This window comes from Emys orbicularis, chromosome 10 (genome assembly GCF_028017835.1).
Source record: "Emys orbicularis isolate rEmyOrb1 chromosome 10, rEmyOrb1.hap1, whole genome shotgun sequence".
In the NCBI taxonomy this organism is placed as follows: Eukaryota; Metazoa; Chordata; order Testudines; family Emydidae; genus Emys; species Emys orbicularis.
Window position 1 is genome coordinate 33,549,808 of NC_088692.1, and position 69,930 is coordinate 33,619,737.

Here is a 69,930-nt window from a genome sequence, read left to right on the forward strand (position 1 = left end):
GCAGCGTGCCTTTATTCAAAAAGGATTCTGCAAGTACACTGTTATACATTCTGCATGAGCATCCAGTTTCATCTCCAAATACTTAGCCCATTTCCAGGGTTTCAAATTCATGTCTTTGCTTTCCTGTGCAGGGTTGAGTAGCTTCATGTCTCATATTTTAAGGCCAAAAGGGACCATTATGATCTAGTCTGACCTCCTGCATCACACAGGCCATAGTTTTGACCCAGTGATCCCTGTATCCAGTTCAACCAGTTGTTGAACTGGAGCATATCTTTCAGAAAAAATCCTGTCTTTATCCATAGACTCCAAGTGATGGAGAATTTGCCACATTCCTTGGTAAGCTATTCCCATGATTAATTACCTTCATTGTTAAAAATGTGCATCTTATTTCTAGTTTGCATGTTACTGACTTAATTTTTAATTATAGGATCTCATTTGGCCTTGTCTGCTAGATTAAAGAGCCCTCTGGTATGGAATAGCTTCTCCCAGTGAATTTACTTGTGGACTAATCAGATCTCATAACCTCTTCTTTAGTAGAGCCCTGATGATTCCTTAGTCTTCAGGTTGGGTTCCAAAATAATATTTTAAGTAGATGATTTTAGTTACAGTTGGTCAGATAATCTGTTTTGCCTTGCAAATCAATGCTTTAACCCAGGGATAGTCAATAGGTAGACTGCAGGCCAAATCCAGACAGCCAAATGCTTTTGAATGGACCGTGACATCTTTTTATTTACTATTTATCATTATTGTTATGTTTTGTATTATTTTCTCTGGAGTCTGCACCTTGACTAAATACCTTGACCAAGAAATTTGCACTTCTACAAAAAATAGATTACTCCTTCTTTAACAAGTCTTTGTCTGACTGGTAACACTGCTCTACAGCCAAAATGCTTCTGAAATAAATGTAGTCAAACTTTACTAATTCTGGGTCACTGAGAACGAAAATGATGCTTAAAATTGTTGATTGGCTCTAGTTTTCAAGATATGCTATTGGGTCAGTATATACGACCCTTGACTTGGGAATGGCGGAGGATAAGTGAGTTATAAAGGGAAGGGATCTCAATTTAAACCAGAAATGACTAAAATACATCTTTGACTGGATCTATGAATAAATCTATGACTGGGTTTGGACAGTACTTGCTTTTTAGGCAAAACAATGAATGATGCAATCTGAAGCTGGTATTGCATCATACATGATATGAATTGCATCATGTTATTCCTAGAAGTCATGGATGATGCAATCATAACGAAGCTTACATCACTCTGCTGAACAAATTGTCCTATATCAGCTCTAGAAATCATACAGTGTCGTGCTCTCTTATTTGTCAGTGTTTGATTTTGCAAAGGGACACATTTCTGTTTAGCCAAAGTGAGCAGAGATGCCTCGTACTTGTGTGAACAGTGCAGATAACTTCTGCTATGTTTGTGGTGAAGTGACTTTTGCATCACAAAAGCACAGTATAATCACTATGGTTAAGAAAGCCTATCACCTTTATTTTGGCTGCAAAATTGGAGATCAGGACAAGAGGTGGGCCCCACACATATGCTGCAACACTTGTGCAACCAATCTTCGCCAGTGGTTGAACAGGAAAAGGAAATCTATGCCTTTTGCAGTGCCAATGATTTGGAGAGAGCCAACAGATCATACCAGCAATTGTTACTTCTGCATGGTGCCTCCAGTTGGGAAAGGTGTGTCAAAGAAGAAAAAGTGGACTGTGCATTATCCAAACATTCCATCAGCTATACGCCCAGTACCCCACGGAGAAGGACTGCCGGTTCCTGATGCACCAGAATCATTCTCACTTGAGTCAGACGAGGAAGAGGATGAAACTTCTGGTCCTGAACCATCAATGGTTCTGGTCACAGGACCCACATTTTCTCCCATCCTCCTCCTCTGAACCACACCTCATAACACAAGGTGAACTGAATGACCTTGTCAGGGATTTGGAACTACCCAAGAGTAAGGCAGAGCTGTTGGGCTCCAGACTACAGCAGTGGAATCTCCTGGCAGGTGATGTTAGGGTTTCCATGTTCCATGACCGTCAAAAGGATCTTGTCCCATTCTTCTTCATGGAAGGTGATCTTGTAGCCTGCAACAACATCGATGGTGTGATGGCAGCCCTCAACATCGTTCACGATCCAGATGAGTGGAGACTGTTCATTGATTCATCGAAGACGAGTCTTAAAGCTGTTTTACTGCATAATGGCAATGTTTTGCCATCAATTCCAGTTGGTCATGCAGTCCATATGAAGGAAACCTATGACAACATGAAACAACTTTTGAGGTGCATAAACTATGACCAACATCAGTGGCAGCTTTGTGGCGATTTGAAGGTTGTTGCTCTCTTGCTTGGTCTGCAGACTGGATACACAAAGTACTGCTGTTTTCTCTGCGAATGGGATAGTCGTGCAAGAGATTCCCACTACATCAAGAAAGATTGGCCACTCCGACAGTCATTGGAGCCTGGGAGGAAAAGTGTTCAGCATCCACCACTTGTTGAATCAAGGAAGATTTTGTTACCACCCTTACACATCAAACTGGGTCTGATGAAGAACTTTGTCAAGGCCATTGACAAAACACAAGCAGCTTTCAAGTACCTCCGTGGAAAATTTCCAAGGTTAAGTGAAGCTAAGATAAAGGAAGGTGTCTTTGTTGGTCCTCAGATTCATGAACTTCTTCGAGATGATGCATTTGACCATGCACTGCGTGGCAAGGAAAAGACGGCATGGAAAGCCTTCCAGTTAGTGGCAATAAATTTTCTCGGAAACAACAGGGCAGACAACTACAGGTTGTTGGTGGAAAACCTCCTCAAGGCATACAAAAGCCTTGGTTGCAACATGTCACTAAAGATACATTTTTTGCACTCTCATCTAGATTTTTTTCCACCGAACTGCGGAGCAGTGAGCGACGAGAACAGCGAGCGATTTCACCAGGACATTGCAACAATGGAGAAACACTATCAGGGCAAATGGAGCCCATCAATGCTTGCAGACTATTGCTGGACAGTGACAAGAGATGCTCCATTTAATGAATACAAGAGACAAGCCAAGAAGCGCCGAGTAGACACTGAATAGGACTAAACTATGTACATAATAGTTTTTTGCCTTTTGTTTCATAATAAATTTTATTTATATAACCCTTTTGCTGATTTTTAAAGTGTTACATAAACAGGACAGGTGAAATATTATCATGTAAAGCAACCATAAACACATGAAAAGACCTAGGTTTACAATTTATGATTAAAACGCTACTATCTACACAATATACATAGACATAAAATGTAAAAACTTAAATATCTTAGAAACAGTAGCCAATCAGTTGTTTTAATTGTCATATTTGAATTCAGCACATCAAAATACATAATAAATAGCACATTTTATCTCTGAAGCAGACGACTTCTCAAAAATTGTAGACCAGTGTAATTAATGAAGAATCATACAGTGATATATTAAACGTTACTCTGGTATACCATTGTTGGAGTAGCTCTTCTGTTCTGTACCTTTAGCTGGCTACTTGTTACTAAAAATTAAGGGTTTTTTATTGTGCGATATTATTATTTTATTGTAAGGTCTTGCAGAGAAACTGAAAAAGCATTTGGCTTGCAAGGTCGTCTTCTATTAATACCACTTTAAAGATTTGGAGTTCTTCACCCTCCTATCATTATCTAAACTGAGAAGTATTATCACCTTCTTTATGGAAGTCTGAGTCTAGATTACGCTGCTCAGATGTTGCCAAGTCAGAGGAGCTGTGACAATGGAATTCAAAGTATCTGTCTCTGCCTGTGGAAGGACAAGGTGCCTTCAACTTAACATTATGCATATATGAAAGACCGAATCACCCATGCTTGTTTTTGTATCAGGGAACAGTCCGACATTTCTTTTAGGCCTACTGTTAGCTCTTTGGAGTGGGGATTGTCTTTACTTTTGGGTGTTCTTCAGTACTGAGAACACTGGTGCTGCACAAATAAATATATTTTGACCCAGTCAGTGGTGGTATTCTGTGCACACAGCACAGAGACGACCTGTTGGCAATCTGCAAAGCAGCCCACATAGGCCTCAGTGTGCCTATCTTCACCATATGGTACAGACTAGAGGTACGGGCTTCAGTGAAAGCAGCCTTTGGTAGGTAAGCTTTAGTGCCTCTACTGACCTCTAACACCCATAGGGTTACCATTAGTACTTCATTCTTATGATAAAATCATATCTTGATTTTAGTAAAGCTTTTGATACTGTCCTGCATAAACTTCTCATAAATAAACTAGGGAAATGCAACCTAGATGGAGCTACTATAAGGTGGGTACAAAACTGGTTGGAAAACCGTTCCCAGAGAGTAGTTATCAGTAGTTCACAGTCATGCTGGAAGGGCATAACGAGCGGGGATCAGTTCTGGGTCTGGTTCTGTTTAATATCTTCATCAATGATTTAGATAATGGCATACAGAGTACACTTATAAAGTTATGGACGATACCAAGCTGGGAGGAGTTGCAAGTGCTTTGGAGGATAGGATTAAAATTCAAAGTGATCTGGACAAACTGGAGAAATGGTTTGAAGTAAATAGGATGAAATTCAATAAGAACAAATGCAAAGTACTCCATTTAGGAAGGAACAATCAGTTGCACACATACAAAATGGGAAATGACTGCCTAGGATGGAGTACTGTGGACCTGGGGGTCATAGTGGACCACAAGCTAAATATAAGTCAACAGTGTAACACTGTTGCAAAAAAAGCGAACATCATTCTGGGATGTATTAGCAGGAGTTTTGTAAGCAAGACGCAAGAAGTAATTCTTCCGCTCTACTCCACACTGATTAGGCCTCAACTGGAGTATTGTATCCAGTTCTGGGCACCACATTTCAGGAAGGATGTGGACAAATTGGAGAGATTCCACAGAAGAGCAACAAAAATGTTTTAAGGTCTGGAAAACATGACCTATGAGGGAAGATTTGAAGAAATTGGGTTTGTTTAGTCTGGAAAAGAGAAAACTGAGAGGGGACATAGTTTTCAAGTATGTAAAAAGGTTGATACAAGGCAGAGGAAGAATAATTGTTCTTCTTAAGCTCTGAGGATAGGACAAGAAGCCATGGGCTTAAATTGGAGCAAGTTAGGTTTAGGTTGGACATTAGGAATAACTTCCTAACTGTCACAGTGGTTAAGCACTGGAATAAATTGCCTAGGGAAGTTGTGGAATCTCCATCATTGGAGATTTTTAAGAGCAGGTTAGACAAACACCTGTCAGGAATGGTCTAGATAATTAGTCCTGCCATAAGTGCAGGGGACTGGACTAGATGAGTCCTTTCAGTTCTATGATTTTATGTTTGGGACATCATAAAGAAGAGAGACTGGAGAAACTTGTTAGCTTTATTTTCTGCTATTCTTCTCTCGCATTCCAGATACTTCTTCTGCAAAGTTCAAAGTTTAGCACAGACTAAAACCTTCATTAAATTACGTACATCATTCCTGGTTTCCTGATGATACATGGAGTGCACCATCCATCCTGTGATGCCTTAAATACAAATAATTGCAATAAGGCTTCTGGGATTTGATATCCTAGAATGTCTTTTTGACTCTTCTGGAAAGGTAGGAATACCAAGATAATCCAGTTTTTAAAAGCTAGCTAAATCGCAATTCTATTTTGAATTCCTCCCTTAGCCTGGTTATTGGGGACACTGGCACAAATCTGTACCAGACTCTCTTTGAAATGTTACTGTGTTGGAAGAGCTACAAAGTCTCTCAGAGCTGTGCCTACATCACTAATGTTGGGAAAACTCCATCAGGGAAGAAATCAGAGGAGCCATTTTGGTTTACACTGTATTTGAAATGCAGGATCTGGGAGAAGAATGTGTTTGCCAAGGGGGAAAAATATTCTCTCTAAGCCTCTTGGAGGCTATTGCAAACAAGGTATTAAAAACCATAACCAAGTACTTGGCAGTGTCTCTTATTATGGCATGTGTGCTAAGTGAATGGATTTTATTAATTGACAGGTAGTGCTCCAGAACTACCACTACAAATAATCGCTAAGGAGTTTGAGTCTTGAATTTCTAGATCCTGTCCCCATTAAACAGATATGAAGTTCTAGCCTCCGAGTGTGTGCACTGTTAACTGGATTAAGACTAGCTGCTTTTTTGTTTGTTTGTTTGTCACTGCCTGTTCTAATTTTGTAATGTCAGCATGCCCAGCGTACATGATGAGTGGCTTGGAGGAGGAGCAGCTTCTTATTGGAAAGTTGCCATATTCAGTCTTGGCATTAAGCAACAGAGGGTCCTGTGGCACCTTTAAGACTAACAGAAGTATAGGGAGCATAAGCTTTTGTGGGTAAGAACCTCACTTCTTCAGATCTGAAGAAGTGAGGTTCTTACCCACGAAAGCTTATGCTCCCTATACTTCTGTTAGTCTTAAAGGTGCCACAGGACCCTCTGTTGCTTTTTACAAATTCAGACTAACACGGCTACCCCTCTGAGTCTTGGCATTAAATCTCTCCTCTTGTTGGCAGGTCTTGTGCAACAAACTTGGCTTTAATCTGACCCTCTTGTTTCATCCCCCATTAACACTGTTGTCACAAAGTACGTTTCTTTTCCACATCTAGCCAGAATAGATTTAACAGAAAAACCCTCTCAGTGACTCTTGTTCATCATTCCCTGAGGGAATGCTGTATGTGGGACAGCAGAAAGTTATGCCACATGCAGCCTGCTTTGAAGACAGAATGTTACTGGAGTATAGACTCCAGCACAACCTACCACTTCAGTAATATAGTTTAAAACTATAGCTACAGGGCAGAAGAGCTGGTGAAGTTTTGGTTTAAAGAGATGAGACAGGAAGATAATTCACATTGTCAGTGGCACTGATATTTTGCTCCATTGAAAAACAGTGTAAGGCAGGGCAAACTTTTTGGCCCGAGGGCCACATCTAGGAATAGAAATTGTATGGTGGGCCATGAATGCTCACAAAATTGGGGTTGGGGTGCGAGAGGAAGTGAGGGCTCTGGTTGGGGGGGTGGGCTCCGGGGCAGGGCCAGAAATGAGTTCAGGGTGCAGGAGGGGGCTCCAGGCTGGGGCAGGGGAGTGGGGTGTGGGGGGAAGGATGAGGGCTCCAGCTGGGGGTGTGGGGTTTGGGGTGTAGGAGGGTGCTCCAGGCTGGGACTGAGGGGTTTGAAGGGTGGGAGGGGGATCAGGGCTGGGGCAGGGGGTTGGGGCGCAGGGAGAGGCTCAGGGGTGCAGGCTCCAGGCGGCGCTTACCTCAAGTGGCTCCCTGAAGCAGCGGCATATCCCTTCTCCAGCTCCTAGGCAGAGGCGTATCCAGGTGGCTCTGCACGCTGCCCTGTCTGTAGGCACCGCCCCTGCAGCTCCCCTTGGCAGCAGTTCCCAGCCAATGGGAGCTGCGGGGGCTGCACTTGGGATGGGGGCAGTGTGCAGAGCGGAGCCCCCTGGCTGCCCCACATGTAGGAGCTTGAGGGAAGCCATGCCGCTGCTTCCGGGAGCCGCATGGAACGGCCCCCGACCCTGCTCCCCAGCTGGAGTGGGGCAAGCGCCAGACCCTGCTCCCCAGTGGGAGCTCAAGGGCCGGATTAAAAGGGCTGGCGGGCCGAATCCAGCCTGTAGGCCATAGTTTGCCCACCTCTGGTGTAAGGAGTCTAGGCTTGAAATGTTCAAAGTATCAGGGGTTTGCCTATAAAAGGGTTAAAGGCTATTGTTTTGCCTTCAAATATGTAACTACTGTGAAGAGGCACTTACTGTGTAGATTGGGTGATGTTTTTGAATGTGTATTTCTTGACATCCTTCTGAAGTCCGTTTCAAACTCTGATCTTCCATGGCAGGAAGAAAACCAAAGGTGAGAGTTAATGACTGGTTTTGTGCATTCTGCTCTGAAGTTTTGGTCCAGGTTCTGCTGTGTGCATACTGTAATCGAAGCTGGTAGAGAGAAGTTTGGGGCAATAGGAGGAAAGAAGTGTCTGCTACTTATTTGTATAACTGTTTTGTAGGGATTTTAATGCTGGTGAAAGACACTGGTTTTGGTAGCACTGAAGGCTTTTATTCAGAGAAGAGGTAAAGCAATGCAAGTTTCCCAGGACTGTGAGCCCAAGTGCCTCGATCCTGATTGAGATTAACTATCTCCTAAGAGAAAGGTCAAGCACTGACTAACTCCTCTATGGCCTGGTCCACACTACCCCCCCACTTCGGACTAAGGTACGCAAATTCAGCTACGTTAATAACGTAGCTGAATTCGAAGTACCTTAGTCCGAACTTACCGCGGGTCCAGACGCTGCAGGCAGGCTCCCCCGTCGATGCCGCGTACTCCTCTCGCTGAGCTGGAGTACTGGTGTCGATGGCGAGCACTTCTGGGATCGATTTATCGCGTCTAGACAAGACGCGATAAATCGATCCCAGAAGATCGATCGCTTACATCCGGACCAGGAAGTAAGTATAGACGTACCCTATATGTTGAAGCTTCCAATAAGTAGGATGCTGCAGCATTGGCGGCAGCTCCGGCTAGGCACCCATGCTCAGATCCCAGGGGTCATGTCAGGTTGGACTTGAGTGGCTAGCTTGAGCTGCTGCCAGTGCCTTAGTGTCCACACTGCTATTTTTAGGCACCAGCTCAAGCTTAGCTAGCACGAGTCTACCCTCCCACATTGGGAGTCACACCTCCCAGCTGTAGTGTAGACATGCCTTGGGAGACTCCTGAGATTCTCGAAAGGAATAATCACTTCTAAAGAGAGTAACTAAGTTCATATCTCTTGTCTCAAACTCAAATAAGTCCCCTTCACCAGTTTTAGCTGATCATAAACTCTCCTCCTGCCTTTTGAATATCTCTTAAAATGTTCCGTGGATTTTTAGCTGAGCCTGGTGGTGTACAAGAAGTGAGGAGGAACAAGCAGGATAAACTAAAGGAAGAGTGAACTGTTGTACATTAGAATGGCCATACTGAGTCAGACCAATGGTCCATCTAGCCCAGTATCCTGTCTTCTGACGGTGGTGAGTGCCAGCTGCTTCAGAGGGAATGAACGGAACAGGGTAATCATCACATGACCCATCCTCTGTCATCCAGTCTCAGCATGTGGCAGTCAAAGATCTAGGAACACCCAGAGCATGGGGTTGCATCACTGACCATCTTGGCTAATAGCCATTGATGGACCTCTACTCCATGAACTTCTCTCATTCTTTTTTGAACCCAGTTATTCTTTTGGCCTTCACAACATCCCCTGGCAACAAGTTCTACGAGTTGACTGTGCATTGTGTGAAGAAATATTTCCTTTTAGTTTTAAACCTGTTGCCTATTAATTTCATTGGATGACCTCTGATTCTTGTGTTCTATGAAGGAAGTGTTATTTATTCCTTATTCACTCTCTACACCATTCTTGATTTTATAGATCTCTTATCATATCCCCCTTTAGTGTTGTCTTTTCCAGGCTGAACAGGCCCAGTCTTTTTATCTCCATACCAGTAATCATTTTTCTTGCCCTTCTCTGTATCTTTTCTATTTCTAATATATCTCTTTTGAGATGGGGACAGCCAGAATGGCATGCAGTTTTCAAGGTGTGGGCATACCATGGATTTATATAGTGGCATTATGATAGTTACTGTCTTCTTATCTATACTTTTGCTAATGGTTCCTAAGGTTCTGTTTGCTTTTTTGACATTCACTGCACATCGAGTGGGTGTTTTCAGAGAATTATCCACGGTGACTCCAAGATCTTTCTTGAGTGGTAACAGCTAAACAGTTATGTTCCCCATCCAGAGCAGCCATGCCCAGTAATGAAGATCCACAGTAATTCTCAAGTCTGGCACCCTCCACAACTAAAGAATGACTTGTAGCACTGACTGATTCAACTGTCCATCAGAACAGAATGGCTGGATCATGGGAAAATCAGGATAACATTCCCTAAATTATAGGATCCACTAACCTGAAGAAATCTAGTTGTTCTTTACCCTTTTATCCACCCTCATTTCCTTCCACTGTTACTTCTGTTCCACTTTTCCAATGTTGTTAGGCCTGGTCTACACCTAAAACTTAGCTACATTGGTCAGGGATGTGAAAAATTTCACACCTTGTGTGCTATAGTTAGGTTGACCTAACTCTCCACTGTAGATGTAGCTAAGTCAATGGAGGACTTCTTGGTGAGGTGGATTTACTTCAGTGAGGGGAAAAACCCCTTCCATTGCTGTAATAAGGGTTTACGCTGCAGCAGCATAGTTCAGATCAGGGAGTTGTGCTTACAGAGGATCCCTGTGCTCCTGCTTCTTTGTTGGCTCGTATGCTTCTCCTCCATCTCCTGACCCCCCGCTTGCTGCTCTTCTCCCTTCCTCTCCACTATTGATGATGCAAATTGCCACCATCATCTTGTCTTCAGGAAACCCCCTCCAACTACAATTGATTCCTGTTAGACAGTTGAATTTTATTTATTTATTTATTTATTTCGCTAAACTTTTTATATCACTGAAGGGGAGTCATAAAATTCGTTTAGATGCACATGATCTTTCCCTTCCTGTATTTTTCACAGCTTTTCTGCACTCTGTTTAAAATTCAATGGCACCATAACATGTTGTATCCTCCTTCTGACATCTGTAGGCTTAGGGAAATATTAAGCCCCTTCCACTAAAATTTAGATCAGTGCCATTGCCCAAAGGTATAAGGGGAAGGAAAACAATTAATTGTCTTTTTTCAAATGCATAACTGCATGATCCAAACATGCAACAAAAAATGTTGCTGAAAAGGGAAGTTGAGAGTAATGAATATAAATCAGAAGCTAGGAATTGTAGAAAATTGATAAGGGAAGCAAAGGGGCATAAGGAGAAATCCATGGCTGGCACAGTTAAGGACAAAGAGTTAGGAACAAAAAATCCTAACAATGGTACTGGTCCGTTACTAGATGGAAATGGTAGAATTATCAATAATAATGGAGAAAAGGAAGAAATGTTCAATAAATATCTCTGTTCTGTATTTGGGAAGGGGGGAAATGTCTATTGACATCACAGTACTCATTCCATTCCACTAGTATCTCAGGAAGATATTAAACAGCTACTAAAGTTAGACATTTTAAAATTGTCAGGTCTGGATAACTTGCATCCAAACTGGTTTAGGAGCTTGTTGGACTGTTAATGGTGGTGGTTCCTCTTTTCCCCCTTCTTCCCCCCTATAAGCCTTGGCACACTGGGGAAGGTCCAAACACTAGAAGAAAGCTAATGTGCCAGTAAATGGGATGACCCAGACAATTATTGGCCTGTCAATCTGATATTGATCCTGGGCAAGATAATGGAGGGGCTGATATAGAACTCTATTAATAAAGAATTAAAGGAGGGTAATGTACTGCCAAGTAACATGCAGTTATGAAAAACAGATCCTATCAAACTAACTTGTCTTTTTCAATGAGATTACAAATTTGGTTGATAAAGGTAATAATATTGACATAATATAGTTGGACTTCTGTAAGGCGTTTGACTTGGTACCGCATGACATTTTAATTAAAAAAAAAAAAACTAGAACAATATAAAATAACACGACACACATTAAATGGATTAAAAGTTGGCTAACTGATAGGTCTCAAAATGTAATTGTAAATGGGGAATCCTCATTGAGCGGGTGTATTAGGGTTCCACAGGGATTGGTTCTTAGCTCTATGCTAGTTAATATTTTTTAAATTTAATCTGGAAGAAAACAATCATACTGGCATGCTTTTCTTTAGTTGCCTCTTCTGGTAACTTGATCTATTTATTTCTCTCCCTTGTTGGCAGTAGCTCTTCTTGAGTATACTTTCCTATGGATTTCCAGACCCATCACCAGTGGAAACAATTGTTCTTCTCTCCAGTTACATGTCCTTGGAGAACATTGAAACCCTTCCCAGCTGCTGTAGAAGGAGCTTGAGGGTTACATACAGATCAGACTAAACTTGGCTTCAAGAGTTCCCAGGAGGCAAGATACACAGGGAACAATTACACAAACAGAGCACAAACCAGAAGGTGTAGTAGTAAGATACAAATACTGTACAGTATTTCCGTTGGAGACTGCTGCTGAATGTTGTGAAATAATGTATTTGGAGGAGTATGTCCATGCTTGCTTTAGCTTAATCTCTTTTACCTTTGGTATCTTGGCCCAGAGACATGTTAGGTTGTCATCTTTCAAAACGCACAGGATCTGTCAGACTAAAAAGGACCAATGATCCTTCTAGTCAAGTGTCCCTTCTGTCATAGCAATATGGGAGGTAGATGTAAAACCCTTCAAAGTATCTAACTGTGAATACAATGCTGTTCCAGCTGGTAATCTGCTGAAGTCTGAGGATTTGATGGGTCTTGTAGTTGTTAGTCTAGCTGGTGTCATTGCTATGCTGTTCCTGCTCAGATGTGACCAATCCTCTTTTGAAACTTACTAAGTTATTTCCTTTAATATCCTGAGATATGTTAATTATAGGCTGCATAAAAGTAGTTTCTCATCTGTTTAAATGTGTTGTTTTTAATTTTACCTGCCCTCTTATTCTTGAAGTATGGGACTGAATGATGGAGCAGTAGCTGGGCCAAACCTGAATGGCATTGTAACCCCGTGCACCATGTCACAATGCCGCTCAGTATGGGGGTCCAGGTCAAACTGCCCCTCTTGCCCCTGCTGGGGGGGGGAGGGCAGAGGAGGGTACTTCTGGAGTATGCACAGGACGTGATGGGAGGGGCAGTGACAGGCAACCCAAGACCCTTCCTGTGACTTACTGGTGGAGCCACCGTTTGGGAAACACTGCCCCAGTACTGTTGAAAGCTTTTCTGACTTTTCTGGATGGGGAAAGGGTTAGCAAAGTTTTATTCTTAAAAGTGAGAACTGCAGAAAACACTAAAAATAATACTCGGTAGTTTGGTATAGTGCTTACCATCCTTGGATCTCAAAGTATTTTAAAGGATAGGAAAATACATTTATCCCTGTTGTATTTTGGGGTATCTGAGGCTCAGAGAGGTGTTGTGGCTTGTTCAAGGTCACACAACGAGCCAATGGCTGATCTCCTAGTTCCCAGCGTGGTGCTCAGTCTGCTAGGCCACAGCAGCCCCATATTATTGGAAGAATGATGTATGGTCAACTGTTCCCAAGTACTCTTCCAGAAACATGCCTGTGGACTGCAGAAGTGCAGTGGAAGAATGCCAGGGTCCTAGCTGAAGGTTGTTCTTATTAGTATCAGTAACTGTATCCCTTTCTCAGGTTTTTCACTGTATTCCAAGGACCAAGTATCCTGGGAATCTTCTGGTTTTGCATGGAAATATTCTGCATTGTGATTGTAGCTGTTATTTTTGGATAGCTTCAATGGCTCTTCAGCAGGGAGTTGAATTGAATGCATACTTTGCTACAGCCACAACTTTTAAAAATGTTTTCTCCAAAATTGTTCCCAAGGACCTCAAGGAACGTGTTGTTCCCAGCTCCCTGGAGGATTGGTCAGCACTAAATGCGCTGTCAGAGTAGCTCAAACCCAAATCATTGCTGCAATTGCTTGCTTCTCTTTATTTGACAGCCTTAGAGAGCTCTGTAACTGAAGTGATTTTGTAATCATGACAGTGTTTTAAATTATACACCCTGCACAATCACGGCATGGACTGGAATTGAATCTCTTCCATCTCAGAGTACTAGGATCAGAGGTTTACTGGAGCACCTGTAAATTGGGCAGAGCCCACACTTCAGCAGTAGGGGATTATGCACTTGCTTTCACACACTGTTCTTTTTGGTATCACCAACCCCAAGCATTCAAAAATCATGAGGTAGCCCTCCAAAAATTAGAAAACTGGGTTTAAAATCTTTGTTTAAAAAAAAAAAAATACGGATTTCCCCCCCCCCCCCCCCCCGCCCCCTTTGGTCTTCTGATTTCTGAGCATTTAGGTTGTACTCTGTTCATGTTCCTGGCTTTTCTCTAAATATGAGGGCTAAAAGCTTTTTTGAAAGATGTGTAGATTTTTGGTTATATGAACCTGGCAGCTGAATCTTTAAGAAAAACACCAAATATTGTGAAATTCACAGCAAAATTGTCAGAGTTGGTAATCACACCTCCTGCAGCAATATAACTGACCAAGATTGCTCAGTGGCCTGTGCAAAATGATTTTTTTTTGGCCTCTCTCCACTTCCGATGGAACAGATATCTACATTCCAAAACCACACTTGAATTAGCCCCCTCTTAGCAGACGCATCAAGGATCAATGGACTCTAGACCATGTACTCTCCTCTCTGCCAAAGAGATGAGCCCTCCAATTTGTGGTTGAGCCACGGTTGGGGACACTTTGTGTTTCTGCTCTGGCTGTACCCATTCTGTGCATAGGGCTGTGAGACAAACACCTCTTCATTTAGAGAAACACACCAGATGGTGGGATCATGTCTCTGCTCTTGCTGGCCCAGCTGGGGAAGCACAGACATAGCCTTCTGCTTTGGGGATTCCCTCTGTGGGATATCATCAGGATAATGTTAGGTCAGGCATTCCCAAACTTGGTTCGTGGCTTGTTCAGTGTAAGCCCCTGGCAGGCCACGAGACACTGTTTACCTGAGCATCCACCGCACCGCTTCCCGCAGCTCCCATTGGCCAGGAATGGTGAACTGTGGCCACTGGGAGCTGCGAGCAGCCGTACCTGCGGACGCTCAGGTAAGCAAAGCATCTTGCGGCCTGCCAGGGGTTTACCCTGAACAAGCCGCGAACCAAGTTTGGGAACCCCGGTGTTAGGTCAAACTAGATTATCCCGTGGTCCCCTCTGGCGTTAAAATCTATGAATGTGAGAGCATGATCCTCCTGGGTTTCCCACAGTGTTACAGATGGATCAGTAATTTTCCTGATTCTTAGTATTAGTTGGTTTTGTTATCTGTCTCCTTGTTACTGAACTACCATGTGCTGTGGACTAGCCCAGTACAAGGAGGTTAATGGTGGTCATTCTATTTCCAGCAAAACAAAATACAGACTCCGGGATGCTTTGTCTCTGGGGTACCTTGTTCTAATCCTATACTTAACTCCATGCTTTCTAAAGATAACCTTTTTCTCTATACCATTACCTGTAACCAATCAAAGCCATGAGACAAAAGGAAAAGGGCTTCTGTCTTGCAGTTGGGGTCTTTGGTCTTTACACTATCACTGGGCTCAAACAAGTTAATGGGGTGACATCTGATGGATGGGTGGAGTGACTGCAATCAGTGGCTTGAGTGTCTGCATCCTGTCTCATTGCTCATTCTGAATGTGTGTGCGCTGTAGTTCTGTGTGGGGCCTGCTCATGAAACATCGAAGTCCATAGGACAGGGTTTCTCAGACTATTTTATGCTGTAGCTATAGACTGTCTTGACATAGAGATTCTCTGGTGGACACCACCACTCCCCTCCAGCTCTATGCCTTCCTGAGGGCAATTTGAGTCACTAGGACAGGATTAGAGAGATCAGATGAAAATAAATTGACAGCAGTGTGATGGGTGTGGCTGCTTGGCTGCTCCCCTTTGTTTTGTGCATCTGTTTGTCTCTAGGGGCATGTCTACACTTGCCATTTAAAGCAGAAAAAGTCCCTTTTTTGTGCAAAAACCATGGGAGTGTCTTCACTTGCCAATGACTTTGTGCAGTGAAACTCAGCAGGTAAACAGACATCCACCCCTCCCCCTGTAAAGCCCCGGGAACTTTGAAAATCCCCTTCCTGTATTCTTGGCAAATGCTCACTTATCTGGACAGGTGACAAGGCCTGCTCCACGGAGCAAATGATTCCCTGCTTGGAGCAATGCTGAGCTACTGGAGCTGATCAGTGTTTGGGGAGAGGAGGCTGTGCAGGGACCCAGGATGTTCTCTCTCTCCCCCTCCCCCATCACCTCTGCCCCCTTCACACAAGACCCATCCTCAAACTGGAGAGAGCTGCACTGTGGGATAGCTGCCCTAGACTGCTGCTCTCATTGCCGATGGAAGTGCTGCTAATGTAAACACTCTGATGCCTGAGGAATTAAGTGAGTACACAAACCAGTGCTAAAACTCTGCAAGTGTAGACATACCCTAGGATTTTACAGGTTGCCTGCAGCCCCCATTATGTCCTTCACTGCTTTCCCTTCCAGTTCTGGTGTTCTTCATATTTGATCACTTGAATTTGACCCAGAGAAGCACCAGACAAAAAGAGGGAGCTGGCTGGTTTTGAGTACTCATCAAACAAGCATTTGAAAATCCTGAGAGTCCTGAATTGGATTACAACTAGTAGAAGGCATTGCTTGAAGTCCTAAGGAATGCTTCATGATTGTGACCGAGAGCTCCACAAATCATCTAAGAGCTGCTGTAATAGGGAAAAACTCTGAAGCTATAGGATCCTGGAGAGGGGCGGGACCAACAGAGGTACCGATAACTAAAGGTGGCTTGGGTAAAAACCTCACTTCTTCAGATGCAAGCTTATGCTCCCAATACTTGTTAGTCTTAAAGGTGCCACAGGACCCTCTGTTGCTTTTTACAGATTCAGACTAACATGGCTACCCCTCTGATACATAAAGGTGGCTTGTGGGGATTCAGATTAAACAGTTGCTGTTCATTCACCTGTTGTTGCTCTGGCTCCGCATAACTTGTTTACTACTGTAGGCCAGTGGTTTTCAAACTTTTTTTTCCTGGCAACCCAGTTGAAGAAAATTGTTGATACCACGACCCAACAGAGCTGGGGATGAGGGGTTTGGGGCGTGGGAGGGGCTCAAGGCTGGGGCAGAGGGTTGGGGTGCAGAGGTGAGGGCTGTGGGGTGGGGCCAGGGATGAGGGGTTCAGGGGTATGGGAGGGGGATCTGGGCTGGGGTAGGGGGTTGGGGTGTGAGAGGGGGTCAGGGTTCTGGGCTGGGGGTGCAGGCTCTGGGGTGGGGCTGGGAATGAGGGGTTTGGGGTACAGGAAGGGGCTCTTGTTGTGGGGGGGGCTCAGGGCTGGGGCAGAGGGTTGGGGCATGGAGTTACCTTGGGTGACTCCCGGTCAATGGCGCAGCGGGGGTGTTAAGGCAGGCTTCCTGCCTGTCCTGGCACCGTGGACCACGCTGTGCCCCGGAAGCGGCCAGCAGCAGGTCCGGCTCCTAGGCAGAGATGCACAAGCAGCTCCACGCGGCTCTTGCCCGCACCCCCCAGCTTGGAGTCCTGTGTGGAGCCGGTGTTCGGGATGGGGGCAGTGCGCGGAGCCCCGTGACCTCTCTTCCCCCCCTCACCCCCCCCCCCAGGAGCCAGACATGCTGCTGATCGCTTCCGGGGCGCAGCGTGGTGTCAGAACAGGTAGGGACTAGCCTGCCTTAGCCTGGCAGTACCACCGATGGGACTTTTAACGGCCCGGTCGGTGGTGCTGACCAGAGCCGCCGCAACCCAGTGCCTTACATTCCACAGCCCAGTACTGGGTCACGACCCACAGTTTGAAAGCCAGTGCTCTAGGCCACCTGCCACTTGGCATCTTGTAGAGAACACTTCTTGTGACTAGCAAGTGTAACCTGGCTCTGCGCTTCCTTTGTGCATACCAATGTGTGTTTGCTCTGCCACCTATTGGCTGCTTTATTCCCTGGTACTTACATACATTGACAATATTGTCATAGCAAAACTATAATGAAAGTTTTCTATAATTACACTGATTCTGGGGTGGGAAGAGAGGGTGTCAAGGTTTGTATTTAAACATTCCCTGCAGGGTGGATTGATTTACATCAGTCACTTAAATCCTAATTTAAATCACTAAATGGAAACTTTGATTAAAACTGATGATTTAAATCAATATTTCCATTTGTACTTTATTTTCTAAAGAAAGGTGCTTCTTATTGGTTGAGAATTGTTAAAACGTGTTAATTTACAATTAAATAGAGCCTTTACACTGGATTTGATACATTTTTTTGCCATTTAGGAGGGTACACCATAACTAGAGTAAGTATCCATGATGAGTGGAATCATAAAAACTAATAATTTGAGAACTGAGCCAATCACAGCTCAGGCACGGAGAAGCTATAACATAGGAATGTGAGATCACCCAGGTGGGCTCAGTGGATGATCCTGATGAGATACAAAGATGGTGTCTCCTGGAGTTAGAGGCTGGGTCTCAATGCTGTGATGACTTTGCAAGTCTCTTGCATCCAGTAGCACGGGCCTGGATCTTCCACAGGCTCAAGCTCCTAATACAGTACATGACCTATTGTGCCATAGTTATAAAGCGTGACCTCCAAATTTGAACATTTTCCCCCTAATTCTGTCCAAGGAAAAACTTGTAATTTAAATGAAAAAAAAATCCTTTTTTTTTTTTTTTTTTTAATCATGATTTTTATCTCCCCGTGCCATGCAGAACTCAGATTGGCCTAAGAATGACTTGCTTGGCAGTGAAGACTCCCCCTAGCCCCAGTGTTGCCTTTTTTCCAGATACTAACACGTCTCAAACCTGAAGCTTTCTGGTGCATCTTTCCTAATATGCTTCCTTTTCCTTTGCAGGTGTGAATGACAGAGGAGGTGCCCCCAACTGCAGTTAGTGACATAAACCTGCGTCTTCTCTGCCACGATGACATAGATGTAGTGAAACAGCTCTGCGGTGACTGGTTCCCAATAGAGTATGTAACACTCCTGCGGAGGGTGGAGGGGGTGCACGGAGAGACAGTCTAAACAATTAGTGTGAAAGTGTGGAGCTGAGAGCATAGGCAGGTACTGTGACAGCTGCCCCACATGCCGATGTACTTCAGTCCTGACCATCACCCACTGCCTGTCTAGTCCTGTGTCACCTATACAGCACTGCCAATGGTCCATCAGAATTCAGGGGGTCTTGAGAATGAACAGCAGAAACAGATAAACTCTCTTGTTTCTAAAGAATCCCAAAGCCCCCTCCAAGGGAACTGTGGGCAGCTTACAAGGAGCTTTGTAATAAAGGGGGGAAATCTTAGAGCGGGCTGCCTCTTTAAAGGGAATACTTTTGGGGGGAGAGAGGCGGGAGTCATGTTTCCACAAGAAATGATGGAATCCTTGTCAGTCGGGTTACTGATAGCATAGAATGAAATTAGCCAAGCTGGGATGTGGTCCAGACACCTGGGTTAACACCCACACCCTTACAAAAAGTGCCATGGGATCTTTAATGATTACATGCGGAGGCCTTAGTTTTTAACTCCATCCAGAAGAGATTCCCTCCATCAGCAAAGCTTCCTAGCTTGGATATCTATTGACTCCTGTAGAAGAGTGACACCTACTAGACTGCCAGCACTACTTCCTTCAGCATCTGAGTGTTTGTTGCAGGTCTCCCACTGAAGTCTTATTCTGGCCCAGCTTATGCTGTAACTCTGCCAGATTCCACAGGATGGCCTGACTGCAGGCTCATGGCTCAATTTGAAATGCTGTGTGTTCCCTAAGCATTCATGGGTATTGCTCTTTTTCTTCCCAGGTACCCTGACTCATGGTATCAGGACATCACTTCCAACAAGAAGTTCTTTTCCCTTGGAGCCACCTACAGAGGCACCATTGTGGGAATGATAGTAGCTGAGATAAAGAGCAGAACAAAAGTGCATAAAGAGGTAGGCAACCATAGTCTAAGATGAGATGTGCGTATACCCCCAAATGCTTACCTGCTCTGGGGCCCATTTCTCTCATTGCCTGGCTACTCATTTGAGCGGTCAAAAGACCAAATTTTTCAAGACCTTTTATTGTGCACCACCAGCAGTTCATTTTACTAAGCTCCAGTTGGTTACTGAGGGCATAACATGGCCTGTAGAACATTGTATTACTATTGATGTGTAAGAAAGAAGATCCCAGCTTGACTCAAAGCCTAGAGTCTGTTTGCAGAAGCTGGGAGTGGACGACAGGGCATGGATCACCACTGTCTGAAGACCGGCTACTGGGCTAGATAGACCATTGGTCTGACCCAGTATGGCCGTTCTTATGAAGAGTTGGCAGAAAAAGCACATTCTAGCTGGTAAACTGCTGACCTTTGATCTGGACACTCAAACGACACACAATGCCATTTAACACCTTTCAGTAAACGACTAAACATGAAACAAGTGTGTTTAGTAAATGATTACTATCCCCCAACTGGCAAGAAATATGAAAATAGCAGAAACCCCTCCCCCAGCCCAAACAGGTTCTTTCCTTTTCCTCCATTTAGGGGGCTGTGTTTATCTCCCCATTTCCAACAGCTCCATAAAGGCACCTGGGATAAGAAAACTCTTCTGTGAATAGATGCTTGCTTTGTTTTGACATTATACACTGTGCTATACACATGTATCCTACTAAATGCTTTGTCATGTCTCTACTCAGGATGGAGATATTCTAGCTTCCAATTTTCCGGTCGATACTCAAGTTGCTTACATTTTAAGTCTAGGAGTGGTGAAAGAATTTAGAAAACATGGAATAGGTAAGAACATTCTAAATAGCTTTTCTATGTCTTTTCTATGTCTGTTGCTGAGCCCCAATCCATTGTGTGGTTTATTTACCCCTTGTGACTCATGTTTGGTATATGGGTGAAGCTTATAGAACTAAGAATGCCTTGACTCTGCCCACTTCAGAGACTAGCTTGCACACTAAGCTTGTATAGAACTTGTCATGTCTCACAGAATTGGAAATAAGATACAGATTACATCACACTAGCTCACTGTTGCATATACAGAGTGATTGAGAGTGGTGGCTGTTCAGTGGCCTCTGAAAACAGTAGGTGGATCTCAGTCCTATTCCCAGTGGATAGCTGACCATGCTGAAAACACTGTCATAACTATCAAACTTGCTAGCAGTGCCAGCAGATCTGCTGTGGACTGAATGACTATGGAGGCAGAACTCCTCAAGCCCACGAAGCTGGTCCCTCCAGGATGGGGTTGAGGCATGCTGATATTGATGGTGGGGGGAGAAGGGGGAGCGGGCACTGCCATTGCTCATACTGTGCCTGTGTTGTACTCTGAGGGGGGAACTACTGGCCTCAGAGGCTGCAAATGTGTGACATCTTCTCCAGCTGTTTAAAAAAAAAAAGAGAAAACAAGGGGGATTCAAGAAATAGCACAATAATGTGGATCAGAATATGTCCATCAAGTGAGTGCAGTGATCAGTGTGAACCCCAGCTACAGCACAATAATTTCACTGCCATGGGGAAATCCTAGAGTAACAAGTCTTACCTCTTTGATGTGGCAGAATGTATGCTTCAAGGCCAGATAAAACGCTTTTCTTCAAGTGATTTGCACATGTATATTCCACTCTTGGGAAGTGTGCACAGCTGGTGGAAAATTTTCCCTCAGCGGTATCTGTTGGGACAGCTCAAGCTTCCCCTGCTGTCACTCGCTACTGCATGCAGGTATAAACTGGGGAGCTGCCCCAGCCCCACTCAGTTCCTCCTTACTGCCCATGACGGTTGTTGGAATGTATTTGTCTTGCTTTAATAAGTACTCTCAGCGTGTTATAGTTACTTGTTTGTATGGGCTTTAGTGTTAGAGCTTTCACTAACCAAAGTTTACTACTTTCTTGGTTCCCCAATTTGGGGTTCCATTGTTGGGACCAAGGAATACCTCGGTCGCTGGGCTTCAAGGCCTGTCTTTCATGTTCTAAACCAGGGGTGGGCAAACTACGGCCCGTGGGCTGGATCCGGCCCCTCGGAAGCGGCCCTCGGGCGGAGGGACAGAGGGCTCCATGTGCATTGGTCTTGCCTCCAGGCACCGCCCCCCGCAGCTCCCATTGGCTGGGAATGGGGAACCCCGGCCAATGGGAGCTTTGGGGGAGGTACCTGGAGGCGCAGCAAGGGCAGTGCACACACAGCCCTCCACCCCCCTTCCCCCAGGGGCCGCAGCACTTCCTTGAGTGGCGCGGGGCTGGGGCCAGGGCAGGCATGCAGGGAGTCTGCCCTGGCCCCTGGAGCTGCTTTAGGTAAGCCGGGCCGGAGCTCGAACCCCTCCTGCACCCCGCCCCCCAACTCCCTGTCCTAAGCCCCCTGCCTGCACCTTGCAACCTTCTTGCACCCCAATCCCCTGCCCTGAGCTCCCTGCTGCACCCCGCACCCCTCCTGCACCCCAACCCCTGCCCTGAGCCCCTTCCCGCAGTCCGCACCCCTGCCCTGAGCCCCCTCCTGCACTCCACACCCCTCCTCTGGCACAATTCCTTGCCCTGAGCTCCTTCTTGCACACCGCACCCCCTCCCACACCCCGCACCCCTGCCCCAGCCCTGCATACAATTTCCCCACCCAGATGTGGCCCTCGGCCCAAAAAGTTTGCCCACCCCTGTTCTAAACCGATGCCCATGAGTGACCCGCACTCTAGTTGTTTAAAGTATCTGGGTGAGTCTCATATTAGGGGTCAGTGTCAATTTTGTAAGGACTTCAATCTGGCTTCTCTACCTTTCTTGCTCCTTGCCTTGAAGTTTCTTTTGATGTAGGCTGCTCTGAAATGACCTTCAGAGTCTTCCTGGTTAGTGAGGGTACTGAGCGCTTTGGTTTCTGAGAGAAGTGCACCTCCAATGTTGGATGAGTCCTAGCACTGCTCACTTTCTCTGGTGGCTGGGAAGAAACATAAGGCTTCCACGGTGGCTGTTGGGAGAGGAAGATCATCAGTTCCTAAATCCACCAAGCAAGGGGACAAAGGGTCAAGTAGAGTGCAATAAAAATCGAAGCCCTCCTCCTCTCACTCATTAACCAAGAGAGCACCATCGACTCTGGCTCCAGGGCAGGCACCGTTGAGTCTGGGGCCCAAAGTAGTACTGTTTTTGTCTCTTGCACACCAGTTAAAGACAATTCTGTTACCATCCATGACAGAGGCATATGCTGGGACGAGGAACTTGTTGAGCTTGTTGGTGCCAGTGTCCCCAAAGGTGCAGGAGATTGTTCCTATGGTACTGGCAGACCATCAGTCTCCTGCATCCTGGACCTCTTATCTGTCAGTACCATTGAGGAAAGATGGTGGTGATGGCGTCTCTTCAGTTATCTCCAGTTTCTTGACACTAATCTTCAGTAGGTGTCAGGAGAAGGTGATTCTTCATCTTATGACTCTTATGTCTCCCAACCCCAGTGTCTTGCTCCTCCCCTCCCACATAAAAACAAGCGGAGGATAGGTATTTTTTATTCCCACCCCCCCTCCTGGGTCCCTCGTTGTCTCAGCTACCAACAAGAGGGAACGCCAGAGCAGCAGGCGACTGTCCCTAAGTTGAAGGACGCCAAAAAGCTTGACTTATTTGGTAGAAAAATGTGTTCTATGTTGGGGTTACAGCTTCGAATCCCCACCCAGCAGGTTTTGTTAGGGTGATATGATGCTAGCACCTGGGACTATGTACTGAAATTTAAGGATAAGCTGCCTGAGGATGCTAAACAAGAGTTCCTTTTGTGGGTGAATGAAGGGAAGTTCGTGATAAGAACTTCACTTCAGGATGGTTTAGATGTAGCTGACTTGGCTGCCAGGACCCTGGCCTCTGCCATCATCATGCATCGGTGCTCATGGTTGCACTTTTTGGGGTTGGCCTAAGAAGTACAGCAGACTATTCAAGACCTGCCATTTGAAGGGTCATCTCTCTTCCTGATGCAGACAGATGATAAACTTCACAGCTCCAAGATGACTCTGAACTCCTTGGTATGTATACTTCTGACCTGTCAAGGAAACACTTTCATCCTCAGCAGTCTCATCAATACCCTACTCTTGTGCCTTACCAGGACCTAACAGACAAAAAGAGAAGTTATAGGTGCAGGTTGATTTTCTTCTTCTGCAGTAGCTCCTGGTCCATCTAGGCACCCTGGGGGCACTAAACAAGCATGTTGATGGGCACAGGAAGCCTGTTGGGAAGGAGGCGGGAGAGTTTGCAGAGCTTCCTGCAGCTGGGGGAGAAATCTGGGGGTGGGTCTGATCCAGCCCCAGATGCCATGCAGGAGAAGAGGAAGTCCTGTCCTCCCTGGCCTAGCCGGGACTAGCAGCTGAGCCCAGCTCAGGTAGGAACCACGAGCCATGTCTTCCCCAGTCCCGCCCCTGCCCCACAGTGATTTACCTCTTTGCTGGCTGCCCTGGGCACCCAAAACGTACTGCTGGGGAGGGTCACATGACCACTTTTGTGGCTTCCCTTTGCTTCCCTGTCAGTCATTTTTCTGTGGGGGGAAACAAAGAAATCTGCGGGGGACATAAATTCTGCGCAGGTGCAGTGGCACAGAATTACCTCAGGAGTAAGTCGTGCAAGTCTGTCTTTACCTGGATGACTGGCTTGTGAAAGGCGGTTTCAGGTACTGTCCAGTGTCGCTTGTATCCAGTCAACTTTCAATGCGTTGGGTCTATTGATCAACTCAGATGCCTATCCTCTGAACTGGGGAGAGGATAGAATTTACAATAGCATTATTGGGCTCAGCTCAAGCCAGAGTTTTCCTTCCAAGGTCAAAGTTTCAGACAATTTGATCCATTATTTTAGATCTCAAGGTTCACTCACTGAACTGTATGAGGCTTCTTAGGCATATGGCGTCTTGCACTTGCAGAATCTGGTGTGACAGATTACATCTCAGGCATCTACAAAGTTGGCTGTCCTCCATATTCTCGCCAAGCCATTGTCCTCTAAACATCGTGGTGAGGGTGCCTTCTCATATTTTACCCTGTAGATATACATATGTGTTCCATTTGTCCACCATCAGCTGCCACTGTTGTCGGTGATGGATGTGTCTGCCCTGGGTGTTGAGCAGCTCATCTGGGTTCCCTGCAAATGCGAGGGTGTATGGTCCACACAGGACTTGACTCTGCACATAAACGTCAGGAAGTTGAACGCCTGACACCAGTCTGATAGCTCTCCTACTCCATATCAAGGGGAAAAGCCTGCTCATTTTCACAGAACAGTGGTAGTGTTCTACTTCAACAGCCAGGGAGGGGGCCACTTGTCCCTGCTCTGCCAAAACGCAATTCAGCCACACACACAGGTTATTTACAACTCAACTTGATTGGTCTTTCTGTCTGGATGTAGCCAGGTTCATTTTCCAGCTGTGGGGGTTTGTTCACATTGCAAGCAGGCCTGTTTGCAACGAGAACAAACGGGAAGTGCCAGCAAGGTCACAGTCTGGGTTCCCTCTTGGACACTTCCCTGGACGGGCAAGCTCCTGTACGCTTTCCCACCAATCCCACTCCTTCAGAGGATTGCTAAAAATCAGACTGGACCATGCCCGATTCATTCTTATAGCCCCAGCTTGGCCTCCGCAGCACTGGCTCTCCACGCTCCTGTCCCTTTCAGTGAAAGCTCTGATATCACTTCCATTGGACCCAGAGCTAGTATCTCAAGATCATGGTCGCCTGCTCCACCCAAACCTGCAGGCACTTCATTTAACAACCTTGATGGTCCATGGTTAGACTCTAGGGAGGAGTAGTGTTCAAAAGAGGTTCAGGATGTGCTTTTAAATAGTAGGAAACCACCTACTAGATCTAGTTACCTCTCAAAGTGGAACCATTTCTCTGTCTGGTCTTGACAATCTAGAATTTGGACGAAATCCAGCATATCTTGGCGTAGCTGTACCTAAAACAGCAAGGGTTGACTGTTAGTTCTATCAAAGTCCACCTAGCAGCTCTCTCTCCTTTCCCCTGTCAGGTTGGTGATCACTTTCTTTTTTCTAATAAGATGTCAATAAGATTTTTGAAAGTCCTGGAACAGTTGTATCCTCAGGTACAAGATCCTGTTTCTCCATGGGACTTAAACTTGGTGTTGTCAAAACTTATGGGACTCCTTTTGAGCCTTAAGACAGTTTACCCACGTCCTCATGCAAAGTTTGTGTCAAAAGTGGGTTTCTAACTTCCACATCAACCAAGTGATTTACTTGCCTTGCCTTTGTTCTCCTTGATGGGGAACAGCTGCACACTCTGGATGTCAGGAGAGCGTTGGCATTCTACCTCAGCAGGTCCAAGCAGTTCCGTTTGTCTTCCTAGCTGTTTGTGGCGGTCACAGACAGGATGAAAGGCCTCCCACTCTCTTCTCAGTGGATTTTGTCTTGAATAGCCTCCTGTATTTGCTTGTGCTATGACTTGGCTGACATGCTGCCAAATGGAGTGACAGCATATTTGACAAAATTGCAAGCATTCTCTGTGGCCTTCCTGGTGCAAGTTCCAAGCATTTGTAGGGTGGCAACATGGTCTTCATTGCATACGTTTGCATCCCATTATGCCATCAATCAGTATTCTGCCATATTTGGACGAGTTGTCCTCCAGTTCTTGTTCAGGTAGACTCTAATCTGCCCTCCTGATTTCATGAGTTGTGAGCCACTAAGAGTGGAATGCACATAGTTTTTTCTTTTAGTGATTGACCGTCACCTGTTCCGTAACTGTTGTTCTTTGAGATGTTCTACATATCAGTTCCACAACCCGCCCTCCCATCCCTCTGCATCTGAGTTTTCCAGCAAGAAGGAACTGAGGGGGTTTGTGGCCTGTTCCATGGTTTATACCTTCGTGCAATGATGCATGGCAACAGAGGGCACTCATGCCTCCTTGATGGGTATTGCTGAGGGGAAAATTTCTGACAACTGAATGGGACACACACACACCAAGAGTGGAGTGGAAATGTGCAATGCATCACGAAGAACAGCAGTTACGGAACAGGTTAGTACAGTTTTCTGGTGTGATAGCATGTACCATCCTTGTCCTTAAGCATCCAATTCTTAGAAAGAAATTTGCCATTCAAACACTAGCAGCTGGGACACAACGCCAAGTCTGGTAGCAGTGACCACGTTAAGGTATTGTGCAGCTGGGGCCATGTTAGACTTGACTTGATTTATTTGACCTGTTCAGTAGATAGGATTATAATTGTCCTCCCCTGAGCGCTCACATCTGCAGAGCTGCAGACCCAGGCTGATATGATATGCCATAGAAATGATCTGGGTTGTGTCTATGTGGGAAAGCACCAAACTGAAGCCTTGGTTCAAGTGCTGTCTTGGGACAGACTCTAGGTTATCCTGAGAATGGAATTCAGGGAAGTTGGTAAAGGGAGGGGTCTCCTGTTTTCATAAGGAGGTCTCTGAGTCACCTTCAGATGCCCCGGCTGGCTGGTGTATCTTGCTGGAGTTTCTCGATTAAGGTCAACATTTCTTGCACTTCCTAAATTCTGTCCCAATTTAATAACACATTTTTCTGAAAGACCCTCTCTAAAGTCCGTCCATCGCCTTGGATCAGAGTTCAGGATCAGATAGCTATTACAGAATAGTACATTGAAATGTTCCAGAGCTACATAACATTTGAGGGATTGACGTTTTGAGAGCTCTTCTTTTCTTATCCAAGAGCTCTTCCATTTCCACTCAAGAGCAAAACCTTTCATGCAAGCGACTTTTTGCTCCAGGCATTTTCCACCTTTTATTATAGCTCTGATTTCTACAGCAGACGCTACCTGGCTTCAGTTTCTGGCTCTTTCTTCTCCCGAAGCTAGAAGGGAACTGGATGGAGTGTGGGATGCAGACAAATGCGATACACTGTTGAGAATTTAAACTGCTCTTATTTTATTACTCATTTAGGTTTCCTGGGATGGGTGGGAAAGTGTGCAAAGTCTTAGCAATGCAGTAGTTACCTTTCCAGGTACACAGGAGAGAAATTACCATGCAGCTTCTATATTTAAATACTCTTCCACGTTGAATTCCCAAAACCAGGTTCTGTATTGCTGATATCTGGTTTGTCTTAATCCACCTCCGTGCCAGGGGCTGGACTGGATGACCTGTTGTGTAGGACCAGAAGAGACCTGTTGTTTTATATTAGCATCCTTAGCTGGCCTTGTTGTACTTAGGCGGGGGGGGGGAGATAATGTTATGTACTGGGTAGGGATTTTCAGAAGCACCTAAATGGCGTAGGGGTACAAGTCCTGACTTTCAATTAGATTTGTGCTCCTAAATTACTTGGGCACTTCTGAAAAATCCCATTCACTATGTGGTTCTTTACACATGGATTGTAAAAGTGTAGCACAAATGAGGTCCATGTGTTTGGACGTGTACTAGTGAATCATGTCTTTATTATTGCCCAGTGGTATCTCTGATGGGAGAAGTTAACACTAGCTTATCTTGGGCAAACTTATTTTGTTCAGTTATTGTAACGTGGCCATCTGAGATTCACATTGGAAATCATGCATGGAAGCTGTGCCCCATGACTGTATCCTGGGCTGTTCGTATGAGGCTTGGGGCACTTAGGTCACCTAAAATAGTCCATAGGGGTACAGAACCAGTAGAAGCCACTTCAGGTCAAAGGAGCCTCTTCGTATAGGAGGCTAGATATTCAACATTAGAGGCGTGTGTGGAGGCACATTAAGCTGGATCCAGCACACAGTACTGACTGCTCAGATAAACCTCCAGACCCAGTCTCCCAAGGCCAAGTGCATGCACTGTGCCCCTTCACTGACAAGTGCCAGATGAAAGATTCTAGATGGCTGGAGCCAAACTCCCAGGAGCTGATGGGGAGCTAAAGCCCTCCCTTATCGTTTAGCAAGACAAGTGCATGTGACCTGCTTGTCAATTGCATTTTGCTCTTTACAATTTCAAAATGACTTTAAAACACTGAGCGTTGCCACCTGAAGAAGAGCTCTGTGTAGCTCAAGAGCTTATCCCTTCCACCAGCAGAAGTCGGTCCAATAAAAGATATCACATCACCTACCTTGTCTCTCTAGAACAGGGGTCGGCAACCTTTCAGAAGTGGTGTGCCGAGTCTTCATTTATTCACTCTAATTTAAGGTTTCGTGTGCCAGTCATACATGTTAACGTTTTTAGAAGGTCTCTTTCTATAAGACTATAAATATATAACTAAACTATTGTTTGTAAAGTAACTAAGGTTATTAAAATGTTTAAGAAACTTCATTTAAAATTAAATTAAAATGCAGAGCCCCCCGGACCGATGGCCAGGGCCCGGGCAGTGTGAGTGCCACTGAAAATCAGCTCGCGTACCGCCTTCGGCACGCATGCCATAGGTTGCCTGCCCCTGCTCTAGAACACTGAATGTACTCCTGTGACCTAGCTGCTGCCAATCAAGGTGACAGGTCAGCCATTCTAAAAGTAAATGGTTCCAACAACCACCTTGCCAGCCCAATGGGAGTAGCTGTTTGGCTGGCAGTAGGCTATTGCTGGTAAGTCCTTGTGCCTGGAATGCTCATAACTGTGGGGGCCACAGCTGCATGTGTGGACCTTGTTACAGTCTAAATCCAGCCCTGCAGACTCCCACCGATCCATGGCTGTTAGGAGGGACTGCTCCCACCCTGTACAGCCTTGAGTTTTCTGAAGCCCAGCATTGTAGAGAGGAAGGAACCTATTAAGGCCACCCAATCCAGGTTCTGCTGACTGTTCTGAAAAGGGTGAATGAGAATGAGGAAAGATCTAGGAGCAGTGTTTCCTCTAATTTTTTACATCCATGTGCGCAATTAATTTTGTTATGTGTAACAATATAGAGGTGATGTGTTGTGGGAGTGGGACCAAGGGGTTTGGAGTGTGGGAGGGGGCTTGAGGGTGGGGCTGAGGGTTGTAGTGCCGAGGGGTGAGGGCTGTGGCTAGGGGTGAAAGCTCTGGGGTGGGGCTGGGAATGAGGGTTTGGGGTGCAGGGTGCCCTGGGGCTGCAGTGGGGAAAAAGGACACTCACCCAACCCTCTCTCGCCGCAGCAGCTCTGGGCCAGGGGAGGGGCTCCTCTGGCCAGGCGAGGGGCACCTCTCCCCACCTGTCTGCGTGGCCCTTGGGAGCCTGCTGCGCGGTTGTGCAGCTTACAGGGAACTTAGTCTAGGAGCTTTGTTCAGAGGCACTGATGGCTGGTGCAGAAGCTTGGCTGCACTCTCTACCCTGTCCCAGTAAGAGCACTGCTGCTCTGTGTAATGCTGTTCTTCCTTCCTTTGATAGGTTCCCTCTTACTTGAAAGCTTGAAGGATCATATATCGACAACTGCCCAAGACCACTGTAAAGCCATCTACTTGCACGTCCTCACCACCAACAACACGGCAATTAACTTCTATGAAAATAGAGACTTTAGACAGCATCACTACCTGCCCTATTATTATTCTATCAGAGGGGTCCTCAAAGACGGCTTCACCTACGTTCTATACATCAATGGTGGACATCCTCCTTGGACAATCTTATATCCTTTACCCTGGACTTGATTAGCTGCAGAGTGAGATATCCCAAATACCATGTGTCTGGTTAAAACAAACCCTGCAAAGCAAGTCTGTTTGCAATTGACTGATCCCAGTTTAAGGATCTGGATTCCTTGCTTTCCAGAGGAGATTTGGATTTGTCTTGGACATGTTCGTGCCTGACTTCCTCAAGGGTGCTATTGGCTCCGTTCAGGAGAACAGTACATGTCTCTTGTGAAGTTAGGGGTGTATATCTTTTCTACGTTGGGTGACTGATGGTAATGCAACTGTTTAGCTAGGACTAGGTGTGGTGTGGATGGGCACTGTGCAAAACTCCCTCAGCACAGCTCTGCTGACTGCACCTGAGGCAAGACCTGCAGCTCCTCCCCTGCTATTCCAGTCCCGGGCTCCCCACATGGCTCTGTCAGTGTATCTAAGGGCTCCTGTATACTACATATGCTTTGCTGGCATAGCTGTGGCAGCAGAGCCCCCTAGTGGAGATGGAGCACAAACCAACAGTTGTTCTGTCAGCATAGCGAACGTTGTTCGGGCAGCTGGTATAGCTATACCAACAGAAGCACCTTTCAGTCAGCATAGTGATGTCTACACTGGGGGGTTTGCCAGCATTGCTGTGCTGGCTAGAGGGTGTGATTTCCCACCCCCTACGCTCCTAGCTGACATAGCTCTGCTAGCAACACTTAGTATCCAAAGCCTTAATCCCAACCTACAGCATCATCATCTGATCCGGTCTTGGCTTCCGCTTGAGCAGAGACTGCTCCATTGTGTGGTGGTTTCCACCAGGTGCCTTCCAAATGGTTTCACTACTGATGTGATTGGGGACTTGAAGTCAGGTCTCGGATATGAAGGGCTAGTGAGCTCTTCTCCTCCTGTCCAGAGAAGACAGACAGTGTCTGCCCTCTGTTGGGTATATCAGAAACGTGCTAACTATTGTAGGTCATGCAGGTGGAACCTTCCCAACGCTAATGGTGTGGTGGGCTCCAAATGCAGCTGGAAGCATGCTATTCAGTAAGGTATCTTACTCCACTCTTCTGAACGGCTCTAGGGATTCACACTCTCCTCAGGGAGGCAGGGTGGGTACAGAACAGAGATGACAAACTAAATTATAGGATATGCTTCAGGTCCGTCAGTCTGGGGGGGAGCGTAAAGCAGTCCCTTCTCCCTAACTCCTTAATGGTAACCAGGGCTTTGGAGCTGTGCTCTGGCTCCACTCCAGCTCCAGGCAAAAACCTGCAGCTCCACTGCTCCAGAGCTGCTCCACGTTCCAGCTCCAGGCTCTGCTCCAAAGCCCTGATGGTAACATGTAGTTGTAGCTGAGCAATCAAAATGTCTGTGCTGCCAGACGGGCCATGGCTTCAGCAGCTGAAGTGCTGTGGAATGAAAGTGATTATTCAGCTAAAGCATTTCCTGGGCATATTGTAAGGAATGTTCCCAAAGTGTCTTATTCTTACTGTGCAGTACAGACCTGCTTATTTGTACCTGAGCAGTTAGCTATGAAGGGCAGGTAGCTGGCCAGTGCTGCTTTGCCTGGCCTAGCTCTCATTGTCTACTACTGTCCTACAAGCTGCTGTCAATACAGTGTTTTTTAGGTTGTTTCTTACATTTCACTGTAAATGTCCCTGTTGTCCTTAACTGAGGCTCACTGACTACCTACAGCATATTGGTTCAACGCTCGCCAGCCTGAGCCCATGTTCGATTCCTCACCGGATATACCGCCAAGCCCAGAGTCTCCTCCGCAGCCTGCTGCCATGGTCTGGCATTTCCGCAAAGAGTGGCATTGAATACAGCCGGGCAACGTGACCCAGTCAGAGGGTGTCGGCAAAGCGAGAGGTAGGCAGCTGTGAGAATGGGGTTTATCTTCTCTCTGGAGCCCTGCACTGCAACAAGCCAGTGGCATAACAGACCCACCGTAGCGCCTGGAGCACATGAGGCAAGATGCCTCAAGCAAGGGTCACTGCAACATAGACTGTGTGCCTCAACGTACAATTCAGCCTCTTGGAAATGGCTAGAGCCCAGCTTCTGAGAGCGCTGCACCCTGGGATCCCTCGGTGCAGGGCTGTACACTGGCAACTATTTAATAATCTTGCCTCTTTTGTTATTGACTTCGCTCCTGCTACAGTTGATGGCAAATGCCCATTGACTTAAGGCCCTGATTTCCCCCCTCCCCCGAGAATTAACTTGATGTAATTTATTTGAGCCCAGTGAATGTTGTTAAATGCAATCTCCCACTGCTGCAGGTGACCCCTTTCCTTGAGCGTTTAGAGCAGCTCAGCTGGGCCCTGAGCATTTGAGACTGTGTGTGCCCCCCTGCCCCCCCCCCCCCCCGCCCCCCCAGTTCCGCAGGGTCTGGAAATCAGCATAGTAAACTCCCCATTCTCCTCCCACTGGCTCAAATGCGCAAAGCCCCAGTGTCTGACTGTAAGCTCTTCAGCGCAGGAGCTCCCACTTCGTTCTGTAAAGCACAGTCTGTCCTGTCCTTTCCATGGTTTTCAGACAGCTGTTCTCTTGTCTTTAATAGGATAATTCTTCCCTTTATCTCCTGAATCATCTGGCTCTGTACTGATTCCAGTGATGCGGGCTTCCTATCAACAACCCAGCCTCTTAAAATTGACCACTCAGCTGTGGATTGACTGAGATTTGGCAGACCATATGCTTGACTTGCTGCAGCCCTGACTTGCCATCTTCTTGGCCCAGAGTCCCAAGGAATCCTGTGTGGATTGACAGTCATTGCTGTCTTATAAGGGGTGTCACTGTGCTGTAGGCAAGTGGCCCTTCCCATTACAGCTCTGTGTTTTACACCTTCCCTCCCCTCCCGCTCTCCTTGCCTTTGGCCAGTACTCACATAGATGCACATAGTTGTACATGAGATGGACAAGGATGCAGTCATCTGCTTTGCCATAGCATAGCTAATGACAGGAATGCACGATAAGGCAATCAACATGCACTGACCATGTTAGAGCCCACAATACATCAGAGGGCCAGGGCTGGAGTGGGCCCGCCATGTCCTCTCAGTCCAAGGGCAGATGGAAATGGGGCACATTTTCTCTTGGGCTCCCATGCTCCTGCTGATGAGTCTGTGTTGCTACTGGTAACACTCCTGCCCACTCACAGGAAGGAAACTGCTGCTGCGATGCCCAGAGAGAGTCATCACCCCATGACTTAAAAAGAAGCATCTGATTCATGATGCTCTAAAGTAGAAGACAGGGATTGAAATTGCTGTTTCATAGTGAAATATATATACTGTATAGATCCTTCTGCCTTGAGTCTGAGCTAGAGCTCACCAGGATAGGAGTGGGGGAGATGTATAGAGTTATTCCTGTAGTTGGAGCCCCAGAGGGAAGAGTGAGCCACCTCCATTCCCTTAAACTGTCGCCGTTGGAACTGGAGTTAACCTCCCGCAGGCTGTTTAGGAATGAGATTTGTTCACAGATCGCTGCTTTTGAAGAAAATTAGCTGCTGCCCCACTTGTGTTTATAGAGACTGCAGGCCATGAGAGGTGTGGAGGGGGTGCGCTGATGGGCAGCCTTGCTGGATCTGTGCCAGGAGTCTGGTATTGAAGTCCCTGTGGAGGCTGCAACGTGACTGTCAGCAGTGAAATGCTTGCTTTGTTTGCACAAGACTTGTGCAGGACACTTGTCTCCCTATGTGGAGCTTGCCAGACATTGATCTCCTCAATAGGCAGAAGGCCCCAGACCTCCCCACGTATTGAATTAGTGTGCAAAAAGACCCCATAGCCACAGGAGGGGCACCTGAATGCTAGCAGGACATTGGAATAGTGCTGTCCCATCGGCTCTGCTAGTGGGATCAGCTAGGACTGAGCAAATAGGAGCAAAGCATACACTGTGAGTAAATGCCTGGCCTCCTTCCAGCAATTGTCAACAAGCCCCTTCTTCCCCTGGCGGAGGCTGTGCCCCCTTGGCTCTGCACCCCCATCCCCACTGTTCATGTGCCCACTTTGAAACTGGGAGTTGGCAGAGGAAGTCTTGAACTAAAGCTGGTGCGTTGTCTCCTGCTGCTGGCAGTGCGGGTGGCAGGTAACTAGGAGGTTACTACGGAGACAGGGACTGATGGGGTCTTACAGCACAAAGTTGGCCTCTGAAAGTAACTTAAATCTGCTGGAAGAATTAGCTCTCCAGATATCACTTAAAGACAGGTCAATGTCTAACTGTAGAGGATAACTATCCCCTTGCTATTACCATGCCAGCTGCTATCTAAGTGGTGTGGGAATAGCGTCCTATCTTGTCAGGGGCCTCTGCCTGGCACTGCCAGCATCCTAGATAAAGGACAGTCTTGGCAGCCCCCGCCCCTTCAGGAGGCTCTGAGAAGCCCGTTTTTAATACAGAATGTGTGCTGCAAATACAGCTTGCACTGTGTAACCCTGTCCCATGTGGGGTGGAGCCAAGCCCAGGAAGCTTTTTCAATCAGGCCCTGGGATGCTGCTGTGTGTCTTGCCTTGAGGCAGCAGTGGGGATCATTGTTGAAAGTGCTGTTCATTTCCCAGCTCAGCAGGACACACTCAGCTTCATTTGTTATATTGCTGGAATAGATTGTTTTATCACAAAGGAGACTGTTTCTCGGTTAGAGCAATAGTGTGTGAGAATAGCTGGGATTTCCCCGGGTGGAGCAGGAATGTGCCTGTTGTGGAGCTGGTACAGATGTACAAACTTCTGCTGTGCAGTGGGGAAATGGCTGAGCTTCAAAATGGAGGCTTCACTTTGTGTAGATCACGTGGACTGAAGGAGGCTAATGACTCGAAGGGAGAGAGCCGTGGGGGAAAACTGGAGGATGGGTTGGTGTTGGGGCTGTGCAGCCATTGCTTTGTGTCTAATTCGGTGCAGTGAGGCAGGTAGAGCCCCTGCCTGAGAGAGAGAGGGCAGTGACCAACCAGCACGGGCTGGGGCCAGAGTTTTGTGGGGAAACTTCCCCCATTCTCAGTGAGGAGGGGAGATCTAGCCAGTGCCATGCAGTGATCTCACCAGGTCCTGCAATGGGATGATCTTCACCCATTCAGACTGAGAATCAGCCCTCCTCCCCCACCAGCGATGCTTCATTTTTTGCATGTCCCTTACCTCTAGCTAGTCTTTTGGCTGGGGGGCCCTTCTCTTGCAAAGAAGTTGCCTTCCAGGGAGGAATGGAATCTCTGCAAATGTATGTGCACTCCCTGCTCTGCAGCCAGAGCCACCCCACCCAGCAGGCTGGGCAAGATGACAGTCCTCTCCTCCTGACACTGAAATGTCTTAGATCCAGCTGGTAGCTGGTCAGGAGATGACCGTTAAGCTGCTTATAAGTGGGTTTTTAAAAAGGCTACTCTGAGCCAAGCCTGTTTCCTTGGGATGGGCTGACACCTCCCCAGAGCAGAACTCAGCCTTGTTCTCCCATCACCTTGTTTTTTCTCTTGTTTCCCTGGCCCACCGGCCTGGTATGGATACCAGTGTGCTCTGTATTTGGGGCGGGGGAGGAAGATCTGTTTCCTAATCATCCAACAGAAACTTTTAGCAAATTTTATCAGTGTAAAGAAGTTCTAACCCAGTATTCATTATGCACTCAGGTGCTGGGCCACATGGGATGTTAAGCGGTGCAGCCCTTGTGGGGTACATCCCTATGCTAATGGGAAGGGCAGCCTCCCTCTGATCTACCCAGCCCTCCAGACTCTGGCTGATTTACAGCAGCCTGAGGTTTCCTCTCCCTTCAGTGCCCATCTGTATTCTAGCCAGGAAACACCATCCTGCTTTCCCTGTTGGACCTGTGCTGTTGGTGGTATGGGAGCTAAGAGGGTGAGGAGACTGGAGACCTCTGTAATAGACTGGATCTGCCCCTCACTGGCAACCTGCTGTCTGGGTAGTTAGGAGTGGGTGCCATGCAGCTTTCTCCTGATTGCCATGAGACTTGTACTGCTCCTGGTTGGGCCTGAGTGGAATCTCTCTAGCTTCTGTGGGCAGGATGTGGAGGAAATGTGGACAACCTAGGACTGATGGGCTTTTCCTGGGGAGGGGAAGTTACCCTGTGGAACCTCCTTGTTCACTCCCTTGCCCTATCCCCATGCACATGTCCTAGTACTAATGAAGTGCAGGGCCACATGGCTGAGTTAGCCTGCTCTTATACACACAGGAACCACAAGGGGGAGTGATCAGTCTGTTAGGGATGCAGCCACTGTATTAGCATGTACTACAGAGGAACAGGTTCTCTAGCTGCCAGTAAGATCACCAACAATCCTTCAGTTGTGGGGCTGCCACAGAGGCACTCAGAGAGATGGGGTCTGATTGGCTTGAACTCCTATTATAGACCCTTCGTGGAGAGGCCTCGCCATTCACAGTCGTGTGACAGATGGCTTTATTCTCAACATGCTTTTAGATGGTTCTTCCCATTGTACATGAGTTGGGTCCCCAGTGGAGAAACCCCTGAGCTCTCCCTTCTGTGCCAGTGATCTTCCCAGGCAGAGTAGCCATTGACAATCTGCTTTGGCCCAGCCCTCTGGCCAAGAGGAGTTGCCAATTGAAACTCTTCCTAGTAATGCTGTATAGAGGCTCCCAGCTGTGAAATTATAGGGGTACCTACTCAAGCCCGGCTCCCTGCCCAAGCAGACTTAGCCAGATGCTCTGTTTGAGCTCTCAATCATGTATTCTACACTGTAGTATTTAGGACAGTGACTATACCAATTTAAATGACCCCTGATCTAGTGGCTGCTGGCAGATTCCATTTTCTCACCTCCAGAGGGAGAGGCTGTGGTTTCTCTCAAAGCATCTTAACCTAATTTGCAGTAACTGGTTTTGTATTTTTTCCCCCTTATGTAGCTCATTTTTTAAAAAGTGCTTGAGGAGTTAGTCGCTAAGCATGCTTCAGTGTACATTGGGTTTGTTTTCCTTGCACTTTACTATGGCTCTGAAATGGCTGTACAATACAGAATCGTTTTTCCTGTGGGCCTAGGTTTGAACTCTTCCAACTGTTTTTGTACCTGTGGCTGTTGTCCATTCTAATGCCCAATGTCCCAGCAATGGCGCACGTCCAGAGGAGCCAAGCTACCTACCTGCGATGCCCCTTTATGAACTCTGTCCTCATTGCAAAGGTGTCAGCCACACATCACCCTGTCACAACCCTCCTGTCCCCTGTATTTATTGAAGAGCATATTGCTGCCACAGTCAGCCTGTCTCTCTAAATGTCAATTAAAATGATTTTTTTCTTTTGTGATTCTCCTGCTTGCTTTCAACTACAAGTCTGGATTTAAACTGCTGCTCTTGCCAACGGCAAGTACCCTACAGTGTGCTCCATAAACACAGGTGACAAAGGCAAAAAGCAGCTGTTCTCCTTGGAGCGCTGGGTGAGACAGCTGGGCCATCCTCCCAGACAAGGTTTGCCCCAGTCAACCCTAGCAGGGAGCATTGCTGAGAGGCTTCAGTGACCAGATTGCTGGAACAGTCATTTCCCTTCAGAAAGTGGCTGGGGAGAGCCTGGCCCAGGGTCAGCACAATCCTGCACACCTATGAATTTTGGTTGAAGTGACATATGGTAGTGTTCTTGGCACTGTCAGGGCTCTCTGCAGAGCAGCTCTTCTGTCTCATCATCAGGCCCATTTGCACCATTTTATCAGCAGGTTTTTCTCCTGGGGGGTAGTTAGATTCATAGTTCACCCTCTCCTCCCCACCCCAACACTTTCTGGACGCCTGCATTAAGGGGGTTGTACTGACAGAAGCATCTCACTGCTGCTGATCCAAGCACATTCCTTGGTGCTGCCCCTATTTTTGCCTCTCCCCCTCATGTAGATTGGGGGGGGGGAGAGAAGATGGTATCTTATGTGGAAGTCATACTACCCCCCTCCTGGGCAAGCATAACCCCAGCCTCTGCTCTCTCCAGCTCCATGGGGGCTGGCTGATGTAATACTTGTCACTTTATCTCAAGACCTTCCCATCTTCTCTGGTCCTTCTGACAGAGCACATATAGCCAATAACCTTAAAGGACCTAGGGGAGCCTCCCTTACTGACAGTACCTAACCAGCACAAGTGTAAGGGGAGGAGGCTTCTGCCTCTATTTCAGCCCCATTGTAGCTGTCACTGACCTCCAGTGAGGCCTCACCAGAGCAATCTGTCTGAACTAACCAGATCCTGAGTGCAGCCCTGCTGGCTGCCAGTTATCCTAGCCCCATAGCATTGGCATTATGCAACCATAGCAATGAATCTGGCAGGTTACAAGGACAGACTGATGGGGGTGACACCTATCACTGTAGTGCACAGGGATGACACACATGGTGTAGAGAATGTCTAGGATTGTTATTGTGATCAAGGTTAACAGGGACTTCCCTGAAACTACATACAGTTCTGCTGGGCTGTAGTGAGATGATTTTTAAGGCTAACCTGACCTCTTTCCCAGTCTCCAGGGCAGTCTAGTTAAGGGCCCCTGCCGTGACTTCAGGGGAGCTAAAGCTAAGCTCCTCTCTTGCCGATAGTAGTGGACTGGCTCTAGCAGAGATGGTTAACATCTCTCTGGGGAAACCATCGACTAATCCACATTTCCATTCTGGTTGTCTGCCACCAGGTGATTTTTTATTTTTTTTAATTCTAGCTGTCTCTAAGAAGCAGGCAAGGGGCAAAACATTGAAAAACAATGTTAGAAAAGTACAGATTTTTGTGAAAGTTGCAGTCCCCCAGCTTTATCTGTGAAAATCCACCCATGTTTGGCCACTTAAGCCTTTGGGAAAAGGAGCTTGCCCATGCTTTGTGAAGACTTACTAAAGTTTAACTGCAAAAATCTCCAGAGAAGTTGGTCCAATAAAATGTGACTCACCTTGTCTAATATCTGGGACCAACACTGGAGAGAAAAAAATCTCCAAAGACTGTCTTTATAGTGCATGTTCCCTACCCTCCCAGCTCCTAATGTCAACCTGACTGCATGCACCAACCCTACAGCCCCACTGAGCATGCTCAAGCCCAGAGCTATGGGAGCAAAGCCAAACTTTCCTTGTAATGGCTGTTCCTGGCTGCAATGGGGCTAGGTAGCAGAGAGTAGAGAAGCGGTCCTTCCTGTGTGCTAGGTGCCATCCCCTGCCCACTCTCACTGGCAACCAGGCACTGTAAAGTCACTGAAACACCGAAGTGACTAGCAGACCTAGGGTGCTGCAGAGGACGACTCGGGGGAGTAGATGGAACAAGGAGCCAGGGAGCAGAGACTGGGTCTGGAGGCTGGGTGCCAGGGAGGAGGGAGATGAAGCCAGTGGGTAGGGCAGGGGAGGGAACGGTGATCAGATGAGGAGCCTGGGAACCAGCAGAGTGTGGGGGAGATGGAGCTGACAAAGAGCCAGGTGCAGTACTGAGTGGCTGGCACAAGGAGCTGGGGGAAGCATGGAGGACAGATTAAATGAAAAGCTGGGGGAATGGAGAATATGGGGCAGGAGGCAGAGTAGGGAGTTAGAGGGAACTAACATTGACTGGAGAAGGAGACTGGGAGTAGGGAGAAGACAGTCTGGACAGGTGGGACTAGAACTTACTGGGCAAGGAGACTGGAGTCAGAAGCCTGAGGAGTAAAAACTGGAACAAGTGGAGGGGCTGGTCAGCTCATCTTGGGGGCCCACCAGGTAACAGCTTGGTGACATTTGGTGTGAGCAGTGGGATGTCCTGGTGGGGCACAAACCAGAAGATGGTCAGACTCTGGCTCTCAAGCTAGAGGAAACCTATCTTCCACTTCAAGAGGGAGAGTGGGCAGGAGAAAGAGGGAGTGGAGAAGAGGATTAATAGGAAGAAAGTGAGGGACTGGCCACTCTTGGGTTTGAAGCCTGCCTCAAGTATCCTGTTACAGCAATTTGAGCCATCAGGAAAAGAGGGATAGCGACAGGCCCACAGTGGGGAGCTAGTGTCTCAGTTTAGAGAACTCCCTTGGCTCAGAGTGATTGTTCAGGGACCAAAGCAAAGGGCTTGGTAGGAGTACCTGAAACGTGGATATGGCAGCATCAGGCTGCACCCTACGACCCTTGGTAGGGCAAGGTTGGGCTGCAAGGCTGGGAGAATCTGGGAGGATGGTGCATAGAGAGCTGAAATTATCCTATCTGTTGAGAGGGAGACGACAGAGCCAGGTGTGAATGAATGGAAATAACATGCCTGGCCACAGGAGGAGGAGGGGACCATCTGGTTGATTCTCCTGTTGACAGGGAAAGCTCTGGATGCAACTCGTGCCGTCAGCAAGGATGTGGTAAATGGTTATGCAGAAGTGAAGAAGGCAATTCTTTGAAAATACCAAATTACGAGACATTGACAGTGGTTCATGGCCACTGAGATAGCTCCAGACAACCCCCAGAGATGGAGACATAGGCACTGGCTGCAGCCAAAGCGGAGACCTGGGAACAGTTCCTAACCGTATTGGGGAAGGAATTCAGTATGTGGGTCCAAGCGTGGCAACCACAGTCCAGCACAGACATGGTGATGTTGGCAGACCTATAGTGGTGATGCCTTGTGGATTTCCAAACAAGGACTGCTCCAGTTCCACCTAAGAGTTTGGAAGTGAGTAAGGGAACTGCAGTTGTGGCCCAGGGTGGACTAAAGGAAAAGGGGGTGAGAAATTTAAGGGTAAACTGAAAATGGCAAATCCAGTGGAAAAAGGAAAGGTGCCCGTTAAGCACTATTACTGTAGTCAGAGGGGGCACAAAGCCCAGGATCACCTTACAATGAAATCAAAAGTTACTAACCTCTTATGAACCTGGCAACTCAGCAAAAGGAAGCTCCCAGCAGTCAAATGCTGGCTGCTCCATTCCATGTAGATGCAGACACCAAGGTGTACAGCCACTCAAAGCGTGCTAGCGGGAATCGCTTTGCTCTCCAGTTTTCATTATAAGAAAGAAAAGATCCCAACAGCGAACAACTACAGCAAAGCCATTTATTTCATTTTCCTGCTCCCCCAACTCTCCATATGCAAAGCCACACACCACCTTTCTGCACCCCACAGGGGCACCAACAACTAAGCCACCTGGGAACTGCCACTAGCCAGGTAAGCTGCCACCTTAAACTCTTCCATGTGATACCAAAGTCATGAAACCTGGGAACACTAGGAGCACCCCTGGACTGTTCCTACAGGAGCCAGTTTCATTTGTGCACCTGGCATGGAGCTAGAGCTGGCAGACATGCCTCTTTTCAATTGGGTTCACTTATTCCCCAGTCCCTTCCCCAACACAGCTGTGATTGGGTTCACAATACTGCAGCAGGGGTCTAAAAACCCTCCTTGGAACAATTTAAAAAGTAACATTTCTGTTCATTAAAACAATACCTAAGCTGGGACCTGAATGGAGCAGAGCATCCCTGTAAATTAAAGCATTCTAAGAGAGTCCTCGGGTAAGCACACGGACACCGGAGGGGGGCAGTTAAGAGATATCTGGAAAGCTTGGTACTGTTTATGGGCCTTACAAAATATAGCTTTTCATTGCTTCAGGCAAGTCTAATCCCATCCCACCTGAGGAGCACTGAGGTGGAGTCACCTGGGCAGCGTTTGCAGCCAGTGACTGTCTGGAAAGTTAGAAGAAAGTCTCTAGTCTCTTTACCCATTTTTAACCAAGTTGAAAAAGAAAAATTCATCACTCAGCCATAGCCTCAGCCGCTGGCTCAGTCATGGGCTCAGGTGCTGGCTCAGCCGCTGGCTTTGCTGTTGGCTCAGCCGCTGGCTCTGCTGCTGGCTCAGCCTTTGACACAGCTAAAGGCTGATTTGCCAACTCATTTGCTGGCTTAGCCACCATCTGATTGGCCGTCACAGCTGCCGTCACATTGGTCACATTGGCCGTCACAGCTGCCGTCGTCACATTGGCCGTCACAGCTGCCGTCGTCACATTGGCCGTCACAGCTGCCGTCTCAGCTGCCGGCTTTTTTTGCTTCTGGGTGGCAGCCACTGCCTCTGCCAGCTTCTCCTCAGGCACCATATTCAAGACCTTCAGGGCAAAAAGCAGCTGGAATTTAGCAGTCCCGATGAAGGAGTTCCCCAGGAAGTTCGGCAGCCCGCCCATGCGGTCCTTCTGGGTGTACAAGGGGACACGGACCATTCCCATCACCTGCAACAGCACAAGCAATTCAGTAACAACAAATTGCACCTTCAGCCCACCCTCAGCACAAGCCCCACCAGCCACCCTGATCCATGAAGGTGCCATACCACACCCCAGCACCCAGACCATGCATGCCCTCCCCATACCAGCCCCTCTTACTTCCCCAGGATGAGCACAGGTGCCACATCCAACCCCCCCAACCCCCAGCATGAATACCACACCCCTGCCCATTACTCCATACCAAACCCAGGTGATGCCCCACATACCCTCTGCACAAGCACTCTAGCCCCAGTCTGACCACCCACCCTACCTACCCATCCCACCCCTGACCCAAATGAAGACCACTTCCCTCCAGCATACCACACCTTACCCATTGCTCCATCCCATCCCCTACCATCCCCCAGTAGAAGCACCACATCTTACCACCCCACCTTTCCCTACCACTCCCCACCACCACCACACCCCCAACACCCCAGGTGTACCACCAACTGCCCCCAGGGATGACCTATGTTCTGGGTCTATGCCTTGCCCTTCATACCACTCTGCAAGAATGCTGTGGCTCCATGTCCCCCTCAACAGGTGCCACAACCCAGGGTCACATTTAGTGCACACGCAGCATCACTCCTGGCAGATCACAGCATCGTACCCAGGCTGTACAAAGGGTCCTCCACCATCTGTGTTCTACATCAGGGGCATTAGATGACCTGGCACAAGCTCACCAACCCTGCCAGAGAATCCTGTAGCACCAGATTCCCCAGAAAGAAACTCATGTCTCTTTCTCTGACTTCTTACCAACTTATGTGCAATCCAAGCTGGGCCTAATACCTTGTTGATTAAAGCAAGGCACTGCCATACAGAAGATCACAGTTCCAGTCAGAGACAACACATCCAGACCTCACGGGATGCCCACCAGAGCTGAGGGTTACTTAAAGTTCACCCAACCCCCATGTCAGAGGCACTATCTTTATGACTGAAAAGCAAACAGGACTCCCCTTCAAAGTGCAGCACAAAGCCCTCCCTTGCCAACTCCCTAGTGAAGGGCCAGGACTCACAACTAGGGATTGCCATGTGGCAGTGCGTAGCACTCGCCAGTCGCCACTGGTAGCTGTTAAATGCGGTGCATTCCCCCGCCCAGCTGCAATGGATAGCAGCCCAGCAGGCCTAGTGAGGGAAGTTTCATTCCCCGATGATGTGAAGTCTCAGAGCTTCCAGACACCCCCTCCGAATACCCCACCTCCAGCCCGTGGTCCCGGGAATGCACCGCGCAGATCTCGATGGTGTGCAGCTCCTCCAGGGTCAGCTGCCTGGCGTAGAAGTGCGCCACCACGCGATGTGGCCCCTCTGTCAGGTGCGAGCACAGATAATCAGCTTCCGTCAGGCGCACACAGCCCAAACCCAAGCCCAGCACCCGATTCAGACCATCCTCCAGGGACCAGTAACGGCGATCCACGAACCCCCCAGGAAAGCCCAGTAGTCCGTCAAATCGCATCTGCATCTGCAATAGAGGCGCATTACGTTAATGGGGCACAGTACATAGCCCCAGGGACCCGTGGGAGAGGAGAGGGTACCCCCAGCCAAGAGCTGGACACTTACCACCACAGGAAACCTCTCCAAGACAAAGGGGCCAAAGCACGTGAGGCACAAGACAGTCTGTACCCTAATCAGAGAGGTTTGAGGCTTTATTGTACCCCTCTTCCATTGCCCCATTTGCTTCGGCACAATATTAGCTTCTTTTTTTAATTGCCTTTGTGAAGGAAAACCTAGAACTTGACCCGGTGCCGGGCGGTCAGACAGTTTTTGTAGCTGAGTGGCGTGAACTGCCCCACTCATCTCACTAGGAAATAAGTGCTGAAGGCCAAACAACTCTTTCACTGTGATCATTTTTAGCAGAAAATCCTGCTGCCCTTGGTATTGGAGCAGTTTGATACTGCCAATTTTGCCTACCCCTCCAATTTTTACCTAGTGGTAGCCCCAGAAAGCCCATTCCTACTTCTCTGCAGGATGAAGCTGAGCCTCCAGGGGGTCGCCTTCTTATGAGATACCCATAGAATGGCAAAGCAGTACTGGGGAATCCTGACACATCAATACTGGATCATATGGAGAGCCTAAAAGGGAAACCCATCAGCCTAGTGCCACTGTTGACCTGCAAGCAGCCAACCCCAAGTCTTGACAAGTGCACCAGGCACCTCACAGCCAGAGGACCAAGCCTACCAACCAGAGATACACAGAAAAGACACAGCCACTGGTGAGCTCAAGGGGCACGTTCAGTCCCCACCTCCTAGCTACTGTCCAGGAGTGGAGTGCCAGTTTCGGAGCTCCATGTTTTCGATCCGCCTCAGACAGTGGATGGTTGGAAAATCTGAAGCTCCAGCCTCTGTACCTGCAGGAAGGGAGATGGAGCTCTCCTCTGCAGGCTGCTGTGAAGGGGGCATTTCTGCTGCTCTGCTCCTCCCCTACATCTGGGTTTTGATCCTTCTCAGTGACTACCTCCGGGCTCTGCTCAGCCCTTCCCAAGGTGCAGCCGAGTGAAACAGACATGACTCTTGTCAGTTTCAATGTCACTTACAGCACTGTGGAGAGCAACAGCAAAACCCACCAGTCTTGTTCAGTTCACTTTGTTCTTGCTCAGCAAAACCCTGTGCGACAGCAGAGGCAATGGAACTCCCCGTCTGCAAATTCTGGCAGACAGCATTGCAGAGGTTCACATCTGCAAAGCCATCCTCGCAGCCATATGGGCCATATAACACTAGGTAAAGACACATGCACACACACACCCTCTCTCTATGGATTAAAGGGCCTATTCTTCAGCAGCTGCCAGCATAGAATCCACAGGCCTAGGGCGATTCTGCTAAACACGCTAGGATGGCTAGTGGTGTGTAGGGGAAGAGGGTTAGCCGCTGTTCTCGGGCCGGCTGCTCTCGCCCTGCTGGGGCGAGGCACGGCCAGGCAGGGTAGAACTAGCAGATCTGTGCTTGGGTAGCGACAGGCAGCCCGCAGGGAGTTGGTGCAGTAGCGCGGGGAAGGCCTCAGCCCTAGCCCTGAGCGGGGGTCCCAGCTCTCCGTCCCGCCAAGGGGACTCATGGCATCCCCGCACCCTGAAGGCCGGCTCCCCGCTCCCCACCGCAGGCCCCAATCGCCACCCAACCACGCCCTGCTCCCCACTCCCGACCCCAGCCCTCGCCCAACCGGACCCGCCCCAGGCCCTACCCGAAACCCCAAACCCAGCCCAGGCCCGGCTCCCCCCCTCGCCCAACCGGACCCGACCTAGGCCCCAGCCCCCAAGCCCAGCCCCAGGCCCCGCCCCATGGAACCCGTCCGAGGCCCGCCCCAGGCCCCGCTGACCAGCACGGCGTAGCGCAGCGGGATGCGCCCGAAGAGCATGCCCGGGTTGGGCGCGTACAGCATGGCGTGGCACGAGTGGCTCCAGCCGGGCCCGAGCCGCATGGCCTCGTAGCGGCTCAGCGGCTTCAGCTCGGTCACGCCGGGCACCGAGAGGGAGGGCAACAGCCCCGCCGCGCCCGCGCTCCCCGTCAGAGCCGCCATCACCACACGGAGCCGCGACCAGAGAGAGGCCAACCCTACTGTGTGCGCTGACCTATCACAGCGCTGCGGGGCGGAGCCACACCTGCAACAGCCAATCACCGAGCCCACTATCCGCATCCAGCCAATCACAACACGGCGTGTGACACCAATGCAACAGCCATCACCCAATCCGGCCAATGCCATTCCCAGGAGGAGGGCACTGTAACGCCATCAATAGCCCTAGTAGCCAATCAGATCAAAGCTGCGGGCCGCGAGGAGCGGCCGCGCGGCATGCTGGGTTCGGGCCAGAGCGAGCAGGGGCTCTTCACTCCCAGACACAGCTGATCAGGCGGGGGCGGAGCTCTTTAGCTCTGCCCTCCCCGTGACCACTGGCTGCTACCCACAGTCGTGATTGGCTGCTGGGACCAAGAGGTGGGGCAGTGAGGACAGGCAACAGGAGGGGATCCCAGCTATGAAAGACGGGGTCACGCGGGGGGCGGTTACTCACTGAGCTCGCGGGCCTGTTACTAGCGAGTGCGCCTGGATGGAGGAGATGGGGGAGGAATTGGGGCCACTGTGACCCCGGGCGGGAGGGGCTGCGCTGTGACCCCTGGCGGGAGGGGCTGGGGGGGCCGCACAGTGACCCCGGGCGGGAGAGACTGGGGAGGGCCGCACTGTAATCCAGGGGGGCTGTGCGGTGTCTGGGGCGTGGGGGGAGTGGATGGAGAAAACTGGGTTTTATGGGGGATGTCCGCGGGGTCTGGCCGCTAATATCCATTATACTGTTCAGCCATTAGGTGGCGCTGCATGTAACATATCCTACTTAAGCTCCCCGCAACTGTCCCTGGCAAAGCTTTAGGGACGAACACATCTGGGGAGTGAGCGAGCTCTGTAGCTGGCGTCTACATCTGGTATACATGACAGACATGAGGGTCCAGAAGGCGAGATGGGCATTTGGGACTGCAGCTGGGTTTGGAGGGCTGCCCTCCCTCTCCCCAGATCCCTGTTCCAGCCCAGCACATCGCTCCTGTTGTGCACCTTGGACAGCGCTGTGCAGCTGCTGGGGTGTGGATGTCTGCTCCTGGCTGGGTGTTTCAGAGGTTTCCCCCCTGCCCCCACATCTTCAGTTATTGCAAAGTTGAGGTGGGAAAGCTCCAGCCATCCTGTTCACCCCACCATGGGGACGGCCTGTTTGCTCACATTGCGGTGCTGGAAGGGGATGACTAGAGCTGCCTGTTCTAACTGGACAGGCTCCTTTCTCTACGTTGGTATCAAAACGTTGGAGGCGGAGGAGACTGAGGTGGATATTTCCTTCACAAATCAAAGACAAAAGCCCAGCTCCAGCTCCCTGGTGCGCCAGCCGTGGCTGAAGTGTCTCCAGATCAGCTGGCTCTGTGCCCAAATTGTCGATAGCATCTGCTCAGCCCCTCTTGTTGGGTTCTTTTCAGAGGTTCTTGTGGGAATCAACCCTCAAATGGCTGGGATTGAGGGGGATGGGGGGAGTAGGGGGATGGGGTAGGGGAGAGTGCTCTGCCGACACTGGGATGATACTGCCCTCTTTAGTTACTCCATTTAACCAAGAGAAGGTGCCTGCAATCTGCCTGGGGAGAGATTGCACAGGCACATATACGGGCTCCCCTGCCTGGTGCCCTTCAGTAGCTCAGTGGTTCACGCAGGGTGCTGTAGTGTGCTTGGAATGATGCCCTTAGATCTCTGGTTTGAGTCCAGCTGGGAGGAATGGTCCCTCTCCTGAAAAACAGCTGTGCCATGGCCGCTCACACAAAGCATGTTAACATCTGCCTGGCATTTGCTGCCAAAGCCTTAGGCTTCCCTTTGGAAGCAGAGATGTGAGGAGATCTGTGAGTGAAGGAGTGACAGGATGAAGCAAGGACACCCAGGGCCTTCTCTGAATAGAAATGTGGAGGTTGTACCTTGAGGGCAGCCCATGGGGTGAAGGTGGGCCTGTCCCAGACATCCCTCTCTGGCTATAGACGTTGCAGTTTAGAGTGTGCTTCTCTGGCTGTAGGTCTGAGGGAGATGGCAGCCCCCCTTCCAGGAGTAAAGCAGTCCAAAACCAGCAAGGGCAAACCAAACAACATTGGAGCCCACAAAGAGTGCAGGCTCCCCCAACAGTTGCCTGAAAGGTAAGAGGGCAGGGGTGACTGGGAAGGGGGCCTGGCTCCCTGACCCCTCCTGTCCTGAGGACCTAGGCTGAGGGTCCTGGGTTCCAAACAAAGTAAGGATGGTCCCTCTACTTCAGGGGATGCAGGCAGCAGTGGCTCTTCAGCCATCCTGGTAAGCAGCCCCTTGGGCTAGGGAGCTCTTCTCTCTGAGTGCCACCCTGCATGTGGCTTGGGTCCTCCCTTTTAAAGGGCCACCCCTTTCCAAGTTTGACAGGCTTCCCACCTGTGCCAGGTTGGGGCTGACTGTGCCCAGCTGAGCTCTGTAACCCCTTCCTGCCTGAGGGGTGAGAACTGCCCTGTCCCACCACAGGAACATAAAGGGTCCACATCTCCCAGGCAGCAGGCACAGAGCCAGGCACCTAGAGCACTCCTGCAGCTGGTTGGTTGGCCATAAGGATTCCTTTCCTTCCACCCCCAGGTAGGGGCAGAAGCTCTTTCCTCACCCTCCCTATTTCACAAAGTGGGGAGAGCGCTTAGGAGCTGAGTATGAAGCTGTCCTCATTGAAAAGGGCCTCATTTGGCAAAGGCACCTGATGGGCCTGCCAAAGTCAGGATTGAACCAGGTACCTCTAGGCAGTCAGTGCTATGTTTGCCCGAGGGCACTGAAGTGCTGGGCTTTGGCCTTTTCTCTCTGGGGAAGGGTCTTGGTAATTAGCCATGAAGCTTTAGTGCAAAACTTGCTTGAGACTTCAACTATCACAACTGCTGTGCAGGTTCTTCTAGCAGCTCTCACGCCCAGAGTCAGAGCCTTGGATCAACAACCCCTGCTGCTTCCCATAGTGCTGAGAGGAATGAGTGACCCACGCACCGCACCGCAGGTATTTCAGAGTTGGGCCAACACAGTCACCAGGAATTGACCCCCTCCCCTCCTACCACAGTCTGGCAGGTATCCCTAGACCAGCACAGCCTGCGGTGTGCCCTGAGTGTCTGGATTTCTGAACACTGTTTGAAATCCCACACGGGAAACGCCTTTATTTTCACAAGCTCTTTTCGGGGGCTGGCTCCACAGCCTGTTTCTTGCAGAAAGGAATTGGTTACATAACACTCAGCCTGCCTGGATGCAGGTAGTAGATTCTGCCAGGATCTCTCTAGGGCCATGGCTCTTTGCCTCCCACTCAGACCTTGACCTTATTCAGCCCAAAATCCCACAGTGCAATCTGACCTTGGCCCACCGTAGCCAGGACGTTTAGTGTTGTCTACTGGCCTGTATGCCAGGGGGGTGGCCTGTTAACGAGTGACAGCAATAAAAGCAGTGTGTTGGCACGTGGGTGAGGGGTCACGTACCCCTCTGGAGGCCCAGGTGCATGGGATGAATTTGTGGCTGCAGAAAGGTCCCCAGGATGCTGTGGCAGAGCTTTGGTTGGGGGCCCCAGTGTTGGTCACCTGTAGGTCCAGTGGCTACTGGTATCCTTGGCAGTCTACACAGGCCAAGAGTCAAACAGGATGGGGCAGGGCAGGGGGTTCTGCCAGCTAACACCCAAAGCCTTTCAATCACCAGCATATTCCAGCCCAGCGTGATCCCTGTCCCTGCATCTCACAAGCCCTTCAGCATACCTGGCCACATCTGTGCCAGCACTGCAGAGCATGAGGTGGATTCCCATCCCATGAGCTCCCCCCACATCCTGGTCAGCCAACAACACCTAGTTGCAACTTCCCTGGGCTAGGTCAGAACTGGTGACCTGGTGATGGGTCCCTGGCCCAGGCCCCCTTCCTGCCTCCCTCTCCCCAGCCCTTGCTGGCTGTTGATGGCTCCCAGAGTCCAGCTCTGGTGGCCAAAGCTCAGCATCTGGCCTCCCCTTTGAGGCCCTGGGGTGGGGAGGAGAGAAGGGAATATTGGGGTTGAAGCGACTAGGATTAGAGTCCACGGGAGAGTGAATGTGTCGGGCATTGGGACCAGCCCCAGGAGCTGCTCCAATAAGATTGGGTCAAATAAAAGCTGCTCAGGCAGAGTCCTGCTGCCAGGCAGAGTTGCACTCCTATCTAACCCTACTCTGCTCCAGAGCCAAGGCTCACCAGGGAATGGGTGCAAATAGAAGACTCTAAGCACAGTGTGACTTGGGGGAGCCAGCAGTGTGTGCATACACGTGCATTGAGGTCCCTGTGGGTGCCTCCTGAGGCAGTTTGATTTCTTTCCTTCCAAGAGACCCCCTCTGCCCCTCCCCTCTCTGGCCTCTGACTAGCTAGGGCTGGGGCTGTTTAGTTTATCTGACTGATGAGGGGAAGTGCTGAAGCAGAGGCTAAGGTGTCCAAGCTTTGCAGCCCCGAAGACCATGCTGGGACCTATAACATCCAAGGACTGGACCATGTGATCTGATGGGGAGGGAAATGCTGTAGCTGGTGTTTAAACTGGGCTGAGAAAAGTCTGGGGTCTGTCATTGTTCATGGAAGGTTAGAGCAGGGGACTGGGAGACAGGACTCCTGGGTTCCATTCCAGCTCTGTCCTGGACTTGCTCTGTGACCTTGGGCAAGTAGCTTTCCCTCTGAGGCTATGCCTCAGTTTCCCTACCTATAGTGTGCTTTCAAAGCATGGGCTTTGTGGATGGAACATGGTGAAGGTGCCACATTTAAATACAGTCACACTGCCCTTTGCCAGCAGCCAGCTCATCTGGCATGCAACACAGAGGCCTCGTTTGGGGTAGGATATACACCCTCTGTCATCCCACATGCTTGGAGCTGTGCCTGTGGTCTCCATGGCCCCTGCTCTGGCCTGTATGGGATGCTGCATGCTGGGATTTGCAGGCTCTGTGAGCTGCAACATGCATTGCAGCTGGTGTCGCTCTATAGACCTTTCCGGGCCTCCTCTGAAGGGCTGATTTTCAGAGGTCCTGAGGCTCTGGACCATCTCTCATTCCCCAGCTCTCACACCACTCCTTCGCCCTCCCACGCAAACCGGACTCATCCTTGCCACTGGTAAAGGACCTATGTGGAAGACGCTTTCCCTTCTTCCTTAGTTTCACAGGCGGCCAGCTCTGGCGATTTCAGCATGAGCCTCCCAACAACTGGTGTTTTTCTTAAAGCCTGGGCTCCTGGAGTCAGGTGATGACGTGAGACTCAGCTTGCATTCTAAAATCCATTCCTAGCCCTGGTGGTTGTGGAGAAAAGCTGGAAAACGTGCCCCCCTCCCCCCCCCCAAGGCTCAGAGACCAGGAGACCAACGGGGAGAAGAAGCCAGATGTAGGATTTCTAAAAATCTCCTGAGGTTTAGTCCAACCTCATGGTCTGGAGGCCCAACTTGTGCTCTTGCTCCCGGCCCCTCAAGTTAAGGCGCTTTTCTTTGTCCAGCATGAGAATTTATAGAGGATCCCTAACTGCTGAGCGGGCTGGGAGCCTCCCTCCGGGCTTCATTGGCCAGAAGGCACAAGGGACTCCAGACACCAGCAGCCAATGAGACGCCCAGGATCGGTTTAAAGGGCCCCCCTCCAGCCCTACAAAAGGTGATGCGGGCGCCCTGCCAGGTCAGCCGGGCGGATGGGGCGGTAGCAGGAGGCGCGGAGTGTGTCTGTACCAGTCCAGACAGGTGCCCCCCGGGGACGCCACCCCCAGCCCGCACCTTTCTGCAAAGGTAAGAGCTCCGCTGTCCCTGCAAGCGCCCGGCTCTGTCTTCCCGCCCGCCCCTCTCCAGGGTTAGTCCTCTACCATTCAACCCTGGGTTTGGCAAGTTCGAGGAACAGAGGCCCCCCGCTCAGGCACTGCTCCAAGAGGCTGCTGTTCCCCAGCACCCAGGCTGCGAGGCACGCGACGAGCGGATCGGATGGGTCTGGGCAGACGTGCGGGCGTCGGGTTTGGATCTGGATCTCGTCTGAACGTGGCTCCTTTCCCGATCTGCCCCCAAAGGAAAGGCTGGCTGTGGAGAGCAGGTCCCGGGGCGGGGGATTGGCCTTGCAACGCTGGCTCTGTCTGGAGGCCCCAGGAACTGGAGCTAGGGATCCGATCGGATCCGCACGCGCCCGTGCCTCTAGCCTAGTTGCATAACCAGTGTCGTGTTCCCTTTGTGGGTGGGGGCAGAGGGGGTGTCTCAGACGTTGGGAGCTGTTAGCGCTCTTCATCCCCTGCCGGGGGGGGATCGCCTTCGACAGAGGGTCTGGGGCTTGGCCGGGAACTCTTGTGTTCTAGTCCTGGCTCTGCGTGACTCCGTGCCTCAGTTTCCCTGTCTGTAACAGGCTACACTTGACGTTGCCCTGCCTCCCAGGTGGCAGTAACCCCTGAGTGCAGGGTAGTAAGGGACTCTCATAAAGCCTGCTGTGGGTCCGGCTGTGTCAGGCGTAGAGTACAAGGGCCCCTCTTGTAGATGCCCCAGGTTGGCGCTGCCTGCTGTAAGGTTTGCTGAGGAGCCCAGGTGCCGTTGAGTGAGAGGGGACTTTCTGAGCTGTCCCATCCTGCCACCACTCCAGCCCGCCGGGCGGCTAGCGATGGGTCTGGTTCTCCAGGCTCTCTGCCACACACGTGGCTGCTGTTCCATTCTCAAGCTGCTAGCGCCTGGGGCCACCCTGAGCTGCCCTCCCCAGTGGCATTGTGTTCCCCGTTTGCTGTGCAGCGTGCCTGGTCTGTCGGCACTACCTTAATGAGCGTCAACATGAGCCCTTTAGTGGCAGCACCTGGCCACCTGTGGTAACAGGAGAACGCCTCCCTGGGGGCCTCTTCAGCACTTTTGTTTTCCACACTGCACATCCCAGGTGAGCAGGGCAGAGCCAGGTGCCAGTGTAACTCGTCTCGCAGCAGGTGGATTCTGTTTTGTTTGCAGGTGGCAACTGTTCGGCCTTTGTCTCCATGCTGGCTGCACAGCTCCGTCCATTGCCCTTGGGGCTGGGGAGCAGGGGACTCCAAGCCTGGGCACTGTGCTCACTCAGCACAAAAGGGGAATGTGCATTTGAGGGAGCATTTTCCAAGAGTGAGAACCAGCTGATTCCTTGCCCTTCTCCTTGGCGCTCCCTGGGCAGGTCCCTGTACTGCCTCAGTTTCCCGTGTGTAAACGCATTGATTTTAGTTCACAGACTCAAGCCTGAGGCTGGTTTATTGCAATACATACCAACGCGTTGGGGTAACAGTCCGAAAACTGTCACACCTAGCAGCAGCTCGCAGGCTGTTTTATTCTGTCAAACCGTAAGCATAGTACAAATAATACGTCATTTATGCGAAAATAAGAGTAGGGGGGGGTCTGTCCCTTTTTCCCGTTAGCTTCCTCATTATTTACGAGAATTGGGTGCCTATTGGGTGGGGGGTTTCTTGGTGGTTTTGACATGGGTGGTACTTGGCACCGGGGGGTGTTGTTTTTCGTCAGGGTACATATTGTTTTCCGGGGGGGGGTTATTACAGGATGCCCAAAGATGATTGGCTGGTGGCAGGTAGCTGGAACTATAGGAGGAGCTGGCCTTTACTAGAAGCAATTTCTTCATATAAGCCGTTACTATGTTTCATCAATAAGCGGTTATCATGTTTTTCCATCAACAAGCAGTTATCATGTTGCTAAGGCCTTTCGCATGGCTTCCTTCCCCTCCCTCCTCTGGTCATGGCCCACGACCGTATTTGGCAGGGGATTGCACAGCCTAGTTTTGTTCAGGTTCTGGCCTGTACTGTTTTATGTAAAGGCCGTCTGTGTAGTCCGCTTCTGTCAGAGGGCCTGAATTTGGGCCGTCGGTGTTACTTTGGTTGTCATTAAGAAGGCTACCTAGTTCTTTTTCCCCACAGTAACATAGGGTTGGAAGATGCTTTGAGGTCCCTGCTGGAAGGTGCCACAGATATGCTTGTTATGTTGTGCTGGAGCCTCCTCCAGCAAGGTCTGACTGAGCTCTCCTCTGAGACCTGGTAATGAGCTGGGGGTGGAGGACTTCAGGGCCAGACTGTATTTACATGAAGACACCCACGCTGTCTGTCTGTGTTGCCCAAGTTATCAGTTCTGGCTGGTGCTGGGGTACAAATCACTTTAGTGCTGAATACAGGGCTCATGAAACATTATCCTTATTGTATGAGTGAAGGGCAGCAGGACTGTGCGTAGCCTGGCCTGATTGAGGGAGGGTCACCCTCAACTGAACTGAACTCACTAAGCAGAGGGTTTGGATGCCCTCTGCCAGCAGAGGGGAGGAGTTTGTGCCTGTAGGCTTTGGCTCTGCCTAAGGTGACCTGCACCACTCCACTGTTTAAACACAGAACTGATCAGGCTCCACTGAGAGTCTTTTGTTTTAAATGGTCGCTAGAGCTGAAATTCCTGCTAATCAGGTCTTAGTGCTGACCGGCCTGCAGCAGTGAGATTCCCCCACTGAGAGCTGAAATCACTGGGCACAGGGGAGAGGCCAGGGGCAGCAGACGAACATTGCTTGAGGTTTCTTTCCTCCACCGACCCTGGGTGGGAGGTGAACTCATGTGAACGCACCCCTGAACTCTGGGTCTTGCTGACCAAGGACAGCAGCTGTGAGTGAGGTGCGGTGGGGGTGGCATGTTACAGGGACATTTGTTGGTTGGACTTCCACACCGCCAGGTGAGAAACGGAGGCAAAGGGCACTGCCTATACTCCGGGGTGGGAGTTTTGCTCATGGACAGACATGTTCGAATCACGGTTGTGGTGGTTTCCCCTTGGATTACATTTTCTCCGCTAGGCACAGACTCCGCTTGCGAGTGGGGCGATGTTGCCTCTTAGAGGCACCGGGGGTGAGGGGGTGTTTAGTTTTCCCTGATTACTGGGTTGGGGCTCGAGCCAGTTCTGTGTTGCATTGTTAAGAGGGACCCCTGGTTGCTGCCAACTCCACCTGGCAGAAGGGCTGTGCTCCCAGGGAAAGATCCAGATGGCTGTGCTGTCCCCAGCAGCTCCTGGAAGCCCTGGCCCTAGCTGTCCATGCCTGCAGCCTGGGACTCTCCTCCCTCCACCCCGAGCTGTCCTCCCCGGGGGTGCGTCTCACAAGGAGCTGTGCAGGGCATGGGAGAGGGCTGGCCTATGGCTGACATGCCTCTGCTCTGCCCTGCAGTGGGAGTGGAGGGAGCGTGTCCGCGGAGGATGCCCATCCTCGTCTCACCCGACATCGCTGCCCAGTTCAAGGAGAAGTGGCTGCTGCTGCACCCCGAGGACCGGGACAATGTGGGTGGGGCTGTGACCTTGGATGACAGCCTCACCAGCCTGCAGTGGCTCCAAGACTTTTCCATCGTCACTGCTGATCCGGAGACACCACCTGTCCCCAGCCACCCTCTCCACCAGCCTCCCCAGCAGCTCTTCCAAGGGTCCGAGGCCCCGGCCAGCCCACCGGCAGGAGACACTGCGGCCAAGGGGATGCCCCCGCGTCTGGGCAAACCCACCTCCGCAGCCACCTCCCCTGGCACCAGCTACCTGCCTGGCCTTGGCACTGCAGAGATCGATTACAAGAGCAACCCTGGGGTGAAGCCCCCTTACTCCTATGCCACCCTCATCTGCATGGCTCTGCGGGCCAGCAAGCAGGCCAAGGTCACCTTGTCAGCCATCTACAGATGGATCATGGAGAACTTCTGCTACTACCGGCACGCTGAGCCCAGCTGGCAGGTGAGTCGGTGGCTTGAATAATTAACGGCCCTGTTGAGGCGATGGACAATGGAGGCCTCCGTCTGTCACCACGAGGACCGGGGCTCCGCAGGCTGATAAATGAGCCGCGGTATTTGATTCCTTCTGCCTCGGTCACCCCCATCAAGGCTGCGCGTGCCAAGGGGTGAGGGTGGGGAGCGCAGGGCACTGTTTCGCTTTCTCTCTTGCTTCTTGGAAGACCCCAACAAACACCGTGTTTAGCTGTGGGGCTGCTCCTCCACCAGGTGTCTTCTGGAGTGGGGGATACTGGAAAGGTGGCTCATCCGCCCTCTATTTCTATGGGGCCTTTCACTCTACAGGTGGTAGAGAGGGTGTCTGCTTGGGACTGAAATGCAGCCACCTCTGGGGCTGGTCACAGCTGTGGGAGAGCTCCCAGCAAACCTACCAAGCAGTCTCCTTGCTCAGTGGGTCAGCTCTGCCTGCTCGTCATGGCCATGTGAATCGCGTCCCCACCCTCTGCTGTGTGGAGAGGAGCTTGCTGGGATTTCAAAGGGATAAGTGACAGGAACTGGGGGGGTCCAAGAGCCAGTGTCCCTGGGTTCATCAAAAGCTCCTTTATAGCAAGGATAAAGAGCGGGGGATGAACAAACCTGGCTTGTGTGTCTAGACCCAGGGCTGCTAATGGGGCCACCTGAGCTCTGGCAGGGAGGACTCTGGGCCGGGGAGGGGTCCCAGGAGGCATTGGCAGGTCTCTGACCATGCTGACAAGTGAGCAAGGGGCAGATTTGACCCCAGGCGTGTTGTCCCTGCTCCTGGGAGCTGGAATCGGAGGGCGTAATGCTTCTGGGCACCCATGCTACCCACCCCAAGCATTTCGACACCATCATACCAGTCCCAAAGACTCGTGAGACTGTCTGAAAAAGCCTGTGATTCTAACACCGGAAACAGTGGGTGTCTTTTCCCCTCTGGGTGTGGGAGCCACTTGGGACCATGTTTTCCAGCTTCTCTCCTCCCCCCCCCCCCCCCCCCACACACACATTCTTCTTAGACCGAGCTGAGGTCCCCATTAGCAACACACCAAGGCCGCGTGCGCCTGCTGGGCGGCGTCAGGACAGGCTGGACTAAGTAGAGCTAATCCGCCGGGCTGCTGCCAGACCCCCTGGCGGCTGCAGCTTAATTCCAGCCCAGCCACCCCCCAGCTCCAAGGGGGAGCCAAGCCTATGCAGCCACACTCCTGGCCTTTCCTGAACAGTCCTGGCTCCACACGACCCTTCCCCTGGTGTTCCTGCAGTGGGTGCTGCTCTGCCCAGCCGGCTTTCTGGGGCAGGGCAGAGACCCTCTGAAAGACAAGTCCATGGTGTCTATGCCCACAGGGGCTCTTTGCTGGGATGCCTGGAATGTCACAGGAGAGGAGCTGGGCAGGGTGCAGGTGACACCTGCCCAGCGTGTCCCAAAGAGCCCTCACTGCCAACATGGCACGTCCAGCCCAGCGCTGCCCCCACAGGCTGCACCTTAGCTTGCTAGTGGTCGTCTTATAAGCCTCAAGCTCAGAAAGGTGCCGGGGGCAGCTCTGGGGCGGGGCATCTCCCTGGCTGCAGCCCATGCACCCTTTGCTCCTGAGCCCAGCTGCGGGGAAGAGCAGTCCAGCGTCTGTGGCCCATTCAGCTGGATGGGTCTGTTTGTGACATGGGGGGGGGGGGGGGGTTGGTCCAGGACCTGCCCGTGCCTTCACAACAGCCGCTGCATAGCCCTTGGGGGGGTTGCTGCACCGGGGACCAGGGCTGCCTCAACTCCTCAAGTGGACAGGTTCTTCTCTGCACTCGGCCCAGAACTGCATGTCAGGGGTGCAGGGAAGGGCCCTGTATCCATATCTGGAGGCTAAGGGACAGCCCAGACCGGTGGAGAATGCTTCAGCTCCAGCACAGCCTCGGCAGGGCAGCCCCCAGAGCAGAGGGGCTTGGTATTAAGGCCCCATTGAGATGCACGGGGCATTTTCCCGTCTCAGAGAGCGCCGGGGTCAGGCTCTCAGCAGACTCAGGCAGATGCCCCACGTTGGTCGCCCTCTGGACACATTTCTTCCCAGCCGGGACTGAAAGCGGAGATTCTGCTCCGCATGTGACTGAGACCTTTGCCAGGCCATAGCACCTGAATCTCCTGGCCCCCACCCCCAAACACTTGCGTAGTGAGTCACATGTATGTTACTCTGCTGGCCCCATCTCTACAATGGGGCCTGGATATTGGCAGTGGGCAAAGCTGGCAACCCTGCAGGGATATGGGGCCACCCCATGCACGTTAGTGGGACATGGAGAGGTGAAGGGACTGGCTAGGTTGGGTAAATGGTGCTAATGGTTGGGACTGGGAGTCAGGAGACCTGGTTCTGATCCCGTTTCCTTCCCAGGTGAGTCACTTAGGCCCAAATCCTCAAAGATCTTTAGGTGCCTAACTCCCATGGTCCTTAATGCCCAGTGCCTCAGTTTCCCCATCTGTCCAATGGGGCTAATGCTACGCACTTTCTAGGTGCTGGGAGGGCTCAGCAGGCCCAGGTACTGCTGGCCCCTCCTTGCCGCCGTGTCCTTCATGGGCCTGTTCCTCCTTCTCTTGGCTGCAGAATTCCATCCGGCACAACCTGTCCTTGAACAAATGCTTCCGGAAAGTGCCGCGGCAGAAGGACGAGCCAGGCAAGGGGGGCTTCTGGGAGATCGACCCGCAGTACGCCGATATGTTCGTCAATGGTGTGTTCAAGCGGAGACGGCCGCCGGCCGCACCCTACAGCCTGCCACGGCAGCGCCCCGCTGTGCCTGCCCTGGAGGCAGGGTGCAGCCTCTTGCCCCCTGTGCCTCATCTGGGGGATGGGCAGCCAGGGCACACCCCTCACCAGGCTGCCCACCACCCGCTGCACCAGCACGGCCAACGCTGCCCCCTGCTGGATGCCCCCAGCCCTCTGCCGAAGCGCAGCTGCCCGGCAGCCAGAACTGCCCAGTCCCCTCTGCTGCCCTCTAGTGGCAGAGATGCAGAAGCCCTGCGAGGAAATTTCAACTGGGCCGATGCCTTTGACGATGTCTTACGGGGAAACGGCAGCAATTTCGAGGACCTGGATATTAATGCAGCGCTCAGCTCGCTGGCCGCAGAGGTGGACCTCGCCATGCAAGGCAGGTACATACCCCTTGCCAGCAAGTGGGGCACCCCGGCTACCAATCATCCCAGCCCAGGGGCTTCCCACTGGGAGGATTTCACCCCCTTCGCCGACACCCCCCAGCACCCCTGGGAGGAGGCGAGGGGGGAGGCGCTCGGCAACCCCTGGGGCTTTGAGCAGGGCTTCAACTTCTGTGACGGCTTCCTCAGCGAGACGCAGCCCTGGGACAAAGTCGACACCTTCATGTGATTCCCCCCTCTCTTCTCTGGGGCGGGGCCCCAGGTGCCCCTGGGCTGCAGTGCCCAGCCCCCCAACTGATTGCTCTTCTCTGACTGCCCCTTGCTCAGCTGAGCTGGAGCCGAGCCCTGCTAGGTTGCCGAGGTGCGAGCGTTCCCCTGCAGGGAGCGCTGGGCCGCTGCCCCTCTCCTACCCCCTGGCATGAAGGTAGGCCGAGTCCCTCCTGCTCTCCCAAGCACTCTATGGGCAAGGCCCTGTCCCTCCCTGACTGCCAGCACTTGGGGCTTCCTGAGCCCTTGGGCAGGGGTCGCATTGGGAGTCAGTCTCTCCCCCCCTCCCCACCACCCCACCCCAGCAAGCTGTAATGCCCCAGACCGCCGACTCGGCTGGGCAGTGACTGTTGCAGGGCAGGCCGGACCCTGACCCTGAGTCACAGGAGGCTCCGTGCCTCATCATGGCCCCCAGGCTGCAGGGGGGGTGGCAAGGGGGCAGCAGCTGTGGGACAGGACCATGGGGGAGGCACCTGAGGAAGCTGTGGGGGAGGGGAAGGGGTGGATGGGAGGCTTGGAGGGAGCTCCATGAATGGCGGCGTGCCCAAAACACGCCAGAACGGCCCAGGGCAGGAGGGAAGAGCTGGCACCAGAGTTGCATATCCTGCCCCAGCAACACTGCTCTGGGTGACCCGCTTCCTCGGGCTGGAAGGGGCCACTCCTGGGATCGCCCCAGCCTGGCAGAGGGAGGGGCTAGGAGGGAGCAGCCATGCCATGGCGTGAGCCCTGCTGCCAGGACCCAGGTATTCGGCGAGTGGCACAGAGACCCGGCCGCTCCTCCTGCTGGGAGCTGCTGATGCCCAGCCAGGGAGGGGCATGAGCTGGCAGTGAAATCCCCTCCTGCACTCGCCCATTGCGGTAGCTGAGCCTGGAGCTGCAGGTCTGCCAGGCAAACTAAAGCAGCCTCCCCTGGCTGCGTGGCTCCAAGCCAGGGCTGGCTGCTCTGCGCCTGTGAGGGAAGCACCTGGCTCTGCAGCAGGGCCCCAGCCAGCTTCACCGCTCGCCTCTCCCCAGGAACACTGGGCCTCATCTGGGCTGGCTGCTAGGCATGGCAGCCTCCCCTCCCCCTCAGGGCGAAGATGGCAGAGGTCACCCAGCCTCGGGTGTGGCCAGTGCTACCCTTTGGAGCAGGGAGCCAGCGAGGGGCAGAGGCAAATGGGCCAGCTGGGTCCTGTTCCCTCCCGCCTCTGCCATTATCCTGCACTGTGACCTTGGGCAAGTGCAGCTTGGTGCCTCAGTTTCCCCATCTGTGAAATGAGAATGATGCTGGCCCCCCTTGTCACACACACACACACACGTGAGTGACATTGTTACTGTCTAGCCTGCCCCACAGGGCCAGGCTGGCACTGCCCCACCTCAGCAGAGTCTCAGCTGAGCACACAGCTAGGAGTGCATGTCCCAGGCTGCCTCCGGGGCTCATGTTGTAATCTAGTGAACAGCAGCCGGTCACCAGCAGAGGCAGGGAATGGCGGGGGCCAGCCCACAGCAGGCCTGGGCAGTGCAGTCCTCAGCACTGCAGTGAGCCTGAGTTTACACTGGCCACAGCCCACATGGGGCTACAGGCCAGCCTGAGCTCCCAGCATGCCCTGCTCCAGGGCGCGGCAGCATGGTGGGATGGCCACACAGTGAAGAAAGTGGCAGTGGGGAGCCAGCCTGGGTTGTAACTGGGGCAGATGGGAACTTCGCAAACTCTCCGAAGGGGGGGCCCTGCTGCCACCGTGCTGCAGCTCTGCGAGATGGTGCGTTCTGGGAACTGGGCAGCTGTCCCATGGTGCTGCCGGCCCCGAGGCCATGCACCGAGCAGTGCCAGCAGCATGCGGGACAAGGATCTTACCGCTGGGAGGGAGGGTGGTGGCAACATGGGGCCAGTTAGGGACCTGCCCATGCTGCAGGGAGCCCCGGGCTAGCCACCAGCTGGGGTGAAGCACTGTCATCTGCCTGGCTTACTGACCAAGTATGAACCTGGTGGGTCCATGATCACAGCTGCCCCCATGCCCTGAGCTGAACTTTCCCAGGCACGCCCAGGACCAGCACCAACCACAGTGCAATTGCAGCTGTGGCCCCTGCCAGGCTGGGAAACACCACAGTCATGCCGGCGGGCGACGTGGCTCTTGCTGCTGCAGGTCCCCTTTCCACCTGCTCGAGCCAGTGGGGCCGTGCTGCAGGCTGGGAAGGGGGCAGGATTGCTCGAAAGAGACAGATGCTAAAGCCAGTGGCGGTGAGGGGTCTGAGAGCTTGACCCTGCTGGTACTGCCAGCTCCTAGTGCTTACCGTGAACTGCCTACCTGTGCAGTCCCCACAGCTGGGGCTGAGGTGGCCTCACGCAACAGCTCCTGGGAGATCCAGCTCCTGTCCAGGGCCCTAGGTGGCCACGCGGGGAGGGAGGTGGGAGCTGGGTTGAGGCTGATCGGCTTAGAGCTGTTATATCCTTAGCTCAACAATGGTATTAAGAGTAAGGATGTAAAATACTAAACGGTTAACTGGTTAACCGACCCTACCCATTAGCCCCAGCCCCATGGGCAGCCAGCCAGAGCACCCCAGCCGCAGAGGTCCCAGCCCCTCTCCCTTTTATTGGTTAACCGTTTCAGTGACCTAATTTTAATAATTTAAACGGTTAACTTTTTAAATGGATATTTACATCCCTAATGAAGAGGGAATAGAAGCAGGGTGTGAGAGGGAGAACCTGTGGCTGTGGCTGTCCCCCCCCTACAGTGATTCAGCTGCCAGCCCAGCTCTGCAGGGCCAGGCCACAGGCCTTCTGGGAGATTTCAAGGTGCAATACACAGAAAACAAAGCACAAAATCTCAATGGATCTGTGGAGTCTTCTCAAACCCATGGCCGTGGGAGCCGTGCCTGAGCACCCGGAGGGCAAATGAGCCCGGCTGGAGCACGTCCTTGTAGCCTTTAGCCTGAAATGGCTGGGCTTGCAATGGCCCTGCAACCTGGCTGAAATTGTAAACATGCACATTCACACGTGTCAGGAGAGTCCGACTTAACGTTTCCCACTTCCACCCACATCCTCGCATCCCCCGCCCTTCCTGGGCCTCGGACACAGCATCATGCAAATGGCTCCATATGTGTCGCTAAGGTCAGAGTGATGACTAACCCTCCACCAGCGCTCAGTGCACCTGCGCCAAAGTGACACGGACCGGGCAGCGCCTGTTCCCTGGATGACGTGCTGGGCGCTGCTGACAGTGTGTTCTGTCCCTGCCGGTGTCTGAGCGTGCAGGGAACAGGCCTGGCATGGCACTGAGGTTCCTGGGACAAGCCGCATGCTGAACTCTCGGACTCGGGTGGCTTTTTGCATCTAATTCCCTTGGTGGTTTTTTTTTTTTTTTATTGTAAAAGACAAAAAGAATAAAAATGGACCCCTCCACCAGCGCGGCGTTCAGTTTCAGAGTTCATGGCCCATTGCATGTGCTGGGATCGTGCCCGGCTGCCCCCCAGCACACAGCGGCACGGCTTCTAATGCCAGGCTGAGAACACACCAGCCCATCGGTGTGCCAGGCAGTTCTAACCCCCGACGGGGTGGGAGGTGGCAGGGCAGCTGAGCTGAGTGCGCCCGGTGTGGCGAGCAGGGCTGATGCTAATATGGACATTGCTGCACCCAGGGGTGCAAACCTCCAGCACAGGGTTCCCCGTTCCAGATGTGAACGCACCAGGAGCCTCTGTGTCCCAAGGCTGCCAGGCCTCACCCTGCTTGAACTGTCGGGGCAGCAATCAGGTGCTCAGCACCTCCAGCCAGGTGGAGTCCAGCCCCTCTGCCCCTCCCTCCTCATAGAGAGCTTCAGGTCATTCCCCCTTCACTGCTCCCCAGCCCCACCTCCCTCTCTGAGCCTCCCCCTGCACTGACCAGCCAGAGCCCTGGCACTGCCATACCCAGCCCGAGGCAGGCTTAGCCAGGTGGCTGCTGGCCCCCATGATCCTCCCACTCCCACCCCATTCTGTGTGCTAAGCACTAGGCTGGACCTGTCAAGCAGAGCTGAACGGCTGCCTCCTGCGCAGTGGCTGGGTGGTCCCAGCTCCCAGCCCAGGCCCCACACAGTTCACCCTGCCCCTCACAAGCCTGCACGGCACGGGCCTCCCCAGCCTGCTGCGACTCTGGCACCTCTGTTGTGCCACCAGCTTGAGCTGGGTGCTGCCCTGCCTGGTGCGGGGGAGGTGGGGAGGTGTGATCTGGGAGCGTTTCACACTCAGGCTGCCCAGGGCACATGGCCACACAAGGTGCCAGGCCCTGGGGGCCTCATCACACTTGCCTGGGCACCTGCCCCTTCTGCACAAGGGGCGAAAGCCACTGTCCATTTCAAACCCATCTGGGCACCTCGCTGGGGCCGTGCCCCGTACCATTGCCCCCTGTTCCCCCCACAGTTCTTTGGGGCACAGCATAGGGCCACTCAGGGTGACCATGGCCAGCAAGGGGCATGATGCAGGGGAAGGGGGTAATACCGGAGGAAGGGGCTTGTCACTGAAAGCTCAACCCATGGGGTGGCTGCTCGGGCCAGTGGGAGGTGCAGGGCCTGGGTCGCTGTGCCAGCCCGCCCAGGAGGAGTTTGGAAAGAGCTCTTTGCTCTGCCTAGTGTCAATGCCACAGTAGAGAGGGCAGCTGGGCTCAGCCTGCCCAGGGAGAGGCAGGGGCCTCCTGGGGGTCTGGCCCTTTTAGCCATCTCAGCTCACCCCCCAGGCTGAGGGACATGACACAGAGACTGCCCCTGGGCTGCGGGAGATGGCACCGCTGCTCTGGGAATTATCATGCTAAAATCCGGCTGGGGCCGTCCTCAGTCCAGCTGGCACTGCCCTCGGCGCTGCAGCTGCACCCTGCCTGCTGCATGCTCTATCTGTCTCCCCCATCCCCCGGCCCGGCAGCAATGCCATGGGAATCAGGACAGAGGCAAAACCCTATTTTCTCCCTGCCCCTCCCCACTCCCCATGGTACTGTTCAGTCTAACCAGCTTAGCGTTAGTCTGGGTCACTGAGCCACCAGCTCGCTGACCCGCATAAGCCAAAGCGCCCAGCAGCCCAGGCCCCTCGTGCCCGCATAGCCTCAGCAGGCACGGCCTTTTGAAGCTGGGAGCTGTAAATTAAAGCAGGAGGCTGAATAGCATGAGCTGGAACTGGCTCAGAGTCCCTCCCAGGGCAGCTAGCAGGGTCCCTGAGCGGTGGGGCTGGCTCAGCCGGCTGGAGCTAGGGCCAATGGCTGCCTCTCACCATTGGGCAGCGCTGCCCCAAATCCCCCTCACTCGCCTCCATCCCTGGGGCTGGTCAGCAAATGCTCAGCACAATGTGAAGTGGGCTGAGCCTGGAGGCTCAGCACTTGTGCTGGCTGCTGAAGGGGTCCCCAGAGCCAGGCTAGGAACAGAGATTGGGGCTTGGGGCGGGCGCTGGCTGGGGTCAGATTGCTGGGAATGCTGAGCTTGCTTAGCAAGGCCGATGGCCCAGGCCAGTGAGCCGCAGACTGCGGCGCACGAGCCTCAAATGGCTCCTTAATGTGTCTCCTGCTGCGCTGTGCAGCCCATGATATTAAACCCCTGTGTGATTTAATTATTAACTGATCGGAGTTATTAACCAATCAGGAGCCATTTACTATATAATTAACCAATTGTAGCTGATAAAATAATAAACCTTGTCAGTGATTTTGCTGTGAGAATACTAGAGACATCTCTCTCTCTATAGAAACGCACTATTTCCCCTGCCATGCTGGTTAAATAGGAATAGCGCTAGAGTGCCAGAAACAATGAATTCACAGTGCCGGGGCTCTTCTGGGTAATGGTGAGCGCTAATTTGCCTCCTGAACCACTGAGGTTTATCACACTGGCCTAGGCTATTTGCATTGCCTGCTCTAACCACTGCCCCCCACCCCCTCCGGCTGAGGGCTGGCTTAGGTAGGTGCTCCATGCGATCACATTTTGGGCAGTGCCATGGGTGATATTTTAGGTAATTAATTTAATGAGCTGATTTGCATATTTGAAATGAACCGACACATATCTGTACCTGCTGCTGCAGCTGGTGAGGGCATGGGTGACCGCCCTGGTGAACACGGCCCTCTGCGTCCCTGCAGGGCATTGGGAAGCTACCCTACTGCCGCCCCCTACCCTGCCAGCCTGGCGCAGCCTGATCTGGAAATTCTGGGGGCAGTGGGAGTCTGAGGGGTCACTGAGAGATTGGGGTTTAGGGTGACTGCCCCACAGTCTGTCCCTTTTCACACTCTGCCCCCTGTCCCCATTCTCCCCCTCTTTGCTGCTGCCTCTTCTCTGGCAACACCTGTGCCTACAGCCTGGGGGGGCGACCCTGCCCACTCTGCAGCTGGGTGCGTGATGTTGCGACTGGGCTGCAGCAGGCATGGCTGGGCTGCCATGCTCATCAGCCCACGTGAAGTGCTGGACCCTTGGCAGCCCCAGGCACGGGACATGCATCCCCCATCACTAGGCCTCACCCAGCACATGCCTGGTGCCCTGCCCATCCTGGGGGTGTTGGAGCGCAGCAAACGCCCTCCATGAGGCTCAGGGCCAGCCCCCCGCCCATTGGTGGTGGGGCTCGTGCTAAGGCATCTCTGCTTTCAGTGCCATTTGATAATCCATTGGATTGAGTCCCTAGGCGCGTGGAGAGCCAGGGCTGGGCGTGGGGGGGGGGGGGATTAAGGGGGTACAAGCCCTGCTGAAATCTCAGCACCTAACGCTGGGCACAGACCCACCCATGGCACCCAGAGCTCTGGGCACAAGAACCTACGGACTGCGGCGAGTGCCCCTGTGGGGCCTGGTGAAGCCCAACCTGCTGTCTTGTGGGGCCCTCTGAGCTCCCCACACCCAGTGATTTGAACTGCCCCGCCCAGCTGGGCCTTCCCCATACATCCCTGTGGGGCAGGGGGGCACGCAAACCTACACAGGGGCAATTCCCCCAAGCTGGTCACGTGCTGCCAGGGACAGTCAGCCCGAGGCCCTGTGATTGGCCAGCCTGGGTCCCACATTTCCTTCACACCTCCTCTGAGCAGTCCATACCCAGTTCCCCCTTGGGCAGACGGGCACTGGAGACCCAGGAGTGTGTGTGTGTGGGGGGGGGGGTACCTGGTCCCCCTTCTGCCAAGGGATGGGGGGTCTCATAACGGACCTGTGCTGGAAGCTGTAACCCAGCTAGACCCATGGGGCCTCCCCCCACCCCCAGGCTCTCTGCAGGGCCCTTTCCCCTGCCCTCCGTGCGGACTGGCTCTCTGGCTGGGCTCACTGCATGGGGCTGGCAGGTGGAATGTGGGTGGCATGTTTGCACTCAGGCGGTAACTGAATGTCACGCACGAGCGCACGGGCCTGCAAGGCGCGGGCTGCGAGCGGGAACAGAGCCCAGTGGGTGGGTGCTGGCAGTTTCAACCAGTGCCGGGGTGACCAGCACTGAACCCGGGCACACAATGGCTGATTAACCCCCTGGCTGCCGGGCTGTGGGACAGGTGCAGAAGACGGGGGCCGGGAACATGGGCATGTCACCTGCATGTCACGCTAAGCTACTTGCAGGAAAGAGCTGGCTGAGCTTCACGCGCTGCTTCCTGGAGCCCAGCAGAGCAGGCAGAACTAGCTGGGCCAGCCCTGCCTAGAAATGGGGCTGGGAGTCCCCACAACTGAGCCCCACAGAGCACATCCCACTGGGGGCTGGGGCCGACCTGAGCTCCCGCCCCACTTCACTAAAGCAGGGCAGTGCGGTGGGGTCCTGCACAGCCCCTTCCCCTTGAGGGGTCGGGTTTAGTGTGGGACCAAGAGCAGCGAGCAGGAGCTGACCCACATCCCTTTGCACACCTGGCAGCTTCTGGTCCAGACTAGCAGGGGTTGGCGAGGGGCTGCCTGTAATGCCTGAGGGGCAGCAGCTGAGCTGTATGTGTGGGGAGCCCTGGGCTGGGATGGGGGGGGGGCTGCAGGTGAGGGTTGAGGGGCAGAGCTGGGGACAGAGGAGAGCCCAGGGCTAGACTAGCAGGAGGGCTCTGGGTCAGGATTCAGGGGTATTGGTGGAGCTGGGGGGCAGCCTAGGGTTAGACTAGCAGGGGACATGAGGGTCAGGATTGAGGGGCACCAGCAGAGACAGGCAGCATAGGTGTAGTTTCGGGGGTGGGGGGCAGCTCCAGTCACCGCTGGAGAGCTCAGCTCTCTGGACTGGGCCGGAGCCTCTCCAGAGACAGGGCCCAGAGGGAGCCCCGGGGAGCAGGCTGTGGGCTGACCCAGCCCTGGGGCCAGGCTGCCTGGAACACAAATGGGCCCCTCCATCACTCAGGAGTCTCGGCCCTTGGCCATGTCATGGGTCAGGTCCAGGAGCTTCCCCAGCTCAGTGTCCCAGGTGGGGCTGGGTGGGGAGGTGCCAGGCGTGCTGCCCTTGTCCCTCCAGGTAGCCTGCGGCACCAGCTTGGCCCCGGGGCAGGGAGCAGCTCGCTGAAGAAAGGCCCCATTAGCGGGTGTCTGGTGCCTTCTCTGCCAGTGCTGGAGCGTAGGCCTCCCATGCCCCCAATGCTGAGACAGAGCAGCCCATGGCTATCCAGCCCACCCAGCAGCCCGGGGGGGGGGGGGGGACGACTCTCCAAAAGCCAGTGCCCCGCGGCTCTCCATGCAGGAGGGCACACTACAATGGGGTGCACAGGCCCCCGGGTATTGGAGGGCACTGGTGGGTCAGTGTGAGGTATGTGTGTAAGGCCCCCACTTCGCCCTCCCCTACACAGCTGGGGCAGGGGCCACGGGTGGGGGGGCTAGGGCTGAGGAGGGAAAGCCCCCCTGGTAGCTGGGGGCAGGACACGACCCTGAACCCACAGACTGGCACCATGCTGCTCTGCCTGCTCTCCCTCCCACAGTGTGTCCTTCCCACTCCGTGTGTGCCTCCCTCTCCCTTCCCCTGTGTGTACCTCCCCCCCCCCCCGCTCATCAGGTGCACTCTGCGTGTCTGGGCTCGCCTGGCAGTGCCCGCCATGTCTCGTGGCGCTCAGGAGAGCTGAGCGTGCCAGGGCGCGAGTGAGCGGGAGGCGCGGGCTCAGAGAGCAGCATGGGGTGCACAGCGTCCCGGCCCACATGGGAGTGGCCCAACCAGCCGGTGCAGCCGCATCGTTCCTGCTTGTTTGATTTGGCACAAACGAGGCGCTGACTAATCCTGTCCCACATGAGGCCCTCCTGGCACCAGCATGTGCAGCTTCTGGGGGCATGGCCCCAGCACAGCTACCCGCCCCCCCCCCCCCCCCCGAGTCACCGGACAGGTCAGGCTCCTATACCCCCATCCACCCCCCCTTCTCTCACCCCACTTCCCCCTCCTCCACTCTCCCCCACCCCTCAAGATGTTAGTCCCCCCCCCCCCCCCAGATTGCTGGAGAGGCACAAGGGGCTCACACCTCAGGGAGGGCCCCACAGCCTCTGGGCATGACTGGGGGGATGTGATGGGGAGGAATCGGTGACTCCACTGCGAAGTAGGACCCTGAGCCCCAAGGACACCAGCGCCAGCTGGGCAGAGACACTTCCAGACATGCCAACTCTCACAAATGTATCATGAGAGACGTGAGTTCTAAGTAAAATTAAGCCTCATTCAGGATCCCGTGATAGAACTTTCAAATCTTGGGGTTTTTTTCCTACTGGTGCGATTCACATGAACAGGGCCACCCTTAGGGGTGGGTGACCGCCCAGGGCACAGTGCAGGGTGTGTGTGGGGGCGTCTGAGTGCCACACACGGGGGGGGGGGAGGTGAGTGCAGGTGAGTCCAGGGCTGGAACCCCTGTCCAGCTGGGAGGGAGCGGGCAATGCCCCTTGGAGCTACAGCAGGCCAGCCTCTGGATCCCTCCTTCCCATGGGCACGGTGCTCAGGTGTATGTCTGGTGGAGCTCCCGGGCCCAACCTCGGTGGCCAGAGAGCAGCGGCTGCTGGTTGGGCACCCAGCTCTGAAGGCAGCACCGCCGCCAGCAGCAGCGCAGAAGTAAGGATGGCATGGGAGGCATGGAAGCACCCAAGGGTGCCGGAACAGGAGTGGCCAGGGGGCCATGGCCCCCATCACTTTTTACTGGCCATAAGGGCAAGCGAGGAGAAGTAGGGGGCGGAGAGGAGCGAGCAGGGGGCAGGGCCTTGGGGGAAGGGGTGGTGTAGGGACGGGGCCTCAAGGGGAATGGTAGTGTGGGGCAGGGCCACGGTTTGGACGCCGGTGGCCCACCCACTTTGTGGGAGCTTCCACCACTCCTGCAGACACCCACACGTGAAATGGTTGGCACTCTACGGTTCAGGTGGCTAAACAGGACACAGGGACTGAGGAGCAGCAGGGACAGTGTGAAAAGGGCATGTGGAGAGTGAGGGGGAGCAGGAGGCAGATTTAGCAGTTGCAGGGAAATGGGGTGCAGGTGGATGTGGGGACCCCAGGAAGGAGGCTGGGGGTGGGGGCAGAGGCTAGTGATGGGGTGGGAGATGGAGGGGCTTGGATGGCAAGGCCCCAGGCTGGGATAGTGATGGGGAGGGGGAGTACCCTCGCAGTAGCCAGGGAAAGGCAGTGTGGCAGAGTTGCCAACTCTTGCCAACTGATTGCGAATCACAGGAGTTTGGGGCCTGCAGGAGCCAGGAGCTGTCGTGATGACAGGCCTGGGCCCATGGCAGAGCTCTGTGTGACTGCCTTGGGGCTAAGGAAACAGACCTGCCCTGCCACTGAACCAGGTATGGCCCTAGAGCAGAGCGAGTCCAGGGGCAGGAGGGAGCAGGGAGTCAAGGAAAAGCTGCTGTTGGAGCCTCCCACTGCTTTGGACCCGCTCCTCTACTTGGGATCTGGAGAGAGGAGCAGCCGGGGAGGGGGGAGTCGATGAGGTGGTGTTGGTGGGGCTAGGGAAGGCGAGAAGCCCAGGAGGCAGCAAGCCAGGGGAGGAGTCAAGTGGATGGCATGTCCCCTATCATAGGCATGCAGGGAGGGTAAGTGGGGTCTCCATCTGAGCAGCCAGGGACAGGAGATTTGTGTGTGTGCATTAACACCTGACTTTTCAATCTGAACCTATCACACCTGGCCAGAAGTGGGGGGAGGGGGTGAACCAGTGAGCCCATTGGCGCCGAGATGACTTCCTGGCGTCAGCAGGGGCTCGCACACCAGACGGTGCTGCCAGGGGACCGGGGCTGGAGGAGGGGCCCGACGTGGGTCGCACTCCACTGCACGCTCAGCACCAGGGCCTCCCTCAGCGTGCTCTTTCGGAGGGTTTATTTCCTCAGCACCGGAGCTGGAGAACAGCATCGAGACGCACGGTGCCGGAGGGGCACTTCATCCTGGAGTGCTCAGTGCTGAATCCGAGCGGCTTGGCTCCGCCACTGGTCTAAGAGCAGTTTCCATTCAGAGAGCCCTCAGTCTAGCCTCTCTCTTTCTTCGTACGACCGATCTGACAGCACTCTTGATCGTGAGCCTCTCCCAGACACTTCGGCCAACTGGCGC

General features: G+C 52.0%; 3 protein-coding genes across 3 annotated transcripts; 2 read left to right on the forward strand and 1 right to left on the reverse strand.

Moving 5' to 3' along the window:
* Window positions 1-18,313: 18,313 nt before the first annotated feature.
* Window positions 18,314-37,096, forward strand: NAA60 (N-alpha-acetyltransferase 60, NatF catalytic subunit). The gene is made up of 6 exons (XM_065412048.1): window positions 18,314-18,489; window positions 19,308-19,437; window positions 20,177-20,273; window positions 29,680-29,914; window positions 31,571-31,757; window positions 36,852-37,096. Exons 1-5 carry the CDS (start codon window positions 18,380-18,382, stop codon window positions 31,725-31,727), a joined length of 729 nt encoding a protein of 242 aa, XP_065268120.1. The 5' UTR covers window positions 18,314-18,379; the 3' UTR covers window positions 31,728-31,757; window positions 36,852-37,096.
* Window positions 37,097-40,767: 3,671 nt separating this feature from the next.
* Window positions 40,768-45,517, reverse strand: NUDT16L1 (nudix hydrolase 16 like 1). Its single transcript, XM_065411518.1, has 3 exons — window positions 45,274-45,517; window positions 43,166-43,426; window positions 40,768-41,940 (listed from the first exon to the last, which is right to left on the reverse strand). The coding sequence occupies exons 1-3, from the start codon at window positions 45,472-45,474 to the stop codon at window positions 41,473-41,475; spliced, it is 930 nt and encodes a 309-aa protein (XP_065267590.1). The 5' UTR covers window positions 45,475-45,517; the 3' UTR covers window positions 40,768-41,472.
* Window positions 45,518-54,621: 9,104 nt separating this feature from the next.
* Window positions 54,622-58,498, forward strand: LOC135885123 (forkhead box protein J1-B-like). The gene is made up of 2 exons (XM_065412753.1): window positions 54,622-55,137; window positions 57,725-58,498. Exons 1-2 carry the CDS (start codon window positions 54,622-54,624, stop codon window positions 58,496-58,498), a joined length of 1,290 nt encoding a protein of 429 aa, XP_065268825.1.
* Window positions 58,499-69,930: the final 11,432 nt, after the last annotated feature.

Coding starts and splice junctions, on each gene's coding strand:
- LOC135885123 (XM_065412753.1), top strand. CDS start 54,622: ATGCCCATCCTCGTCTCACCCGACATCGCTGCCCAGTTCAAGGAGAAG. Junction 55,138..57,724: donor ACGCTGAGCCCAGCTGGCAG/GTGAGTCGGTGG, acceptor TCTTGGCTGCAG/AATTCCATCCGGCACAACCT.
- NUDT16L1 (XM_065411518.1), bottom strand. CDS start 45,474: ATGGCGGCTCTGACGGGGAGCGCGGGCGCGGCGGGGCTGTTGCCCTCC. Junction 43,427..45,273: donor CGCTGCGCTACGCCGTGCTG/GTCAGCGGGGCC, acceptor CCTCTATTGCAG/ATGCAGATGCGATTTGACGG. Junction 41,941..43,165: donor CCCGGGACCACGGGCTGGAG/GTGGGGTATTCG, acceptor GTGCTGTTGCAG/GTGATGGGAATGGTCCGTGT.
- NAA60 (XM_065412048.1), top strand. CDS start 18,380: ATGACAGAGGAGGTGCCCCCAACTGCAGTTAGTGACATAAACCTGCGT. Junction 18,490..19,307: donor GGTGACTGGTTCCCAATAGA/GTATGTAACACT, acceptor TTTTCTTCCCAG/GTACCCTGACTCATGGTATC. Junction 29,915..31,570: donor CATCCTCCTTGGACAATCTT/ATATCCTTTACC, acceptor ACTGAGGCTCAC/TGACTACCTACAGCATATTG.